This window comes from Oncorhynchus clarkii, unplaced genomic scaffold, assembly GCF_045791955.1.
Source record: "Oncorhynchus clarkii lewisi isolate Uvic-CL-2024 unplaced genomic scaffold, UVic_Ocla_1.0 unplaced_contig_12444_pilon_pilon, whole genome shotgun sequence".
Taxonomy (NCBI): domain Eukaryota; kingdom Metazoa; phylum Chordata; class Actinopteri; order Salmoniformes; family Salmonidae; genus Oncorhynchus; species Oncorhynchus clarkii.
In genome coordinates, this window is record NW_027258783.1 from 1 (window position 1) to 54532 (window position 54532).

The 54532-nt window shown below is 44.0% G+C and overlaps 1 protein-coding gene across 2 annotated transcripts; it reads left to right on the forward strand.

Annotated features, from left to right (window-relative positions):
• Nucleotides 1-1778: 1778 nt before the first annotated feature.
• On the forward strand, nucleotides 1779-43032 carry LOC139398535 (adhesion G protein-coupled receptor L2-like). Of its 2 annotated transcripts, XM_071144483.1 has the most exons (13): nucleotides 1779-2975; nucleotides 4366-4488; nucleotides 4631-4827; nucleotides 5538-5711; nucleotides 10332-10541; nucleotides 10747-10967; nucleotides 12046-12112; nucleotides 26040-26131; nucleotides 28575-28743; nucleotides 29272-29400; nucleotides 30147-30246; nucleotides 34835-34963; nucleotides 41500-43032. In XM_071144483.1, exons 1-13 carry the CDS (start codon nucleotides 2852-2854, stop codon nucleotides 42393-42395), a joined length of 2631 nt encoding a protein of 876 aa, XP_071000584.1. In that variant the 5' UTR covers nucleotides 1779-2851; the 3' UTR covers nucleotides 42396-43032. The 2 variants fall into 2 exon arrangements, with proteins under 2 accessions (XP_071000584.1, XP_071000585.1); XM_071144484.1 differs by lacking the exon at nucleotides 34835-34963.
• The last annotated feature ends 11500 nt before the right edge of the window (nucleotides 43033-54532 follow it).

Consider the following 54532-nt stretch of genomic DNA (forward strand, 5'->3'; position numbering starts at 1 on the left):
CTCTGACTCTCTACCTCTCTCCTATCCTCCCTATCCCCTCTCTGACCCCCCTCTCCTGTCCTCTCTGACTCTCTTCCTCTCTCCTATCCTCCCTATCCCCTCTCTGACCCCCCTCTCCTCTCCTCTCTGACTCTCTACCTCTCTCCTATCCTCCCTATCCCCTCTCTGACACCCCTCTCCTCTCTGACTCTCTACCTCTCTCCTATCCTCCCTACCCCCTCTCCGACCCCCCTCTCCTCTCCGACTCTCTACCTCTCTCCTATCCCCTCTCTGACACCCCTCTCCTCTCTGACTCTCTACCTCTCTCCTATCCTCCCTATCCCCTCTCTGACCCCCCTCTCCTCTCCTCTCTGACTCTCTACCTCTCTCCTATCCTCCCTATCCCCTCTCTGACCCCCCTCTCCTCTCTGACTCTCTACCTCTCTCCTATCCTCTCTCTGACACCCCTCTCATTTCTGACTCTACCTCTCTCCTATCCTCCCTATCCCCTCTCTGACCCCCCTATCCTCTCCTCTCTGACTCTCTACCTCTCTCCTATCCTCCCTATCCCCTCTCTGACCCCCCTCTCCTCTCCTCTCTGACTCTCTACCCCTCTCCTATCCTCCCTATCCCCTCTCTGACCCCCCTCTCCTCTCCTCTCTGACTCTCTTCCTCTCTCCTATCCTCCCTATCCCCTCTCTGACCCCCCTCTCCTGTCCTCTCTGACTCTCTTCCTCTCTCCTATCCTCCCTATCCCCTCTCTGACCCCCCTCTCCTCTCCTCTCTGACTCTCTACCTCTCTCCTATCCTCCCTATCCCCTCTCTGACACCCCTCTCCTCTCTGACTCTCTACCTCTCTCCTATCCTCCTATCCCCGCTCTGACTCCCCCATCACACTCCAATAAAGGACACACCAATAGCGTTTGCCGGCCGAGAGTAATTATCACCTCTGTACAGTGCCTGCTCTAATTTGCGCAGTCAGACATCCAACAGCGGGTGTTCCCTAAAGCACAGCGCGCCCGAATGAACGTCAGATCAACGTTAGATGTTGTGTGTGTGGTCCTTAACAGAGGCTCTATCTATCCCATCTGAAGGGTCAGCACTCCCCCATAGAGAGACACAAACAGACACTATAGGCATCTGATTCAGAGCTGGACTGTACGCTTATCATAGCTCTAGGTAATAATGGTTGCCATGCTGTGTAGTCTGTTTACATGTTGTGGTGATTGGTTAATCATCAGTCTGGTTTGATAGTGAGGGACTACAGGGTTTAATCAATGATGTATATAAACCCTGGATTGCTGATGCAATGTATTGGTACTCCCCAGTAGGAGCAGTCCTCCATAGGAATGAATGGAACTCTACGATATTTCAATTAAATGTTTCAAGGACATGTATTTTTTGTTCTTGTACTGGGGACAGCAACATTCATAATGTTAAAAACTCCTACTTTAAAGATTATTTTTTAGCTCACATAAAACAATTTAGAAGTATGCATTAAGTCTGTAATAAAATACATGTGGCAAAAACGAATATAGATATTAGAAATGCTTATCTATAGCTTCCAATATTTTATTTTACATTGGTGGGGGAGTGGTAAGATGGAGGCACAGGGCTTCAACACAGCACCCGCATCAGTCATCTAGTGTATGTATAAATTATTGTGTTTAATCCCCCCAATGGTTAATCCAGGCAACAGAGTAATTGTGCCTATGGTCAATTTGTGTGTGTGTGTGTGTGTGTGTGTGTGTGTGTGTGTGTGTGTGTGTGTGTGTGTGTGTGTGTGTATGATAATCACAGCTTTGCACTAATTGGTACAGTGAGTGACTTTTTTATTTCCTAATTACCACTATAGTGTAGCCCGGACCTCTGCTGTGGTTAATGGCACCTGTGGTTAAATTGTCTCTGGTTTATTGGGCCATGGGTTGATATGGATTTGTGGGGTAATTATGCCAATGGCTATGTTTATCTGTGGGGCTAGCCTAGCGTTTCTGTGTGGCTATGGATATGTTAAGCTACATAAGAGTCGTCAGTGGGGCTAGCATTAGTGCTGCTGTGTGAATATAGATATGCTAAGCTACATGGGAGTCATGAACTCTCCTGCACAGGGTCACAGGGACCTCCATTTTGATCAAAATATGATACTTTTTCTAGAAGGTTTGGAATGTTTTGCTTACTTACTGCTTATCAGCCAAGCAGGAAATGAAATGCCATTGAAAACAAGCAGAAATATCCCAATCTTTACTTCGACTGCTACCCAAGAAACAAATGCATTTCGTTTTTTGATACCATTTTCGCCTCAAGGAAGGAAAAGCTGCACATTTCAAGGCCATTATCACCAGATCCTGTTATGGAATATATTCATTGTTAGGGAAGAGGAAGATAATTGTTCTTTGGGAAAAGTAAGATGTTTAAGAACAGGAACTAAGAGAGCAGTATTGAGAAGGAACTGCTCCGTTCATTTGAAAAACATTTGGTTTGTGTTCCAACTTCCCCTCTGGCACAGTTTTGTTATTCAAAAGAAAATACATGGGTCTAAACCAGGGAAGTGGGGAGACAACTTCCTTTAGTTTATATTCTGTGACCGCCATGGCATCTTTAAGTGATGTTTTAATTTAAATGTATCTTCATATCATCCTATAATGCCAGTGACCTTATTTATTAAAGTGTTTACTTGTTGATGTTGATTTGCTTGTCCTTGCTTGCTATCTGCATAACATGCCTTCCGTGCCCCCTTTCTGCTGCAGACAGTTGTAGAATTTATGAGGTATAAAAAAGCAACAAACTCTGACATTTGTTTCCATGGATACAGGCCATTGTAGATACGGTTGACAACCTCCTGAGGCCGGAAGCCCTGAAGTCCTGGGAAGACATGAATTCCACAGAGCAAACACACGCCGCCACCATGTTACTGGATACCCTGGAAGAAGGAGCCTTCGTCCTTGCCGACAACCTGATTGAGCCCGCTGTAGTCAAAGTGCCTGCAGACAATATCAGTATGTTTATTTTCTTCTCTCTACCCTCCCTGTCCGTCACTCATAAAAAGGAAAAACGAGACAGACACGTCTGCCAGTTGCAATCCACAGTTTAATTATAATTTTAATTGAACTGTGACCCTGTCTTGGAAGAAAATTACTTTGACCTCAGTAGTAAAATGTGCTTTTTTACAACAGTTTGTTATGTCCAAGGAAGTGGAAATTAACATTCACAACCATTCTATAGAAAGATACTGATGTTAGTTTCCGTGGGCTTCTCATTCTAGACACAGAAAAATAACCTGGACAGCTATTCCTCCAGGAGAAAGGCAAAGTGGTTTTTAAAAAGACCACATTTAGTTGAAGTCACAGTAGGAGGTTTGATGTCTCGCTCAGCGCCAGGCAAGCTAATATGTTCTCACAGGCAGTTTATTAGCAATGTGATCTCATTCATTTAAGTCAGCTTTGTGCAGTGAACTGTCATTTTCCCACACAAGCCTCTTTGTTCCATGGTTATGAGTTCCCCGCTCGCCTTGCAAGATGAGCTGTCCAGTCTCCTTATGGAAAATCTAAGAAATCAATTGAATAATTTCATATTCTATATGGTAGCTATATCCTCTAACCATGCCTTAACTCTTTCTCAGTAAATGGTAAATAGAAGCAGATAAGGAAAAGCTTATACACTGCACCATGAATACTTGCATAGTTTATGTGCTTTTAGCACACAAGGCCTCAACAATAGATTTCTGAGAGAGAGAGAGAGAGAGAGAGAGAGAGAGAGAGAGAGAGAGAGAGAGAGAGAGAGAGAGAGAGAGAGAGAGAGAGAGAGAGAGAGAGAGAGAGAGAGAGAGAGAGAGAGAGAGAGAGAGAGAGAGAGAGAGAGAGAGAGAGAGAGAGAGAGAGAGAGAGAGAGAGAGAGAGAGAGACCAAAGGGGAAGACATGGTAAAACGTTTTATCTGCAGCAGGTTGCATGGTGGTGTGATCTTTCTCCCTGAGGAGCTCTGTAGACCGGGGTTACCAGGAGCAGCTTAGTGCATTTTTTTTTATATATAGTAAATAGCACTGGATGGGATATTGATTGGATTCTGTAGCAGGAACACTGGACATAGCTGCTCTCTTGTTTCACCCTTCCCAACCTTTATATCAGAGCTCTATTAAACACTGTGTGTTGCAATTGAAACCAATGATGTATATAAACCCTTAATTGCTGATTCTATGTATGTTTTTACAATTGTGGGGAGTGCCAAGATGGAGGTACGGTGGCTTCAACACAGCACCCCTTAATAGTCATCTAGTGTATCTATAAATCATTGATTGAAACGTGATCTTTTAGTAATGTATACCACCAACATTCCCGAATCCTTTTTCCCTCCTCCCCCTCTACCTCCCTCTCTCCTTGTCCTTCTCCAGTGCTGGATGTGTATGTGCTCAGTACAGACGGCCAGGTGCAGGACTTCAGGTTCCCCCAGACCAGCAAGGGCGGAGCCTCCATTCAGCTGTCTGCAAACACAGTCAAAGTCAACAGTAAAAACGGTAACTTTTTGAATGAATGAATGAATGAGATCATGCTGAAGGATAATTGTCCTTCACTGAGAAAGTGGCTAAAGGATAGAAATGAGCAGCAATTTTATACGTTCACAATGCCACCGCAAATCTTATTCTCTTTTTTCCCCAGGTGTGGCCAAGCTGGTGTTTGTCCTCTACAAGCACCTGGGCCAGTTCCTCAGTACAGAGAACGCCACGCTCCGAGGAGGAGGACGTAACCTCTCAGACCTGACCGTCAACTCGCACATCCTGGCCGCCTCCATCACCAAGGAGTCCAGCCGTGTGTTCGTGTCTGACCCCGTCATCTTCACCCTGGAGCATCTCGACGTGAGTTCCCCTTCCCCTGAGAAAACTCTGGAGCCCTAGTGTCATTCTGCGGTGTTGTTCAGTGCAGGGGGAAATAGTGGGAAAGGAAATGGCAGTGTGGTCTTTAGTAGTTGGAGGATCAACGCCAATGTCATAAGATACAGCTGCACTGTGAGCACGGCTGTAAAATATCCATACTTGTGTACATCTGGAACTCCCACGGTTATACGTTTGTTAGTTTACATAGAACATGCTACCATGTTTATGCCATGGTATTCTGCAATTGTTTATAATTTACTGAAATTGTGTATAATTACACTTGGCATGACAGACAAATAAATCAAATCAAATTTTATTAGGCTCTTACCCAGATTAGTAGATCTGCACTGTTCCTACACACACTCACTAGACTATATAGATATATATATATATATATATATATATATATATATATATATATATATATATATATATATATATAGTATACTGAACTCAAATCTTAGCCTGCTGTTAATTGCCTTTTGATGGAAAATAACAGTATCTATATATAGGTAAGAAGCATATGTACTCTAAAGTAATGTGTTAGTTTGTTTTAAACAATGCTTAGAATGTTATTGTTTGTGGTATTTAAAAGGTTTCCTCATGTGTTGCTTATTGAGAACTTCTACAACCCTAACTGTTAACTATTTGTCTGAAACAATGTTCTTATTTCTTAATGTCCTGCTCTGTAGAAGGAGCACTACGACAACCCCAACTGCTCATTCTGGAACTACTCAGAGAGGAGTATGATAGGCTACTGGTCCACTCAGGGCTGTAAGCTCCTGGACACCAACAAGAGCCACACCACCTGTTCCTGTAGTCACCTGACCAACTTTGCCATCCTAATGGCCCATAGAGGGAACGTGGTGAGTGGCCTTCAAGGGGTTCTATCATGCCGTGGGGTTGGACTCCACTGATGGATGTAATATGTATGCATGTTCCCATCTAGGGAACATGGTGAGTGGCTGGTTCAAACCATCCCCTAGCTAGCCACTAACCCCCTAGACACTTGTGTAGATCAGAGAGGATTGTATACAGTACCAGTCAAAAGTTTGGACACACCTACTCATTCAAGGGTTTTTCTTTACCTTTACTATTTTCTACATTGTAGAATAACAGTGAAGACATAAAAACTATGAAATAACACATATGGAATCATGTAGTAACCCCAAAAAAATTCTACAAATCAAAATACATTTTATATTTTATATTCTTCAAAGTGGCCACCCTTTGCCTTGATGACAGCTTTCCACAGTCTTGACGTTTCTCCCCACCTCTACCTTGTCACAACACGACTGATTGGCCCAAACACATAAAGAAGGAAAGAAATTCCACAAATTAACTTTTAACAAGGCACATCTGTTAATTGAAATGCATTCCAGGTGACTACCTCATGAAGCTGGTTGAGAGAATGCCAAGAGTGTGCAAAGCTGTCATTATGACAAAGGGTTGCCACTTTGAATAATCTAAATATACAATATATTTAGCTTTGTTTTAACACTTTTGTTGGTTGCTACATGATTCCGTATATGTTATTTCATAGTTTTGATTATTCTACAATGTAGAACATTTTAAAAAAATAAAGAAAAACCCTGGAATGAGTAGGTGTGTCTAAACTTTTGACTAGTGCTGTATGTGTAAGAAATATGGTGGAATGTCCACCATTCTTGTCCTCTGTGGAATTGTAACCATATTGTGGATACCCATCCAATCCTATTAGATATACATAAGTCTCTAGGGCGGGGATGGGCAACTGACGACCATTGTTGGCCCGCCCGCAATACAAAAAACAATTTCATTCAGTCGGGGTCTCAAATTACTGTTGAGAGTTAGAATAGTAGAATACAGGTGCGATTTTGTCATTTGGAAGCGCGTCAAAGTTTTTCTTTTTCTATATTAAGAGCTGCAAACATTTCTCTCAACCCCATGGCAAAGTGAATAGAAATGCAGGAAATTAGCTGTAAAACTGCACATTTTTGTCTCTGCCCCATGGCAAAATGAGTAGAATTGCATGAAATTAGTTAGAAATGACAAATGACATGACAAAATGTGTAGAATTTCCAGCAAAAAGTTTCTTAAGGCCCCCAAAGGCTAGAACCGCCTCTGACTGCAAGTGTGGGTATGGATGTGGGTACCCAGACCCGAGAGCCACTGTGGCCCCTCATGATGAGTTGATTTTTTATGGCCCCCACCCCCATCAAAGTTGCCCATCCCTGCTCTAGGGGGTAGGGGCTAGGGGTTGATTTGGGATTTAAGGACACTAGTGAATCTACCCCATCCCCCTCGTCGTATGTACTGTACAGTATGTATGTGGAGGGGATTGTTGGAGGGATGGGAGTTGAGGTGAGGAATGGGGTTAGTTAATGTATGTGGAGAGGATTGTTGGAGGGATGGGAGTTGAGGTGAGGAATGGGGTTAGGTAATGTATGTGGAGGGGATTGTTGGAGGGATGGGAGTTGAGGTGAAGAATGGGGTTAGGTAATGTATGTGGGGGGGATTGTTGGAGGGATGGGAGTTGAGGTGAAGAATGGGGTTAGTTAATGTATGTGGAGAGAAGCGGAAGGAGGCTGTCACTTACTTTGCCGTAAGCAAAAAAGCAGGAGATCGCAGGCATAAGATACTGTAGTGAGAGCTAGCTGAAACATTATTGGAAATAAATTACATTTTACCTATGGTCCGTGACTAATAGCCTTCACGCACGTCTGCTGGAATCATACACAGGAAAACGTACACGGTGGCCCTGCATAACGCTTCTTTCATTTGCATTTCCACTCAACGACATGAAGTAGGTGAGATCCATTTGCAAGCAAAATGCAATTACAATCCAATTTATGATGAATATAATGTGCTGCAAGCATCTACCCAGTAATAAACGTGGAACGTAAGTTTGTGGTTTATATAATAACATGTCCCGACTCATGAACTCTTCCCTTCACAAACCCCAAACCTTTACAACCCTTCACCACAAGGAGAAACCAGAGTCCCTGAGCTAGGTCTTCCCGTCACACCAGCCCTACACCTCAACTACAACTCCTCCTGGCCTGCCCTCAATAAAATGACTCATATCACGGAACGCATTACCTCATGTTCAGACCACTGTCCCTGAGTGATATTCTGGATGGTGAAGCCGTCTATTTTTTTTGCATAGCCTACGTTGAAATGTGTTCATTTTCATGGGTTGTGACACACACTTTAATCAGCCCTTCACAGAGTGATCCCACACTATATTTTATAATGTCATCCCTTCACAGAGTGATCCCACACTATATTTTATAATGTCATCCCTTCACAGAGTGATCCCACACTATATTTTATAATGTCATCCCTTCACAGAGTGATCCCACACTGTATTTTATAATGTCATCCCTTCACAGAGTGATCCCACACTATATTTTATAATGTCATCCCTTCACAGAGTGATCCCACACTATATTTTATAATGTCATCCCTTCACAGTGATCGCACACTATATTTTATAATGTCATCCCTTCACAGAGTGATCCCACACTATATTTTATAATGTCATCCCTTCACAGAGTGATCGCACACTATATTTTATAATGTAATCCCTTCACAGAGTGATCCCACACTATATTTTATAATGTCATCCCTTCACAGAATGATCCCACACTATATTTTATAATGTCATCTCTTCACAGAGTGATCCCACACTATATTTTATAATGTCATCTCTTCACAGAGTGATCCCACACTATATTTTATAATGTCATCTCTTCACAGAGTGATCCCACACTATATTTTATAATGTCATCCCTTCACAGAGTGATCCCACACTATATTTTATAATGTCATCCCTTCACAGAGTGATCCCACACTATATTTTATAATGTCATCCCTTCACAGAGTGATCGCACACTATATTTTATAATGTCATCCCTTCACAGAGTGATCCCACACTATATTTTATAATGTAATCTCTTCACAGAGTGATCCCACACTATATTTTATAATGTCATCTCTTCACAGAGTGATCCCACACTATATTTTATAATGTCATCCCTTCACAGAGTGATCCCACACTATATTTTATAATGTCATCCCTTCACAGAGTGATCCCACACTATATTTTATAATGTCATCTCTTCACAGAATGATCCCACACTATATTTTATAATGTCATCCCTTCACAGAGTGATCCCACACTATATTTTATAATGTCATCTCTTCACAGAGTGATCCCACACTATATTTTATAATGTCATCTCTTCACAGAGTGATCCCACACTATATTTTATAATGTCATCTCTTCACAGAGTGATCCCACACTATATTTTATAATGTCATCCCTTCACAGAGTGATCCCACACTATATTTTATAATGTCATCCCTTCACAGAATGATCCCACACTATATTTTATAATGTCATCTCTTCACAGAGTGATCCCACACTATATTTTATAATGTAATCTCTTCACAGAGTGATCCCACACTATATTTTATAATGTCATCCCTTCACAGAGTGATCCCACACTATATTTTATAATGTCATCTCTTCACAGAGTGATCCCACACTATATTTTATAATGTCATCTCTTCACAGAGTGATCCCACACTATATTTTATAATGTAATCTCTTCACAGAGTGATCCCACACTATATTTTATAATGTCATCCCTTCACAGAGTGATCCCACACTATATTTTATAATGTCATCCCTTCACAGAGTGATCCCACACTATACTTTATAATGTCATCTCTTCACAGAGTGATCCCACACTATATTTTATAATGTCATCCCTTCACAGAGTGATCCCACACTATATTTTATAATGTCATCCCTTCACAGAGTGATCCCACACTATATTTTATAATGTCATTTATAATGTCATTTTATAATGCGATCCCCCAATATATGTTATAACATGTCGCGCTTTTGTGACCGCTTACTAAGGACTTTACATTGGCAGGGCATCATCTGTTTCCTGCAGTAGATGTTGAGTTTTCAAACCCTCAGTGAGCCAGGACATTCATGTTATGCCAAGGTTCGTTGATGGGGACATGAAGTCTGTCATGTTTTATGTTTTCCGGCAGGCTATTGGGTCTAAACCCTCCCTCCTGTGTTGCCTCATGTTTCTGATTGGTTCAGCTAGATGCTGAGTTAAATCCCTTTATAAATATCTGTATATATCATTATACCAGATTATTGGGTTTACTTAAGATTATATAGCATATACTGATAAATGTTGGGAACGGGATTTGTTTAAAGTGGCCTGAGAAAGGAAGGTGGCGGTGGTACTGTACTAGATAGCGTGGTCTCTGTCTTCCTACTCGTTGTATTCCCTAACATTTGAATAAGATAAAAAGGTCTTCGCAACAAAGAAAAGCTTATTAGGTCTAACCACCCCCTGTGTTTAGCTACATCCGGCAGGTTGTTGCTTCTAACCCCAATGTCATGTTAGGTCTTAGATCCGGCAAGTTATTGGTTCTAACTCCGGCGGTTTGTGTCTCTCTGCCCTGTCCTCCAGGCAGAGGGGAGTGTCCATGAGCTGCTGCTGACGGTGATAACCCGGATGGGAATCGCTGTGTCGCTGGTGTGTCTGGCCATCAGCCTCTTCACCTTCTGCTTCTTCAGGGGCCTTCAGAGCGACCGCAACACCATCCACAAGAACCTCTGCCTCAACCTTTTCATTGCTGAGCTGGTCTTTCTTGTGGGCATCAATATGACTGAACCCAAGGTAAGGAGTGCGGGTGCCCCCAGAGCGTACACATGGATCGGAGTGGGCTTCGATGCACAGTTATTTTGGCTAATTATCATTGTGTTCCCAGGGAATATGTTCCAGTTATCTATGCCTACTTTAACTTCCCTGGTCTCAATGCAGCTTCAATGCCACTGTCCCTGTACCGCTCTATGTGTAACCTTTAAATGTGTCCCCATCCCAGCTGGTGTGTTCCATCATTGCGGTCGTTCTTCATTTCTTCTTCCTCGCGGCGTTTGCCTGGATGTGCCTGGAGGGCGTGCAGCTCTACCTCATGCTGGTTGAGGTGTTTGAGAGTGAGTTCTCCCGCAGGAAGTACTATTACGCCTCAGGATACCTCTTTCCCGCTGTGGTGGTGGGAATCTCGGCCGCCATCGACTACCGCAGCTACGGGACACCGAGAGCGTAAGTAACATCTTATCACATCTGTAGACCTTCTCTTTGTGTTCTTGGTACAAAATGCAGAAGTTAAGAAGTAGTGCCCGTGCGTCCAGTAACCGCCAGGTGCAGGGTACGAAAAGTAATGTCAAGAAAGATAGAAATAAAGATAGATACCCTCTTCAGATGTTGACCTTGGGGTGGAAACGCCGCACAATAAAACTGGGATCATTCAACAGTATCTATCTTCCTTTCTTGGTGCAGAGAGCATCAGGTCTCCCAAGCCAGCCAGCTCCAGATCAAGACTCCCTTTCTTCGCACATAGATAGATATATTGCTAATGAGAGCTACATCACAGGCCCCAGTCTCCCACTGCCTCTGCCTCCTGGCAAATGTACACCCTGTCATAGAGGAAAGCTGTGAGCAAAACTACTACATTAATGAGTTGTCTGGCCGGTTGGTTGCTCTGGTCTGGTGTGTTCTCTGTGAGCTAGTTTTTTCTCTCTTGACCTTAATTCTTTAAACTTTTCTTCTCCAGTGGCCTTTATCCAAGAAACAAGCCATATGATTTGTCGCAGGCTTTTCTTTTTCCAGAGGGAGTTATGTAAATTGGATATTCTTTTTACATTTGGGTCTGTAGTGCAGCACTTCCTGCATTTGAATGAACATATTATCTGATAATACATACAGTAGCTTCAGCACAAATCTTGTAGGAACTATTTGTGCGTACGTTTTGACTGTGTTTAGGGTCAAAAGTATAGCCAGACTGCTCTCTCAATTGTAGACATTGGCAGACTGAAGTCATGAATGCAATACCAGTGCTGATGTATGGCTCACAGCCAGAATGTGTTCAAGGTCAGGTTCTCTCTGTGGTCCAGAATGACAATCACTATTCTATTGCTGTAGTAACTATATCATCATGTCATCTAGCTAGTCTAAAAGCCAGGCTGGCTACTGATCAGTAGGATACATTGTGATAAATGCTGCTGTGTTTTTAGAGTGTAGAAAATGCAGAGATGTCACAGTCACAGTGGGGGAGACAGAATAGATAATTTGCTCTTGAGGGATGTCGATCACCTGATCACATGACCATGTTCCATTGCAGCTGCTGGCTGAGGGTGGATAACCACTTCATTTGGAGCTTCATAGGACCTGTCACCTTCATTATCATGGTAAGCCACATTATACTTTATGGGATGTGTGTGTGTCTATGATGGCATGAAAGTCCGGTATATTATGTGCATTATTCATACAGTATGGGATTGAGTGTCTGTGTCTCTGACTAAGTCTGTTACTATGTTGGTATCTGTGTCTGTGTCTCTGCCTACGTCTGTTACTATGTTGGTATCTGTGTCTGTGTCTCTGCCTACGTCTGTTACTATGTTGGTATCTGTGTCTGTGTCTCTGCCTACGTCTGTTACTATGTTGGTATCTGTGTCTGTGTCTCTGCCTACGTCTGTTACTATGTTGGTGTCTGTGTCTCTGCCTACGTCTGATACTATGTTGGTATCTGTGTCTGTGTCTGCCTACGTCTGTTACTATGTTGGTATCTGTGTCTGTGTCTGCTTTCGTCTGTTACTATGTTGGTATCTGTGTCTGTGTCTCTGCCTACGTCTGTTACTATGTTGGTATCTGTGTCTGTGTCTCTGCCTACGTCTGTTACTATGTTGGTATCTGTGTCTGTGTCTCTGCCTACGTCTGTTACTATGTTGGTATCTGTGTCTGTGTCTGCCTACGTCTGTTACTATGTTGGTATCTGTGTCTGTGTCTCTGCCTACGTCTGTTACTATGTTGGTATCTGTGTCTGTGTCTTTGTCTGTTACTATGTTGGTATCTGTGTCTGTGTCTGCCTACGTCTGTTACTATGTTGGTATCTGTGTCTGCCTACATCTGTTACTATGTTGGTATCTGTGTCTGTGTCTGCCTACGTCTGTTACTATGTTGGTGTCTGTGTCTCTGCCTACGTCTGTTACTATGTTGGTATCTGTGTCTGCCTACGTCTGTTACTATGTTGGTATCTGTGTCTGTGTCTCTGCCTACGTCTGTTACTATGTTGGTGTCTGTGTCTCTTCCTACGTCTGTTACTATGTTGGTATCTGTGTCTGTGTCTGCCTACGTCTGTTACTATGTTGGTGTCTGTGTCTCTGCCTACGTCTGTTACTATGTTGGTGTCTGTGTCTGCCTACGTCTGTTACTATGTTGGTATCTGTGTCTGTGTCTCTGCCTACGTCTGTTACTATGTTGGTGTCTGTGTCTCTGCCTACGTCTGATACTATGTTGGTATCTGTGTCTGTGTCTCTGCCTACGTCTGTTACTATGTTGGTGTCTGTGTCTCTGCCTACGTCTGTTACTATGTTGGTATCTGTGTCTGTGTCTCTGCCTACGTCTGTTACTATGTTGGTGTCTGTGTCTCTGCCTACGTCTGTTACTATGTTGGTATCTGTGTCTGTGTCTCTGCCTACGTCTGTTACTATGTTGGTGTCTGTGTCTGTGCCTCTGCCTACGTCTGTTACTATGTTGGTATCTGTGTCTGTGTCTCTGCCTACGTCTGTTACTATGTTGGTATCTGTGTCTGTGTCTCTGCCTACGTCTGTTACTATGTTGGTATCTGTGTCTCTGCCTACGTCTGTTACTATGTTGGTATCTGTGTCTGTGTCTGCCTACGTCTGTTACTATGTTGGTGTCTGTGTCTCTGCCTACGTCTGTTACTATGTTGGTATCTGTGTCTGTGTCTCTGCCTACGTCTGTTACTATGTTGGTATCTGTGTCTGTGTCTCTGCCTACGTCTGTTACTATGTTGGTGTCTGTGTCTCTGCCTACGTCTGTTACTATGTTGGTGTCTGTGTCTCTGCCTACGTCTGTTACTATGTTGGTATCTGTGTCTGTGTCTCTGCCTACGTCTGTTACTATGTTGGTATCTGTGTCTGTGTCTCTGCCTACGTCTGTTACTATGTTGGTGTCTGTGTCTCTGCCTACGTCTGATACTATGTTGGTATCTGTGTCTGTGTCTCTGCCTACGTCTGTTACTATGTTGGTATCTGTGTCTGTGTCTCTGCCTACGTCTGTTACTATGTGGGTATCTGTGTCTGTGTCTCTGCCTACGTCTGTTACTATGTTGGTATCTGTGTCTGTGTCTCTGCCTACGTCTGTTACTATGTTGGTGTCTGTGTCTCTGCCTACGTCTGTTACTATGTTGGTATCTGTGTCTGTGTCTCTGCCTACGTCTGTTACTATGTGGGTATCTGTGTCTGTGTCTCTGCCTACGTCTGTTACTATGTTGGTATCTGTGTCTGTGTCTGCCTACGTCTGTTACTATGTTGGTATCTGTGTCTGTGTCTGCCTACGTCTGTTACTATGTTGGTATCTGTGTCTGTGTCTCTGCCTACGTCTGTTACTATGTTGGTGTCTGTGTCTCTGCCTACGTCTGTTACTATGTGGGTATCTGTGTCTGTGTCTCTGCCTACGTCTGTTACTATGTTGGTGTCTGTGTCTCTGCCTACGTCTGTTACTATGTTGGTATCTGTGTCTGTGTCTGCCTACGTCTGTTACTATGTTGGTATCTGTGTCTCTGCCTACGTCTGTTACTATGTTGGTATCTGTCTGTGTCTCTGCCTACGTCTGATACTATGTTGGTATCTGTGTCTCTGCCTACGTCTGTTACTATGTTGGTATCTGTGTCTGTGTCTGCCTACGTCTGTTACTATGTTGGTATCTGTGTCTCTGCCTACGTCTGTTACTATGTTGGTATCTGTCTGTGTCTGCCTACATCTGATACTATGTTGGTATCTGTGTCTCTGGCTACGTCTGTTACTATGTTGGTATCTGTGTCTGTGTCTGCCTACGTCTGTTACTATGTTGGTGTCTGTGTCTCTGCCTACGTCTGTTACTATGTTGGTGTCTGTGTCTCTGCCTACGTCTGTTACTATGTTGGTGTCTGTGTCTGCCTACGTCTGTTACTATGTTGGTATCTGTGTCTGTGTCTGCCTACGTCTGTTACTATGTTGGTGTCTGTGTCTCTGCCTACGTCTGTTACTATGTTGGTATCTGTGTCTGTGCCTCTGCCTACGTCTGTTACTATGTTGGTATCTGTGTCTGTGTCTCTTCCTACGTCTGTTACTATGTGGGTATCTGTGTCTGTGTCTCTGCCTACGTCTGTTACTATGTTGGTATCTGTCTGTGTCTCTGCCTACGTCTGTTTTTATGTTGGTATCTGTGTCTGTGTCTCTGCCTACGTCTGTTACTATGTTGGTATCTGTGTCTGTGTGTCTGCCTACGTCTGTTACTATGTTGGTGTCTGTGTCTCTGCCTACGTCTGTTACTATGTTGGTGTCTGTGTCTCTGCCTACGTCTGTTACTATGTTGGTATCTGTGTCTCTGCCTACGTCTGTTACTATGTTGGTATCTGTCTGTGTCTCTGTCTACGTCTGATACTATGTTGGTATCTGTGTCTCTGCCTACGTCTGTTACTATGTTGGTGTCTGTGTCTGCCTACGTCTGTTACTATGTTGGTGTCTGTGTCTCTGCCTACGTCTGTTACTATGTTGGTGTCTGTGTCTCTGCCTACGTCTGTTACTATGTTGGTGTCTGTGTCTCTGCCTACGTCTGTTACTATGTTGGTGTCTGTGTCTGCCTACGTCTGTTACTATGTTGGTGTCTGTGTCTCTGCCTAAGTCTGTTACTATGTTGGTGTCTGTGTCTCTGCCTACGTCTGTTACTATGTTGGTGTCTGTGTCTCTGCCTACGTCTGTTACTATGTTGGTGTCTGTGTCTCTGCCTACGTCTGTTACTATGTTGGTGTCTGTGTCTCTGCCTACGTCTGTTACTATGTTGGTGTCTGTGTCTGCCTACGTCTGTTACTATGTTGGTGTCTGTGTCTCTGCCTACGTCTGATACTATGTTGGTGTCTGTGTCTGTGTCTCTGCCTACGTCTGTTACTATGTTGGTGTCTAGGTCTCTGCCTACGTCTGATACTATGTTGGTGTCTGTGTCTCTGCCTACGTCTGTTACTATGTTGGTGTCTGTGTCTCTGCCTACGTCTGATACTATGTTGGTATCTGTGTCTCTGCCTACGTCTGTTACTATGTTGGTATCTGTCTGTGTCTCTGCCTACGTCTGTTACTATGTTGGTATCTGTGTCTGTGTCTGCCTACGTCTGTTACTATGTTGGTATCTGTGTCTGTGTCTGCCTACGTCTGTTACTATGTTGGTATCTGTGTCTCTGCCTACGTCTGTTACTATGTTGGTATCTGTGTCTGTGTCTGCCTACGTCTGTTACTATGTTGGTGTCTGTGTCTGCCTACGTCTGTTACTATGTTGGTGTCTGTGTCTCTGCCTACGTCTGATACTATGTTGGTGTCTGTGTCTGTGTCTCTGCCTACGTCTGTTACTATGTTGGTGTCTGTGTCTCTGCCTACGTCTGATACTATGTTGGTATCTGTGTCTCTGCCTACGTCTGATACTATGTTGGTGTCTGTGTCTCTGCCTACGTCTGTTACTATGTTGGTATCTGTCTGTGTCTCTGCCTACGTCTGTTACTATGTTGGTATCTGTGTCTGTGTCTGCCTACGTCTGTTACTATGTTGGTGTCTGTGTCTGTGTCTCTGCCTACGTCTGTTACTATGTTGGTATCTGTGTCTGTGTCTCTGCCTACGTCTGATACTATGTTGGTGTCTGTGTCTGCCTACGTCTGTTACTATGTTGGTATCTGTGTCTGTGTCTCTGCCTACGTCTGTTACTATGTTGGTGTCTGTGTCTGTGTCTCTGCCTACGTCTGTTACTATGTTGGTATCTGTGTCTGTGTCTCTGCCTACGTCTGATACTATGTTGGTGTCTGTGTCTCTGCCTACGTCTGATACTATGTTGGTATCTGTGTCTGTGTCTCTGCCTACGTCTGTTACTATGTTGGTGTCTGTGTCTCTGCCTACGTCTGTTACTATGTTGGTGTCTGTGTCTGTGCCTACGTCTGATACTATGTTGGTGTCTGTGTCTCTGCCTACGTCTGTTACTATGTTGGTGTCTGTGTCTGTGTCTCTTCCTACGTCTGTTACTATGTTGGTATCTGTGTCTCTGCCTACGTCTGTTACTATGTTGGTATCTGTGTCTCTGCCTACGTCTGATACTATGTTGGTGTCTGTGTCTCTGCCTACGTCTGATACTATGTTGGTGTCTGTCTGTGTTTCTGCCTACGTCTGAAACTATGTTGGTGTCTGTCTGTGTCTCTGCCTACGTCTGATACTATGTTGGTGTCTGTGTCTCTGCCTACGTCTGATACTATGTTGGTGTCTGTCTGTGTCTCTGCCTACGTCTGATACTATGTTGGTGTCTGTGTCTCTGCCTACGTCTGTTACTATGTTGGTGTCTGTGTCTCTGCCTACGTCTGATACTATGTTGGTGTCTGTGTCTGCCTACGTCTGTTACTATGTTGGTATCTGTGTCTGTGTCTGCCTACGTCTGTTACTATGTTGGTGTCTGTGTCTCTGCCTACGTCTGATACTATGTTGGTATCTGTGTCTGTGTCTGCCTACGTCTGTTACTATGTTGGTATCTGTGTCTGTCTCTGCCTACGTCTGTTACTATGTTGGTATCTGTGTCTCTGCCTACATCTGATACTATGTTGGTATCTGTGTCTCTGCCTACGTCTGTTACTATGTTCGTGTCTGTGTCTCTGCCTACGTCTGTTACTATGTTGGTATCTGTGTCTCTGCCTACGTCTGATACTATGTTGGTGTCTGTGTCTCTGCCTACGTCTGTTACTATGTTGGTGTCTGTGTCTCTGCCTACGTCTGTTACTATGTTGGTATCTGTGTCTCTGCCTACGTCTGATACTATGTTGGTGTCTGTGTCTCTGCCTACGTCTGATACTATGTTGGTATCTGTGTCTCTGCCTACGTCCTATACTATGTTGGTGTCTGTGTCTCTGCCTACATCTGATACTATGTTGGTGTCTGTGTCTGTGTCTCTGCCTACGTCTGTTACTATGTTGGTGTCTGTGTCTGTGCCTACGTCTGTTACTATGTTGGTGTCTGTGTCTCTGCCTACGTCTGTTACTATGTTTGTGTCTGTGTCTCTGCCTACGTCTGATACTATGTTGGTGTCTGTGTCTGTGTCTCTGCCTACGTCTGTTACTATGTTGGTGTCTGTGTCTCTGCCTACGTCTGATACTATGTTGGTGTCTGTGTCTGTGCCTACGTCTGATACTATGTTGGTGTCTGTGTCTCTGCCTACGTCTGTTACTATGTTGGTGTCTGTGTCTCTGCCTACGTCTGATACTATGTTGGTGTCTGTGTCTCTGCCTACGTCTGTTACTATGTTGGTGTCTGTGTCTCTGCCTACATCTGATACTATGTTGGTGTCTGTGTCTGTGTCTCTGCCTACGTCTGTTACTATGTTGGTGTCTGTGTCTGTGCCTACGTCTGATACTATGTTGGTGTCTGTGTCTGTGCCTACGTCTGTTACTATGTTGGTATAGTCTGTTCCATGTATGTGTTTTCCACAAAGTAATGTGAATGGGGGGAAAAGTTAATGTTTTTTTTAGTTTTTCTGTCTCGCCTGGTCACTTAGCTATTGCTTTTGCTGATCAAGTTGCATGAAAGGAAAGTGGTCCATTATAGCTGACATGAGGACATCAGCAGTCATTCAGCTGTAAAATCCTATGAAATGTGTCTAGTCTAGTGAGCAGCAGTATTCATCAGCTTAGCTGTTTGTTTGGTGGAAATCGTTGATGATGGAGGAAGCAGGTCTTGCCTTACACTGTCAGTTGTCTGAGGAGGAGGAGAGACAATCTCAGGCATGAAGGTCATTTGCTCAGAGTTGAACATGGAAATAATGAGTGGGTGGGCCAGACAGCCATTACCCATAACCCCCTGGCCCTCCCGAGGATCATGACACGTCCCCAGCCAATCCCGTCGTATGAACATCTCCATCCTCACCTCTAAATATTTCATGCAGGCCGCATGGAGTTCACACACGCGTACACACACCCATGCATGCACATACAGTACCAGTCAAAAGTTTGTACACCTACTCATTCAACTACTCATGCATTTTTCTTTATTTTTACTATTTTCTATATTGTAGAATAATAGTGATGACATCATAACTATGAAATAACACACATGGAATCGTGTAGTAATCAAAAAAGTGTTAAACAAATCTAAATGTATTTTAGAATCTTCAAAGTAGCCACCCATTATGACAGATTTGCACACTCTTGGCATTCTCTCAACCAGCGCTTCACCTGGAATGCTTTCCCAACAGTCTTGAAGGAGTTCCCACATATGCTGAGCACTTGTTGGCTGCTTTTCCTTCACTCTGCGGTCCAACTCATCCCCAACCATCTCAATTGGGTTGAGGTCAGGTGATTGTGGAGGCCAGGTCATCTGATACAGCACTCCATCACTCTCTTTCTTGGTCAAATTGCCCATACACAGCCACGAGGTGTGTTGGGTCATTGTCCTGTAGAAAAACAAATTATAGTCCCACTAAGAGTAAACCAGATAGGATGGTGTATTGCTGCAGAATCTGTGGTAGCCATGCTGGTTAAGTGTGCCTTGAATTCTAAATAAATCACTGACAGTGTCACCAGCAAAGCACCCCCACTCCATCACACCTCCTCCTCCATGCTTCACGGTGGGAACCACACATGCAGAGATCATCCGTTCACCTACTTTGCATCTCACATAGACACAGGGGTTGGAACCAAAAATGTAACAGATTTCTACCGGTCTAATGTCCATTGCTGGTGTTTCTTGGCCCAAGCAAGTCTCTTCTTATTATTGCCGTCCTTAAGTAGTGGTTTCTTTGCAGCAATTCGACCTTGAATTCCTGATTCACGCAGTCTCCTATGAACAGTTGATGTTGAGATGTGTCTGTTACTTGAACTATGTGAAGCATGTATTTGGGCTGCAATTTCTGAGGCTGGTAACTCTAATGAACTTATCCTCTGCAGCAGAGGTAACTCTGGGTCTTCATTTCCTGTGGCGGTCCTCATGAGAGCCAGTTTCATCATAGCGCTTGATGGTTTTTGCAACTGCACTTGAAGAAAGTTCTTGACATTTTCCAGATTGACTGACCTTCATGTCTTAAAGTAATGATGTGCTGTCGTTTCTCTTTGCTTATTTAAGCTGTTCTTGCCAAATAGGGCTATCTTCTGTATACCACCCCTACCTTGTCACAACACAAATGATTGGCTCAAACGCATTAAGAAGGATGGAAATTCCACAAATTCACTTTTAACAAGGCACACCTGTTAATTGAAATGCATTCCAGGTGACTACCTCATGAAGCTGGTTAAGAGAATGCCAAGAGTGTGCAAAGCTGCTTTGAAGAATCTCAAATATAAAATATATTTTGATTTGTTTACCACTTTTTTTTTGTTACTACATAATTCCATATGTGTTATTTCATTGTTTTGATGTCTTCACTATTATTCTACAATGTAGTAAATAGTGAAAATAAAGAAAAACCTGGAATCAGTAGGTGTGTCCAAACTTTTGACTGGTACTGTACATTTGTATTATTCACACAGAAAACATGTGTACATACTGTGTTTATACAGCACATACACACGCACATACTCTGCATAGATACATAAGGGAAAGGGTGCTGTGGTTTTGGTGGTGTGTTTTCTGAGGAGGTAATGGGTATTGCAGAGCTAGTAGGTAGTGCAGAGCAGAGAGTCTGTAGAGGGTGGGGTGCGGGGAGAAGCAAGGACATGTACAGTTCAGTGCCTGCCTCTCTGCCTGCCTGCCTCTCTGCCTGCCTGCCTCTCTGCCTGCCTGCCTCTCTGCCTTCCTGCCTCTCTGCCTGCCTGCCTCTCTGCCTGCCTGCCTCTGCCTGCCTGCCTTAGGGCTGTGACGGTCATGGAACTTTATTTGACGGTAATTGGCCAGCCAAATGACCGTGGTGACCTCAATAACCGTTTATATACGAAATTATGCACATTTTCTGCTCTCTGCTCCTGATTGCATTTGCTGCCATAGAAATAGAATAAATAGAGTGGGCGTCCTCTTTCAAGTCAATGACGGCGTAATGGGTGGACTGGCAGCTAGTGAATGATATGCTAAAATATGTGTTGTGATTTGTTGATTCAACTGACATTACAAAGAATGCCATGTAAAAAAATATATTTTTTAAACGATTATGATAGTTATTGTTTTCATGACGCTCTTCATTAATAACAGTCGGTTACACGGTTATACGGTAGTTGAGCCAGCCCTAAGCTGCCTCTGCCTGCTCCTCTGCCTGACTGCCTGTCTCATCAGATCTGTGTCATCACAGGCAGCTGTGTTAAATGTATCTCCAACCACTAGACTCATGCAGACCTAAATCGGCCCTGGTGGCTAGGAGACAAACATCACTTTGATCTAAAATCCCTTCTCTCTCTTTTCTTCTCTCTTCTATCCCTCTCTCTGTCTCTACCTATATCCCTCTGTCTCTACCTCTATCCCTCTCTCTGTCTCTACCTCTATCCCTCTCTCTGTCTCTACCTCTATCCCTCTCTCTGTCTCTACCTCTATCCCTCTCTGTCTCTACCTCTATCCCTCTCTCTGTCTCTCCCTTTATCCCTCTCTCTGTCTCTACCTCTATCCCTCTCTCTGTCTCTACCTCTATCCCTCTCTCTGTCTCTACCTCTATCCCTCTCTCTGTCTCTACCTCTATCCCTCTCTCTGTCTCTATCTCTATCCCTCTCTCTGTCTCTCCCTTTATCCCTCTCTCTATCCCTCTCTGTCTCTCCTTCTATCCCTCTCTCTCTCCCTCTCTGTCTCTCCCTCTATCCCTCTCTCTGTCTCCCCTTCTATCCCTCTCTCTGTCTCTACCTCTATCCCTCTCTCTGTCTCTACCTCTATCCCTCTCTCTGTCTCTCCTTCTATCCCTCTCTCTGTCTCTACCTCTATCCCTCTCTCTGTCTCTACCTCTATCCCTCTCTCTGTCTCTACCTCTATCCCTCTCTCTGTCTCTACCTCTATCCCTCTCTCTGTCTCTCCCTTTATCCCTCTCTCTATCCCTCTCTGTCTCTCCTTCTATCCCTCTCTCTCTCCCTCTCTGTCTCTCCCTCTATCCCTCTCTCTGTCTCTCCTTCTATCCCTCTCTCTGTCTCTCCTTCTATCTATCCCTCTCTCTGTCTCTCCTTCTATCCCTCTCTCTGTCTCTCCCTCTATCCCTCTCTCTGTCTCTCCCTCTATCCCTCTCTCTGTCTCTCCCTCTATCCCTCTCTCTGTCTCTCCCTCTCTCTCTGTCTCTCCCTCTATCCCTCTCTCTGTCTCTCCCTCTATCCCGCTCTGTCTCCCCCTCTATCCCTCTCTCTGTCTCTCCCTCTATCCCTCTCTCTGTCTCTCCCTTTATCCCTCTCTCTCTATCCCTCTCTCTGTCTCTACCTCTATCCCTCTCTGTCTCTCCCTTTATCCCTCTCTCTGTCTCTACCTCTATCCCTCTCTCTGTCTCTACCTCTATCCCTCTCTCTGTCTCTACCTCTATCCCTCTCTCTGTCTCTACCTCTATCCCTCTCTCTGTCTCTATCTCTATCCCTCTCTCTGTCTCTCCCTTTATCCCTCTCTCTATCCCTCTCTGTCTCTCCTTCTATCCCTCTCTCTCTCCCTCTCTGTCTCTCCCTCTATCCCTCTCTCTGTCTCTCCTTCTATCCCTCTCTCTGTCTCTATCCCTCTCTCTGTCTCTACCTCTATCCCTCTCTCTGTCTCTACCTCTATCCCTCTCTCTGTCTCTCCCTTTCTCTGTCTCTACCTCTATCCCTCTCTCTGTCTCTACCTCTATCCCTCTCTCTGTCTCTACCTCTATCCCTCTCTCTGTCTCTACCTCTATCCCTCTCTCTGTCTCTACCTCTATCCCTCTCTCTGTCTCTACCTCTATCCCTCTCTCTGTCTCTACCTCTATCCCTCTCTCTGTCTCTCTCTCTATCCCTCTCTCTATCCCTCTCTCTGTCTCTACCTCTATCCCTCTCTCTGTCTCTACCTCTATCCCTCTCTCTGTCTCTACCTCTATCCCTCTCTCTGTCTCTCCCTTTATCCCTCTCTCTATCCCTCTCTGTCTCTCCTTCTATCCCTCTCTCTCTCCCTCTCTGTCTCTCCCTCTATCCCTCTCTCTGTCTCTCCTTCTATCCCTCTCTCTGTCTCTCCTTCTATCCCTCTCTCTGTCTCTCCTTCTATCCCTCTCTCTGTCTCTCCTTCTATCCCTCTCTCTGTCTCTCCCTCTATCCCTCTCTCTGTCTCTCCCTCTATCCCTCTCTCTGTCTCTCCCTCTATCCCTCTCTCTGTCTCTCCCTCTATCCCTCTCTCTGTCTCTCCCTCTATCCCTCTCTGTCTCTCCCTCTATCCCTCTCTCTGTCTCTCCCTCTATCCCTCTCTGTCTCCCCCTCTATCCCTCTCTCTGTCTCTCCCTCTATCCCTCTCTCTGTCTCTCCTTTATCCCTCTCTCTCTATCCCTCTCTCTGTCTCTCCCTCTCCCTATCCCTCTCTCTGTCTCTACCTCTATCCCTCTCTCTGTCTCTACCTCTATCCCTCTCTCTGTCTCTCCCTTTATCCCTCTCTCTGTCTCTCCCTTTATCCCCCTCTCTCTCTCTCCCTCTATCCCTCTCTCTGTCTCTCCCTTTATCCCTCCTCTCTCTCTCTCTCTACCTATATCCCTCTCTCTGTCTCTACCTCTATCCCTCTCTCTCTCTCCCTTTATGCCTCTCTCTCTATCCCTCTCTCTGTCTCTACCTCTATCCCTCTCTCTATCTCTACCTCTATCCCTCTCTCTGTCTCTCCTTCTATCCCTCTCTCTCTCCCTCTATCCCTCTCTCTGTCTCTCCTTCTATCCCTCTCTCTGTCTCTCCCTCTATCCCTCTCTCTGTCTCTCCCTCTATCCCTCTCTCTGTCTCTCCCTCTATCCCTCTCTCTGTCTCTCCCTCTATCCCTCTCTCTGTCTCTCCCTCTATCCCTCTCTCTGTCTCTCCCTCTATCCCTCTCTGTCTCCCCCTCTATCCCTCTCTCTGTCTCTCCCTCTATCCCTCTCTCTGTCTCTCCCTTTATCCCTCTCTCTCTATCCCTCTCTCTGTCTCTACCTCTATCCCTCTCTCTGTCTCTACCTCTATCCCCCTCTCTCTGTCTCTACCTCTATCCCTCTCTCTGTCTCTCCCTTTATCCCTCTCTCTCTCTCTCCCTCTATCCCTCTCTCTGTCTCTACCTCTATCCCTCTCTCTCTCTCCCTTTATGCCTCTCTCTCTATCCCTCTCTCTGTCTCTACCTCTATCCCTCTCTCTGTCTCTACCTCTATCCCTCTCTCTGTCTCTACCTCTATCCCTCTCTCTCTCTCCCTCTATCCCTCTCTCTGTCTCTCCCTCTATCCCTCTCTCTGTCTCTACCTCTATCCCTCTCTCTGTCTCTACCTCTATCCCTCTCTCTGTCTCTACCTCCTTCCCTATCTCTGTCTCTCTCCCTCTATCTCTCTCTACCTCTATCCCTCTCTCTCTCCGCCTATCCCTCTCTCTCTCTCCCTCTATCCCCCTCTCTCTCTCTACCTCTATCCCTCTCTCTACCCCTATCCCTCTCTCTCTACCTCTATCCCTCTCTCTCTCCCGCTATCCCTCTCTCTCTCTCCCTCTATACCTCTCTCTGTCTCCCTCTTTCTGTCTCTCTACCCCTATCCCTCTCTCTCTACCTCTATCCCTCTCTCTCTCCCCCTATCCCTCTCTCTCTCTCCCTCTATCCCCTCTCTCTCTACCTCTATCCCTCTCTCTACCCCTATCCCTCTCTCTCTACCTCTATCCCTCTCTCTCTCCCCCTATCCCTCTCTTTCTCTCCCTCTATCCCGCTCTCTCTCTACCTCTATCCCTCTCTCTACCCCTATCCCTCTCTCTCTACCTCTATCCCTCTCTCTCCGCCTATCCCTCTCTCTCTCTCCCTCTATCCCTCTCTCTCTCTACCTCTATCCCTCTCTCTACCTCTATCCCTCTCTCTCTCCCCCTATCCCTCTCTCTCTCTCCCTCTATCCCTCTCTCTGTCTCCCTCTTTCTGTCTCTCCCTCTATCCCTCTCTCTCTCTACCCCTATCCCCCTCTCTCTACCTCTATCCCTCTCTCTCTCCCCCTATCACTCTCTCTCTCTCCCTCTATCCCTCTCTCTGTCTCCCTCTTTCTGTCTCTCCCTCTATCCCTCTCTCTAACTCTGCCCTCTCCCTCTTCCACCCCACGTTATTGGTTTCTATTTGAAAAGGATGTATATAGCCACGGCTCTATATTGGCCTGGTGTATTCATGTTTTAGAGTGAGATTATATACTGAACAGCTTTCATAAAATTCAGCCCTCAAGTATATTGCATTTGATCATCTTGGGACAGTATCTCTGCTAGATCAGAATTGCTTTGTATTCCTTCCAGGCCAGGCACTTTTTGTCATTTCTTTCATAGAGAATGTTGTAATAACTGAAAATGCTAAATATATAGAAGTATAAAAATATCGAATATTTACTGAACAATTGTTTTCAGTGAGGTTTTAATGTCCCATATCCCTCCTTCCCCTGGTGGCGATGGGCCTCCCTGTGCTTACAGACAAACATCCTGAAGTCATGGAAACCTTTCTGAATGTATAGCTTAGAATATGGAGCTGTTTTTCCTGGCTCCAGACCTTTGTTTGTAAAATATGGCGTTCTGGTCTCTCTCTCGTTCTGTTTTTGCTGTATTAGATGAACATTCCCATGCTGTGATGAGTAATAACACGTGTTTGGCACCAGACTGCTTGGCCAAGGCCTGAGGTGTTGTGCGTTACGTCAGCCATAGGAGTGGGAAGGGGCATTCGAAGGCACTTTATCATAGCCAGTGTTAGTGGAGCTGGAGACCAAAGCTACGCTACATCCTCTCTATTCTCACATTTGGGAGTCTGTTTTAAAGATTGAACGTTTCATATCCCTCTTGGTGTAACATAATAATGTTGATGTGGAATTATTACATGCTCTCAGTGAGTCACTAAACATGTAGGCGACATGCTGCTTGTTAAATGTATTTGCCTATTTGTGTACGAACCACCCTGGTTTGGGTCTAAGTTACCAGGAAATGTAGGCGACATGCCTCCAGTGTGGTGTGTCAACCTCGCTGTGCCTCTGTTTTGACAGCTCAATCTCATCTTCCTGGTGGTGACCATGTACAAGATGGTGAAGCACTCCACTTCTATGAAACCCGACTCGACACGGCTGGGCGGTATCAGGTGAGAGGGGGTTCTGAGGTCACTCTGGAGATGATGTGAAGGCTGATACTACTGGTTTTGTGTCAGCTCAGTTTGAAGTGAGAAACCAATGTCTTGCGTGCTGTCCTGTTCCCAGCCAAGGCCCTGCTTGTGTGATATTGAATGGTTTATTTGGTGTATTTGACCTTAGAATTACATCTCAATAACCCATAACTGGAGTGGACAAATATTTTCCTTTCAGATTTTTTGGGGGGGCTAGTGTTTATGAGGGCAGTGTTTGCACTATGCGGGGGTTACATTGCCTCTTTCATTTCTTCATAACTGCATCCCTGAACTCTTGTATCAGTTGCTCCTGTGGTCATTTACAGGTTCCTTTGGAACACTGGCTTAAACATGTGGCTCGTAGATGAATGTGTGGGGTGGAGGAACTGTAGTTGTACCCACATCTTTATTCAAACAGCCTGTCATTCCAGGGAATTGGATAAAAGAAGAGTCTAAGCTTTTAAAAACATGAATTGACCTCTATCAAGCTGTCCTGGTTAAGAATGTAGTTTAAAGAGGGTCTGCTTTCAAAGATAGCAGGCTCATTCAAACAAATCATTCAAAGGATGCAAAACTCATTAAACTGTCATTAATTGGAGTCCACCTCTAATCGACCAATTATTTACTCCTGCAAAGTTAGATTTGTAACTTTCCACAAGACTTTGAAATAATAAGTCAATTGAGGTTTGAAAAGCATAAAGAGCCAGAATACCCACGCCCAAAATACCATCAAATAATGAACAATGTACACACTGACACAAAAGGGCAACTAATCTGTAGCATCTCTCGCTATTTCGGGTTTGTATTGTCTTTTGTCTCTCTGAAAGTCAAAAGACGTGGTGTCTGGTTTTCTCTAGTCTCCTTTTCTCTCTTTTTCTCTCTTCCGTGGAGGCTCCCTTTGCTAGCCGTCGCCATTGGAACTTACCGTTGGCTATCTGATTCTCTTTGGGCTTTCCTGGAACCTCATGTGAGAAACATGCTGTGTTTGCGGTTCCTGTTTAGCCAACCAACCCTGAGAAGAAACAGGGAAGCATAGTTTGACTGTGTCAGACGACCTCCGTTCATTCCAAATCTATGTATCAGCATGTATGGGTTGTACTCTATGTACACTGAACAAAAATATAAACGCAACATGTAAAGTATTGGTTTCATGAGCTGAAATAAAAGATCCCCGAATTGTTCCATATGCACAAAAAGCTTATTTCTCTCAAATGTTGTGCACACATTTTTTACATCCCTGTTAGTGAGCATTTCTCCTTTGCCAAGATAATCCATCCACCTGACAAGTGTGGCATATCAAGAAGCTGATTAAACAGCATGGTCATTAAACAGGTGCACCTTGTGCTGGGGGCAATAAAAGCCAACTCGAAAATGTGACGTTTTGTCACACAACACAATTCTACAGATGTCTCAAGTTTTGAGGGAGCGTGCAAGTGGCATGCTGACTGCAGGAATATCCACCAGAGCTGTTGCCAGAGAATTTAATCTTAATTTCTCTACCAGAAGCTGCCTCCAACATCGTTTTAGAGAATTCGGCAGTACATCCAACCGGCCTCACAACCGCAGACCACGTGTATAGCGACGTGTGGTCGAGCGGTTTGCTGATGTCAATGTTGTGAACAGAGTGCCCCATGGTGGAGTTATGGTATGGGCAGGTATAAGCTACAGACAACGAACACAATTGCGTTTTACCGATGGCAATTTGAATGCACAGAGGTACCGTGACAAGATCCTGAGGCCCATCGTCGTGCCGATCATCCGCCGCCATCACCTCATGTTTCAGAATGATAATTCACGTCCCCATGTCACAAGGATCCGTACACCTTTCCTGGAAGCTGAAAATGTCCCAGTTCTTCCATGGTCTGCGTACTCAGCAGACATGTCACATATTGAGCATGTTTGGGATGCTCTGGATGGACGTGTTCCAGTTCTCACCAATACCCAGAAACTTCCCACAGTATTGTAGATGAGTGGGACAACATTCCACAGGTCACAATCAACAACCTGAAGAACTCTATGCGAAGGAGATGTCGAGCTGCATGAAGCAAATGGTGGTCGGTTTTCTGATCCACACCCCTACTTTAAAAAAAAAAGTTATCTGTGACCAACAGATGCATATCTGTCTTCCCAGTCATGTGAAATCAATAGATTAGGACCTAATTTATTTATTTAAATTGACTGATTACCTTATGTGAACTGTAACTCAGTAAAATGTTTGAAATTGTTGCATATTGCGTTTATATTTTTGTTCAGTGTATAGACATGTCCAGAAGGAGGAATACTAACATGGCCCCCTCTCTCCCCACAGAACAAATCCTTAGGAACCGAACAGAGAGCAACTTCAAATGAATGAAAGATGAAATCAAGGCAGCCGCTTCAGTTATTATTAATGATTGTGATCAACATTGTTTGTGTGTTTCAGATCCTGGGTGCTCGGAGCTTTCGCCCTGCTCTTTCTCCTGGGCCTGACCTGGTCCTTTGGTCTGTTCTTCCTCAACGAGTCCTCCGTTGTCATGGCGTACCTCTTCACCATCTTCAACACTCTGCAAGGGATGTTCATCTTTATCTTTCACTGCCTCCTCCAGAAAAAGGTAAGGATTTAATGCCAATGGCCTATATAAAGATAATGCTGCAGACTCTAACAAGCACTGCATTTTGTACGTCAATGTTTGAATATAAGACAAGCTTTCCTCACCAGAAGTGGGAAATAACCTTTCTAATGACCAGTTTCCCAAAGAAATAAGATTACTGAATGTATCTATGTGTACTTAAGTCCAAAGCAAAATATATGCTTCTCATTTCAATGTCTGCTGTCTCTTGACATTTAAGACTATCTCTGATATTAGCACCGCTTCTATGTCATATTTGCCCCCCTGGAAACCCCCCTCTGTGTGAGATTTGAATGTGTCATCATGGCGGACGCGATAGGCCTATCTCCAGAGACACGCCATTTGAACTGCTGCTGTCGGCTTGGTGGCATTTGATAAAGATATGGATTTTGTGGCTTTGTTGGAAAGCTTTCCTCTCTCTATCGCTCTCTGGAGTCGACTGTCACTGTTGTGGTGTCTCTGAGCTCACTGTGTCTCTGTCGCTCTGCCCTGATCCTGTGCCCGCTGCAGGTCCGTAAAGAGTACAGCAAATGCTTCCGCCAGTCCCAGTGCTGCGGAGGTCTGCCTTCTGAAGGGTCCCACAGCTCGGCCAAGACGGCCACGTCTCGATCCACCGCACGCTACTCCTCCGCCACACAGGTACAGTACATACTAGGTACGGTACAGCAGCGGCCAGTTGGACTATATATACCCTTTTTTCTATCCTTTCTTTCTATGGAGAGGGAAACGAGGTTTCTTTTTCTAGTCTTCTCCTGTTGCATGCTATCACCCCAAGGACCAGCATGAACACTTGAATGTACCTTCTCTCAACCCTTTCTTTATTGAGAGCAGTACTCTAGTACACTTCAGGAACTGTATTTGCCCAGAGAGAAATTGTTTTGCGGCATAGGAGGGAAAGGCCAGTCGTGGTCTTTCTCTCCTGTTGCATGCTAACACATAGAGGGAAGAGTCTGTATTGAGTTAAAGGTGGTCGTTCTGATCCTCTTGTGTGAAGTTGCCTTCTCTCTTTCCACTGAGGGTGAAAGGGAGAGCCCACGCCTTGTTCTCCTGCTGCATGCTAGCATACAGAGGGAACAGGGAAGGATACCCGCGTTGAAGATTAAAGTTGCGTCCGGAATGGCACCCTATTCCCTATTTTGTGTACTACTTTTGACAAGAGTCCTATGGGCCCTGGTCAAAAGTAGCGCACCATATAGGGAATAGGGTGTCATTTCGCATGCATCCATTTTGTTTTGGTTGTTCTTGTAATCCATTGTGTTTGCTTGCTGCCTTCACAGAGCATTTTTCTTGTGGTCTTTTTCTGTTGCATGATAGCATGTAAAGGGAAGTGACATCAGTGTTTAAGGTTATTCTAATATATGTGTGTTGTTGTTTACCTCCTCCAGAGTCGTATCAGGAGGATGTGGAACGACACGGTGAGGAAGCAGACCGAATCCTCCTTCATCTCCGGAGACATCAACAGCACCTCCACCCTGAACCACCAGGGTAAGACTGGCCCCTCTGGCCCCTCTGGCTCGATCTACACATGTTATGTTCTCTCTGTTATGGGCCCTTGAATAGACAACAAGTGCCTGAATAAATATGGCAGATGCAGATTTTATTTTTATGCATTTAACCTTTTATTTAACAAGTCAATGATGATGCTCTTCATTCAAGGAGGCAGCTTTGTGGTAAAATGATAAATGTTTACTCAATATTGCTAGTGTCTGTCCTTATTACAAAACAAAACATAAACAACAAATCAAATACAGGTTATTCAGCAGCAAGTAAACAAATACACGCTAAACACATGTTTTATGACGACTCAAAGTTCACGTCAATGTGTCTTTTGGTGGTCGATCTGCACAGCTGCTACTTGTTGGATGAGAGAAGTGTTACATTGCTACTTAGTCTGGCTTCAAGTGGCAGTGATGAGAAGCTGGTGTTGTGTGTTCAACTCTGGGCGACCCTGACTGACTGGCTACAGGGGCTCTGCTGGCTGTGCACTGACTCATCCTCACCCTGGCCTGGTCTCCTGATGATTTTCAGCCATGAGACAGAGAGAGCGAGAGAGAGAGCGCGCGCGAGAGAGAGAGCGTGCGCGCGAGAGAGAGAGCGTGCGCGAGAGAGAGAGAGCGCGCGAGAGAGAGAGAGCGCGCGAGAGAGAGAGAGCGAGAGAGAGAGAGCGAGAGAGAGAGAGCGGGCGAGAGAGAGCGAGTGCGAGAGCGTGAGAGAGAGAGAGAAAGCACGAAAGAGAGCGCGAGAGAGAGAGCGCACGAAAGAGAGAGCGCGAGAGAGAGAGAGCACGAAAGAGAGAGAGCGAGAGAGAGAGCACGAAAGAGAGAGAGCGAGAGAGAGAGAGCACGAGAGAGAGAGAGAGCACGAGAGAGAGAGAGCACGAGAGAGAGAGAGAGCACGAGAGAGAGAGCGCGAGAGCACGAGAGGGAGAGAAAGAGAGAGAGCGCGCGAGAGAGAGAGAGCGAGACAGACATAGGCTTGGGAGAGAAAGACAAACAGACAGAGGGGGGAGATGGAGAGAGACTGACAGAGAGAATAAGAAAGAGGAGAGGTAGAGAGAGAGGGGAAAGAGAGACAGAGGACAGAGGAAGAGAGTGAGGGCGAGGTCACAGAGAGGCTTAACATGATACAGCTCAGACTTGCACTGTAAAATAGATTTTAACTTCTGTCCCCCTTATCAGTGCCAGCATTAAGCTCCCTTAATCACCACTGATAAGAAATGAGATATTGTTTTCAATGACTGGACATTGCTATTATACATTATACTTATAGATAGATGCATTATGTACACTTCCATTATGTGGGAGCACAGTGATGTCGGTGTGTAGTCCCCACATTATCAGTTTGATTGTATAGTCCATACAGTCCACTGACTCTAGACTGTAAAGTGGTTGTTTACAATGACATGTTTTATATGACTACTGTAATCATACCGGAAGAGATTTTAGACCTGCACACTGTAAAAAATAAAAAAAAGTTTAAAAAAGAAGGAATAATCCAAAACTGAGGCTTGAATGCAAAATAAATATGTTTATAAAAACATCATGGTGCCCAGAAAACAATCTATTCCAGTATACTTATTTTCATTCCTAGGCACCTGGAACAGACACTATTCACTAGTAAAGATCTTCAAAGAGTGCAGATGGCCTCTTATCATTACTGAAATCACACAGAATATTTTAACTCCCACTTTAAAATGTAGTCCCTACAGTAGTATTTATTTATTAGTCAAGTATTTGTTTTACAGAGAAAGTACTTGACAATGTTTTTAGTACATGTTTGCTTGGTACTTTCTGGTGGTACAGAATGTGGCTTTGTTTATAGCGACTCACTTGTTGCGGACAATATTGCTTGCTGTTCTGTGAAATTAAATCTGGAGAATACGATGTGTAGACATGATTTAAACATCAACTACCCAGCCTGTTGCATTTACTGAAGAAGCACACTGCTGCAAACCCTATACTGATGGTACTTTTTACTCTGGCCTCTTTCTCTTCATCTCCTCTTCCCTTATTTACTCTCCTGCCTTGTCTTTTAAATATAATCAAATATAATCAGATACTAGTGTTTCTCCTCCCTCACTCACATCCTCTCTCCCTCTCTCACTCACTGTCTCCCTCTCTCACTCACTGTCTCCCTCTCTCACTCACTGTCTCCCTCTCTCACTCACTGTCTCCCTCTCTCACTCGCTGTCTCCCTATCTCACTCGCTGTCTCCCTCTCTCACTCTGTTTCCCTCTCTCACTCACTGTCTCCCTCCCTCTCTCACTCACTGTCTCCCTCCCTCTCTCTCTCTGTCTCCCTCCCTCTCTCTCTCTGTCTCCCTCCCTCTCACTCACTGTCTCCCTCCCTCTCTCACTCACTGTCTCCCTCTCTCACTCACTGTCTCCCTCCCTCTCACTCTCTGTCTCCCTCCCTCTCTCTCTCTGTCTCCCTCTCTCACTCACTGTCTCCCTCTCTCACTCACTGTCTCCCTCTCTCACTCGCTGTCTCCCTCTCTCACTCGCTGTCTCCCTCTCTCACTCTGTTTCCCTCTCTCACTCACTGTCTCCCTCTCTGTCTCTCTGTCTCCCTCTCTCACTCACTGTCTCCCTCCCTCTCACTCACTGTCTCCCTCCCTCTCTCACTCACTGTCTCCCTCTCTCTCTCTCTGTCTCCCTCTCTCACTCACTGTCTCCCTCCCTCTCTCTCACTGTCTCCCTCTCTCACTCACTGTCTCCCTCTCTCACTCACTGTCTCCCTCTCTCACTCACTGTCTCCCTCCCTCTCTCTCTGTCTCCCTCTCTCACTCACTGTCTCCCTCTCTCACTCTGTTTCCCTCTCTCACTCACTGTCTCCCTCTCTCACTCACTGTCTCCCTCCCTCTCTCTCTATGTCTCCCCCTCTCACTCACTGTCTCCCTCTCTCACTCACTGTCTCCCTCCTCTCTCTCTCTGTCTCCCTCTCTCACTCACTGTCTCCCTCCCTCTCTCTCTCTGTCTCCCTCTCTCACTCACTGTCTCCCTCTCTCACTCACTGTCTCCCTCCCTCTCTCTCTCTGTCTCCCTCTCTCACTCACTGTCTCCCTCTCTCACTCACTGTCTCCCTCCCTCTCTCTCTCTCTGTCTCCCTCTCCCACTCACTGTCTCCCTCTCTCACTATCCTGTCTCCCTCCCTCTCTCTCTCTGTCTCCCTCTCTCACTCACTGTCTCCCTCTCTCCTCTCTGTCTCTCTCTCACTCACTGTCTCCCTCCCTCTCACTCACTGTCTCCCTCCCTCTCTCACTCACTGTCTCCCTCTCTCTCTCTCTGTCTCCCTCTCTCACTCACTGTCTCCCTCCCTCTCTCTCACTGTCTCCCTCTCTCACTCACTGTCTCCCTCTCTCACTCACTGTCTCCCTCCCTCTCTCTCTCTGTCTCCCTCTCTCACTCACTGTCTCCCTCTCTCTCTCACTGTCTCCCTCTCTCACTCACTGTCTCCCTCTCTCACTCACTGTCTCCCTCTCTCACTCACTGTCTCCCTCCCTCTCTCACTCTCTGTCTCCCTCTCTCACTCACTGTCTCCCTCTCTCACTCACTGTCTCCCTCCCTCTCACTCACTGTCTGTCTCCCTCTCTCACTCACTGTCTCCCTCTCTCACTCACTGTCTCCCTCCCTCTCTCTCTCTGTCTCCCTCTCTCACTCACTGTCTCCCTCTCTCACTCACTGTCTCCCTCTCTCACTCACTGTCTCCCTCTCTCACTCTCTGTCTCCCTCTCTCACTCACTGTCTCCCTCTCTCACTCGCTGTCTCCCTCTCTCACTCTGTCTCCCTCTCTCACTCTGTCTCCCTCTCTCACTCACTGTCTCCCTCCTCTCTCACTCTCTGTCTCCCTCTCTCACTCTCTGTCTCCCTCTCTCACTCACTGTCTCCCTCTCTCTCTCTCTGTCTCCCTCTCTCTCACTGTCTCCCTCTCTCACTCACTGTCTCCCTCTCTCACTCACTGTCTCCCTCCCTCTCTCTCTCTGTCTCCCTCTCTCACTCACTGTCTCCCTCTCTCACTCACTGTCTCCCTCCCTCTCTCTCTCTGTCTCCCTCTCTCACTCACTGTCTCCCTCTCTCACTCACTGTCTCCCTCCCTCTCTCTCTCTGTCTCCCTCTCTCACTCACTGTCTCCCTCTCTCACTCACTGTCTCCCTCCCTCTCTCTCTCTGTCTCCCTCTCTCACTCACTGTCTCCCTCTCTCACTCACTGTCTCCCTCCCTCTCTCTCTCTGTCTCCCTCTCTCACTCACTGTCTCCCTCTCTCACTCACTGTCTCCCTCCCTCTCTCTCTCTGTCTCCCTCTCTCACTCACTGTCTCCCTCTCTCACTCACTGTCTCCCTCCCTCTCTCTCTCTGTCTCCCTCTCTCACTCACTGTCTCCCTCTCTCACTCACTGTCTCCCTCCCTCTCACTCGCTGTCTCCCTCTCTCACTCTGTTTCCCTTTCTCTCCTGCCGTTCTTACAGGGTTGACTGACAACTACTTCTTAACATACCCTCTCTCCCCCTTTCTCCTCTCTTTCTCACTATCCTGCCTCGTCTTTCCTCCCTCCCTCACTCTTTCCTTCCTTCTTACAGGAATGACTGGCAACTACCTCCTAACTAACCCTCTGCTCCGAGCCCACGACCCTAACAACCCCTATAACAACCTGCTGGCTGAGACGGTGGTGTGCAACGCCCCCTCCCCTCCGGCATTTCACCCACCAGGTGCATGGTGACCTCTAACCTTTCTCCCTATGTTGATCTGTCTTTCTCTGTGTCTGAAATGGAACCATATTCCCTGTGTGGTGTGTTACCTTGATAAGTTTGACTCTAGTCAAAATGAGTGCACTATATAGGGAATAGGGTGCCTTGTGGACACACTTTGTTTTGTTTTAGTGTGTGTTTGAAACTAATTGTAATAGCAGTTGTTTGTGGGGTTGTGGCCCCTACACAGCATGTGTTGAGAAGTCTTGCTGTCGATTGTAGGGTTGCCCTTCCTCTCCTCTCATTACCACAGATCTTTATTTCAATGTTATCTAGTATACAAGCTGTGCTTTGTAACACCCAACTAGATGCGGTTGAGAAAGGTCAGTGCTATCTTATCAAGACTACTCCAACAGTCATTTATTGGAAATCAGATGCATTTATTCCGTTTGTATATTATATCTTATTATTTACCATTCTCCTCCTACACCTGTTGATGCTACATGTATAGCAGGTTCAATGGCATTATAAAAAAAAGAATGTCTTGACTACAAACCCTGATCCCCGTTTTGATTTGAATTTTGTCAGTGTCTGTGTAGCGTGAACCAGATACGCTCTCTATCAGACTAAAGGAGGAAGCCCAATAAAAAACACAGGAGTACAAGACGCAGTGCAGGCTGAATTATACCCCTCAGATATGCAGAGGCATTTGATGATGAAAGAGGAGAGGATGGAAGGAAAGGAAGCAGCACCAGGATGAATGTGTGGAGGGAGAGAAGAAGGGAAACTGTAGTTGTTCGCTCGGATTTGGCAGGTCTCCAATTTCGCTCGCTTCACACTGAGAACACTTAAGGCAAATCATCTGCCTTTTTCTCTGGAGGTTGGAAAGAGTTCGGAACCTACCATGAACAGATTGTCACAGAAATCAGACATTTCATGATATCGTTGCTATTTCATTACAATCAATATACCAACGACCATAATCAAAACACCACAAATGTATCTAGAATCTGCAAATAGCCCCACGCCACGTGCAAAGCAAACAATGCTTTTGAGACATTAAAATTCACAGTCATCATAGGTAATTACAGTATAAGATAACTTATTCTAGTTGAGCGGTGGTAATAAATTAACAGTGACAGAGTCTAATTAACAGGTTATTGTATGCGTCAGTGTGATCATCCCATGACCTGCCAAAGCACATCATCAGCCCTCTGTACAGGCCTGGCTGAATCATGGAAATACATGAAAGACACAGCCAATCAAAAGGGAGATAGTCCACATACCTGCATCCTCAAACACAACAGATACTATTATTAATGACTAACAGTTGAAAGACATGAAACACTTAGGAATGGACCTCAATAGATGTTGACTGGTTTGGGTGTAACTTCCTAACAGACAGATGTCAAGTAGTGTTATATGTGGCGATGGGGGGGATGTATACAGTTACAGATCAGGAAATTATTTTTGACGATATGTTGCATCGTATCATTTTGACAATATCGCAGTATTATTTTTGTGCTACTTGGCTGTACCTGCAGCAGAACTGATCAGAACGTGTTTGCTCATGTCTCTCTGGTCCCTCTGCAGCAGACATATGGGGAGGAATATGTTTGGAACATCGATTCGCAATGAAATTGCAGTATGAAATTGCAATACATATAGAATCGTGAGAATCGCAATACATATCGTATCGGCACCTAAGTGTCGTGATAATATCGTATCGTGAAGTCCCTGGCAATTCCCAGGCCTAGGTATATAATGGTGAATCACCCAGCGATCGGTAAGCTGCTCTGACAGCTGACGCTTAAAGTTAGAGAGGGAGATGTAAGTCTCCAACTTCAGTGATTTTTGCAATTCGTTCCAGTCATTGGCAGCAGGGAACTGGGAGGAAAGGCGGCCAAAGTAGGTGTTGGCTTTGGGGATGACCAGTGAAATATACCTGCTGGAGCTCGTGCTACAGGTGGGTGTTGCTATGGTGACCAGTGAGCTGAGATAAGGCGGCACTTTACCTAGCAAAGACTTATAGATGACCTGGAGCCAGTGGGTTTGGCGACGAATATGTAGCGAGAGCCAGCCAACGAGAGCATACAGGTCGCAGTGGTGGGTAGTATATGGGGCTTTGGTGACAAAACGGATGGCACTATGATAGACTGCATCCAATTTGCTGAGTAGAGTGTTGGAGCCTTTTTTGTCAATTACATCGCCGAAGTCAAGGATCGGTAGGATGGTCAGTTTTACGAGGGTATGTTTGGCAGCATGAGGGAAGGAGGCTTTGTTGCGAAATAGGAAGCCGATTCTAGATTTAATTTTGGATTGGAGATGCTTAATATGAGTCTGGAAGGAGAGTTTACAGTCTAGCCAGACACCTAGGTTTTTATAGTTGTCCACATATTCTAAGTCAGAACCGTCCAGAGTAGTGATGCTAGGCGCGCGGCAATCGGTTGAAGAGCATGCAATTCGTTTTACTAGCATTTACAGTGCCTTGCGAAAGTATTCGGCCCCCTTGAACTTTGCGACCTTTTGCCACATTTCAGGCTTCAAACATAAAGATATAAAACTGTATTTTTTTGTGAAGAATCAACAACAAGTGGGACACAATCATGAAGTGGAACGACATTTATTGGATATTTCAAACTTTTTTAACAAATCAAAAACTGAAAAATTGGGCGTGCAAAATTATTCAGCCCCCTTAAGTTAATACTTTGTAGCGCCACCTTTTGCTGCGATTACAGCTATAAGTCGCTTGGGGTATGTCTCTATCAGTTTTGTACATCGAGAGACTGAATTTTTTTCCCATTCCTCCTTGCAAAACAGCTCGAGCTCAGTGAGGTTGGATGCAGAGCATTTGTGAACAGCAGTTTTCAGTTCTTTCCACAGATTCTCGATTGGATTCAGGTCTGGACTTTGACTTGGCCATTCTAACACCTGGATATGTTTATTTTTGAACCATTCCATTGTAGATTTTGCTTTATGTTTTGGATCATTGTCTTGTTGGAAGACAAATCTCCGTCCCAGTCTCAGGTCTTTGGCAGACTCCATCAGGTTTTCTTCCAGAATGGTCCTGTATTTGGCTCCATCCATCTTCCCATCAATTTTAACCATCTTCCCTGTCCCTGCTGAAGAAAAGCAGGCCCAAACCATGATGCTGCCACCACCATGTTTGACAGTGGGGATGGTGTGTTCAGGGTGATGAGCTGTGTTGCTTTTACGCCAAACATAACGTTTTGCATTGTTGCCAAAAAGTTCAATTTTGGTTTCATCTGACCAGAGCACCTTCTTCCACATGTTTGGTGTGTCTCCCGGGTGGCTTGTGGCAAACTTTAAACGACACTTTTTATGGATATCTTTAAGAAATGGCTTTCTTCTTGCCACTCTTCCATAAAGGCCAGATTTGTGCAATATACGACTGATTGTTGTCCTATGGACAGAGTCTCCCACCTCAGCTGTAGATCTCTGCAGTTCATCCAGAGTGATCATGGGCCTCTTGGCTGCATCTCTGATCAGTCTTCTCCTTGTATGAGCTGAAAGTTTAGAGGGACGGCCAGGTCTTGGTAGATTTGCAGTGGTCTGATACTCCTTCCATTTCAATATTATCGCTTGCACAGTGCTCCTTGGGATGTTTAAAGCTGGGGAAATCTTTTTGTATCCAAATCCGGCTTTAAACTTCTTCACAACAGTATCTCGGACCTGCCTGGCGTGTTCCTTGTTCTTCATGATGCTCTCTGCGCTTTTAACGGACCTCTGAGACTATCACAGTGCAGGTGCATTTATACGGAGACTTGATTACACACAGGTGGATTGTATTTATCATCATTAGTCATTTAGGTCAACATTGGATCATTCAGAGATCCTCACTGAACTTCTGGAGAGAGTTTGCTGCACTGAAAGTAAAGGGGCTGAATAATTTTGCACGCCCAATTTTTCAGTTTTTGATTTGTTAAAAAAGTTTGAAATATCCAATAAATGTCGTTCCACTTCATGATTGTGTCCCACTTGTTGTTGATTCTTCACAAAAAAATACAGTTTTATATCTTTATGTTTGAAGCCTGAAATGTGGCAAAAGGTCGCAAAGTTCAAGGGGGCCGAATACTTTCGCAAGGCGCTGTAGGTCTGTAACAGTTTAGATCTAGTGTCTCCCCCTTTGAAGAGGGAATCTTTGGGAATCTCAGATGATATGAGAGGTTGAACAGACTAGTAATAGGGGTTGCAACAATGGCGGCAGATAATTTTAGGAAGAGAGGGTCCAGATTGTCTAGACCAGCTGATTAGTAGAGGTCCAGATTTTGCAGCTCTATCAGAACATCAGCTGTCTGGATTTGGGTGAAGGTTTTTCTACTCTTTTGCACACCAGCATTTCTACCAGCATTTCTACTTGCACATCCTCATCTGCATATCTATCACGCCAGTGTTAATTGCTAAATTGTAATTACTTCGCCACTATGGCCTATTTATTGCCTTACCTCCTTACTTCATTTGCACACACTGTATACAAATGTTTATATTGTGTTATTGACTGTACGTTTGTTTATTCCATGTGTAACTCTGTGTTGTTGTATGTGTCGCTTTGCTTTATCTTGGCCAGGTCGCAGTTGTAAATGAGAACTTGTTCTCAACTGGCCTACCTGGTTAAATAAAGGTGAAATAGAAAATAAATAAAAAGTGTGAAGTATTGTAGAGGCTCAAGTTGAAAATGTTAGCTTATTCCTAATGTGTTCTGCTGTAGTCGTTATAGATGATCCTCCCCATCCTGAAGGATCAACATGGCTTCTATGAAGTGTATTAATGCAAAGGTAATGCAGTGCAGATGTTCATTTGCTGCAGTAACGGTAGAGAGAACGTCTTGGGCGAATCTCCGTTGGAATCTTTCCCAGAATGCAGATGTCTGGCTCTGGCGGTGTCCAGTTAAATTCTGTTCACATCACTTACCCCTCTCCCTGTAGAATATCTGTCTGCGTTAAAATGACTGCCCGTGCTTAAACAAATGCAAATCCTGCAGTGGGGCTGTTTTCACGCTATTTCTGTCATTTTTTTTCGAACCCCCTTTTTTTGCCCTCACACTCCTCCCCCACCCCTCCCTCCCTGTTCCCTCCTTTCACTCTTTAAAAAAAATCTTTGATGTCTGTTTTTACACTCTTTTCTCCCTACTAAAGAGAGAAAGAGACGGTCCTTATCTCCACGGCAGTGTGTGTCACAGCCCAGCTCCAATTTTATTCCTCCATCTCACAGTCAGGTCTATTCAGACTCATTTAACTGAAATCTAAAACTTCAATCTCCCCCCTTTCGCGGAGCTTGAAGCGAGGCAGTCACTAACTGCCAAAATACGGCTCTTTTTTTCATCGTCTTCCCTTACTCATTTAGACTGATCCTCCTATTCCAAGTCTTCTTCATCTTCTGCCGACATTCTTCTAGCCAATCTTTGAGCTTCACAAGAGGTTATCAATGTGATCTATTGTGTACAAAGTATTTCCTTCCCATCTGGGAGAAGTAGATGGATAGAAACCTGTTAAATCAAATCATCCCTCAATCACATTCTAAGCAGAGAGAGAGAGATAGTAATGATATGATAGTGTACTTGCCATTTTAGACTGTAAAGAGGCTGTGATTGCTTGCTGCTGAAACCCCTCCACCTGCCAAGTCCTGGATTCAGTTGTTCTCAGGATTATTTCTCTAGAGCTTTCTCAAATGTTTCAAATTTTTTTCAGATGAATCTGTAAATTCGAGTTAAATCGTTAACTTTTGAAGGGGACCCAAATCTGAGCGGGGCCGACTGAATCCAGGCCTCCTTCTTCTTTTGTCTTATTTCAGTGATTTTCTTGTTTTTTTATGCCGCAATAAAAAGCATATGTTTTACTTTTTTTTGTTGCATATCAGCAGTTCTTAGGCCAGATAGCCTGAGCAGACACACTTGATGTGAGTGGTGGCAAAGTGAGTCATTGCACCGTGCCTGTGTCGTGGTTGTTTGTGTGTGTGTGTGTGGGGGGGGGGGGGCTGTGCTTGTGTGGCCCCAGTGGGTGAACAAGGTGGCCCTGCGTCTGTGTTCCACATTACTCCTTCTTTTTTCTTTTTTTTTACGGCTGGAATGAATGTTTTATTCATTGTCTCTTTTCTACCTCCACCTCCCCCACAGTATTTCTTTCTCTCATAACCTGTGCTATGATATGTTGATCTTGCTATGTTGTTGCTACCTGGCTAGCTACATTATCAGTGTGTTGTTGCTGGATGTGTAATGTTTCTTCTTTTTTTTTCCTTTCTCATTTGTCGAATATTGTTCAGGATAACTTCAGTATTGGCTATGATAATGTCAGACATGATGATGCAAAATGGAAACAGACATGATAGATAATGATTTCAAATTTGAACCTCTTGAACTGTATATTATGTATAAATATGAAAATTTGAACATAAAAATCGAGTTAGCAACTATTGAAAACACTTAACAGTGAAGTGTCCTGAGCAGTATCAAACTGTATTGTATTGATTTGTAATTTAATATTGATTTATAAATAGTGCTTTAGTGATATCTAATCCAGGTGTCGTACCTCTCGTTGCAGGGCAGCACTCTCTGACCCACAGCAAGGACATCAGTGCCATGGACACCCTCCCCCTCAACGGAAACTTTAACAACTGCTACTCCCTGCGTGACCATGACGATGACTATGAGGATGTTGTGGGCGGGGGTGTGGTCGGGGGTGTGGTCTGCGGCCCAGGGGACCTGGGGGGCCTCAGCCTGGACGACGCTGCCTTCGAGAAGATGATAATCTCTGAGCTGGTTCAAAACAACCTGAGGCCCCGCGGGCCCCCTAAGGGCCACAACCCCCACCGGGATAGCAGGGAGAGGGACAGGGACCGGGCCCCTCCCCAGACCAGGGTGACTGGGGACAGGGATAGGGATGGTGGGGGTGGAAGCGGCAGCGAGGATGATGCCATAGTGAACGACCGTGCTGAGGCTTCGTCCCCCCAGAGAGGTAGTATAGTCGGGGTAATTGGAGGAGGTCACCCTACCCTGGAGTTGCTGCTGCACCCCCACCATAAGGAGGCGTTAGAGGCCCCCCTCCTACCCCAGAGGACTCACTCCCTGCTCTACAGCGCCCACAAGGCCCCCAGGAGGGCTGTGGAGGGGCCTGGGGGCCACGGCTCAAAGACAGTGGGGGTGATGGAGGACGGGGACTCCCAGTACACCAGCATGCCCAACCTGAGAGACTCCCCCTCGGCCTCACCCTACCCCCCCGATGAAGCCGACGACCTGTCCCCTTCCCCCAGGAGTGAGGGGGAGGACCTGTACCATAAGAGCATGCCTGAGCTGGTCGATGGGCCCCAGCCCCTGTCTTACTACCACATACACCGGGGCACCAGCGATGGGTGCATTGTGCCCCCCAGCGCTGAGGACTGTGAACCTGAGGGACAGGGCCCCCAGGATGGACAGATGCAGCTCATTACCAGCCTCTGAGCAGGTGGATGGAGGAAGGAGAGGAAGCACCTCTCTGGTGTTTTTGCACAGGTTTGAACATATGTATGTGTGTGTGGGCTTTGGTTGATGTCAAGACTATTGCCAGCCCTCACCGGTCCTCCTCCTGGTCCTCCTCTGCACTCCCAATGACCCGTGAGAGCAAGAAGTGAAATGTTTGTGGCTGGTAGGCAGGAGATGGATGGCTTATTCACACATACACTCGGTCACATACAAATGTCCTTTGGACAAGAACTGCTCCGCTCTGCTGTGGGACTACAGAGAAGGAAATGCACAGACTACTCAATGTGTGAGAGAGTAGTCTGTCTGGCGCCATCCCTGTCCAGCTTGCATTTGTATTATATGGAAGAAGAAAAAAAATATGGTTTCAAACTCCAGGTTTAGAACTTTAGGAACACTGGGGAAGTCTTCCTGGAAGGGTTTCCAGTATGAGGATCTGTTGAGTCATTCCACTCCAGAACCTAGAGTCATTTCACTCCACATTGAGGAATGTCAAATGAAGAACCACTAATTCAGACTCAGGCATTATATTTTCTCTATTGCACATTTAACTGTTGTCAGAGTAACAGCTAAATAAAATATATTTTGCTGTACCACAGTGTAAAAAAAAAAGAGAAAAGAATAGAAATGTTGTGGCAACCAATTATACAACCTTTCAATGTTGAGGAGATTGTCCTCAAAACAGGTTGCTCAAACGGTGCAAATGTCTTTTTTCCTCTCACTTGACACGTTGTAGTATGTTTGAACATAAAATATATATACTTTTTTGAAAATCTCATAAGAAACAATACTCACATCTCCGCTTGTGAAGTGCATTTTGCTTTCATGAATGAAGAGTTTTGGCAGTAATATTTGTTGTTAACACCATGCCATGCACAGATTTGGAGTGAATTGGATCATTGTGTAATTTATTTTACTTGAAAGAAAATAAAAACATTTGTGTCAATGCGATATTTCAAGCATATTACGAGCATATTTCCGCCTTTGACATTAATTTATTAACAGAATTATTGAAAATTTGAAAAATAAAAATGTTTGGGCAGTGCGACTTTCAGCACGGTTTAGATTAAGTTCATTTATTTTGTAAGTGCCCATTGTCAGCTGATATAAAAATTCAACTCTTGTTTGATATCAAATAAATGTGAGATTTTTTCTTGTTTGCAATGGCTCACTGTTACTTTTCTTTCATGTCCAGACATGGAGCAAGATGAGAGCTAAGCTTCTGTTTAGACCTGTAGTCATGGAAATAAATGTCAACAGGAGAGTTATCTGATTGATCCTGCTCAATAACTTTCATTCAAATATTATTGCCTAGTAAGGTCTTCCAGCCCGTAGGTCCTGCTTGAAGCTGACCACCCAGCTGTTCTTAGTAGACAACGTACGTCTGCTCAGTTCTGCATTTAACTGTGACATACACTTCATTAGACCATGTGAGATGCCAATTCTCTGTCAGACGGAGTGAGAGAGAGGAGCGGGGGCCGTGGCCAAGGCAGGGCAGAGAGGAGCGGGGGCCGTGGCCAAGGCAGGGCAGAGAGGAGCGGGGGCCGTGGCCAAGGCAGGGCAGAGAGGAGCAGAGCTGCTAAGTCCACCATGGCTCCCTGCCGCGGTGTTTGAATGTCAGCCTCTCCGTTTACACAGAGCTATCCAGATCCAACAGGCCCCGGCCGGGAGACACTGAACCGGTCTGTTATATTATTTGGAAACTTGGCTGATGACCAGGGACCAGGACCATAAATACAGTACAAGCAGGCTCTCTCGGACTCGCAGTTCAGTTGGAAAGGAGTGGATCTTGTCTTGTCTTAAAAGGATACGTCAGGATTTCTCAAAAAACAACCCCTAAAGTCTTGGGAGAGAAGGGAGGCCCATATTTTTCATTCATCATTATTTTTGCCTGAGCTACGAACACATATAGAGGATTCTGACACAAAATTAACACCGTCACATCTTGGACCCTGTCATGTTGTTACTGGTGTTAGAAAGGGGGATTTGATTGTGTGCCACTGATTTAGATGTTTACGATAAAGCTACCTCTTAAAGGGATATTTCAGGATTTTTGGCAATGAAGCCCTTTATCTACTTCCCCAGAGTCAGATGAACTCGTGTATACCATTTGTATTTCTCTACGTGCGGTTTGAAGTTGCTTACTAGCGCATTTGGTAACTACCATTAGAGCAATGACACAAAGTCTATGGGTATCTGCTAACGTGCTAGCAGATACCCATAGACGTCCAGTCATTGTGCTAATGCTAGCTAGTTGGCTTGCGAAACTGCCTCTAACTTCCTTCATACTATATACAGAGACAGAAATGGTATCCACAAGTTCATCTGACTCTGGGGAAGTCGATAAAGGGCTTCATTGCCAAAATCCCGAAGTATCCCTTTAAGAGGTAGCTTTATCATAAACTGTTAAATCAGTGGCACACAATCAAATCCCCCTTTCTAACACCAATATCAACACGACAGGGTCCAAGATGTGACGGTGTCTATTTTGAGTCAGAATCCTCTGTGTTCGTAGCTCAGGCAAAAAACATAATGATGAATGAAAAATATGGACCTCCCTTCTCTCCCCAAGACTTTAGGTAATTTTGTTGTTGCATGATGCATATATATTGGTTCATTATCGCTAAGTAATCTGTCTGTTAAATTAGCTTTCTTGCCTTATCATCTTCAAGAGAAGTGCATTGTAATACCGTTCAATATACTGGTGATCATGTTCTTTCCCCATGATGAGTGGGAGGCGGGATAATACTATAATATACTCTTAGGAGGGGGAGGGGTTAGGGAGCAGCTTCATTCCCTATTGGAACACAGTCACATGCCATTAATAAAAGAACACGCACCCTCAATGTCACCATTCACCTTCCTAGCCATCAAGCTTTCCAACTGGGCATTACTTTGGGTTAGACTATGATACAGCATATCAATGATGACCCTATTCGTGTAGCAAATGAGAAGTTGTCGAAGTTTGGTAGAGATGAAAGTACTGGACTAATCAACCCATCTTTAATCTATAATCAGACAGTCCTGTAGCTGTGTCCACAGGGCCCGGTCACAAATGAAGGCACAATAAGCCGGAGTCCTAGCAGACATTACAGTGTTTTCATTTGTTTCTGTTTGATGTTGTTCCCGACGGTGATTTGGACCTTCCAAATACATCAAACAAGATGTTTCATTGAAACTCAGATCACAGACCCTGTATTCCAAAATGTGGTGTGTGTGTATGCATCTGCGTGTGCACCCTAAATGTGTTACAAAAAAAATCTGATTTTACCATTTCACCCTGGTTTTACTGGGGGGGGGGGACACACACAGATAAAACAGTCATATTAGACTGAAAAGGTGTTCTTGCGGACAAATGTTTATGTTAGTGGGGGATAGCAATCTTGAGCCAAAGCGGGAACTATGCATAATTACATTAGTACATCCACAAAGCAGAAGTATTATATTTCCTCAGGGCCCCTGTAAATGCACAGCTTACATTCCTCTACATTTCACTCTGCAGCAGAAAGATAAAGAACATCTGAATGTGGCTGTGCATCATTCCCACCCTGCCACCACCCTGCCACCACCCTGCCACCACACTGCCACGGCATTCTGCATCTGCTTGTGGCGTATTCTGCATTCCAACTTGCATATGTACAGGGGGTATTGGATTGGATTGGGGGTATTGGATTGTATTGTATTGGGCTATTGGATTTCATTGGGGGTTATTGGATTGTATTGGTGGTATTGGGCTATTGGATTGTATTGGGGCTATTGGATTGTATTGGGGGTAGTGGATTGTATTGGTGGTATTGGGCTATTGGATTGTATTGGGGCTATTGGATTGTATTGGGGGTAGTGGATTGTATTGGGACTATTGGATTGTATTGGGGCTATTGTATTGTATTAGGGGTATTGGATTGTATTGGGGCTATTGTATTGTATTAGGGGTATTGGATTGTATTGGGGCTATTGGATTGTATTAGGGGTATTGGATTGTATTGGGGCTATTGGATTGTATTAGGGGTATTGGATTGTATTGGGGCTATTGGATTGGCATTATTATTTTTTATCTGATTGAACAAAGAAATGCATGGTCTGGACAAAATCCAGCTCCCACGCTCTGTCCTACTGATTAAAGTAAACGTCATTAAGTAATTATAACATTATTGAATCATACCCAGCCTGTTTCTATGCCCGGTAACCTAAGAATAGTGTTTAGTTATGTGTCTTGGTGTTATTTCATCCTCCTCTCATGCACAGCTTTTATGAAGTAGCTTTTGTTCATTTGAATTGTATATTGCTGCTTCAACAATACTGTGACCAAGGCTATAGACATTCTAAAAGAGAGAAACATGTGAGACAGGGAGAAAGAGAGAGAGAGAGAAACAGGGAGAAAGAGAGAGAGAGAAACAGAGAGACAGGGAGAAAGAGAGAGAGAGAGAGAAACAGAGAGACAGGGAGAAAGAGAGAGACAGGGAGAAAGAGAGAGAGAGAGAGAGAGAGACAGGGAGAAAGAGAGAGAGAGAAACAGAGACAGAAACAGAGAGACAGGGGGAAAGATTCATAGAGAAACAGAGAGACAGAAACAGAGAGACAGGGGGAAATATTCATAGAGAAACATGAGACCAGGAGAGAGAGACAGAGAGACAGAGAGACAGAGAGCGAGAGAGAGAAACTTGAGAGAGGGATACAGAGAGACTGAGAAGGAGAGGGAGATGGTAGACAGAACAGGATGTTAGACTTCTACACTGAGGCATATTATAGGAGATTATGGCTGTTATGGTTTAGGACAAAGTACACAAGAGGCCTCATCAAATCCACATCTGAAAAGGCGTGATATCATTTTGAGTGAGTGTGTAACTGCCAAAATAATGGAAACACTTGAGTAAATGAGGGATGCAAGGTATATTGAAAGCAGGTGCTTCCACACAGGTGTGGTCTTTAGTTAATTAAGCAATTAACATACCATCATGCTTAGGGTCATGTATAAAAATGCTGAGCATGCCATTATTTTGAGTAACATGGTTATGCCTCCATAGGATGACAATTCCCCCATCCACAGGGCACGAGTGGTCACTGAACGCTTTGATGAGCATGAAAACTATTTAAATAATATCAGTCTCGGTCATCAGATCTCAATCCAATTTAACTTTTATGGGAGATTCTGGAGCGATTCCTAAGATAGCGTTTTCCACCACCATCAACAAAACACCAAATGATGGAATTTCTCGTGGAAGAATGGTGTCACATCCCTCCTATAGAGTTCCAGACACTTGTAGAATCTATGCCAAGGAGCATTGAAGCTGTGTGTGTGTGTGTGTGTGTGTGTGTGTGTGTGTGTGTGTGTGTGTGTGTGTGTGTGTGTGTGTGTGTGTGTACACATGTGCATAGGCCTATGTGTATGCGTGAGCCTGTTTGTCCATTGTGTCATCTGTCAAAAACCATCCCAGTTTGAGCACAATACAATTGGAAAACTGTCAGTTCTCATATGAAACACTTCCACTGACTTAGAAACAGGTCTACAGTTACCTGTCACACGCATTACTCTGTTAACCACTGCACTGGGGTTTTTGTTGGGCTCTCCCGCTGGGGTGTGTGTGTGTGTGTGTGTGTGTGTGTGTGTGTGTGTGTGTGTGTGTGTGTGTGTGTGTGTGTGTGTGTGTGTGTGTGTGTGTGTGTGTGTGTGTGTGTGTGTGTGTGTGTGTGTGTGTGTGTGTGTGTGTGTGTGTGCGCGCGCGCGCGCTGGGCTTTCTCCATGCTGTGTGATAAAGGAAATGCATTCCCCCTGAGCTAAAGACGTGACAGCACATTACACCTATTAGACCAAAGCTAATACAACAACACCAGCAGCCCTGCTGCAGACAAGGTCAACGGTGAGATATTTGGTTTCTGAAATGGAGAACAAAATATTTACACCATTTTTGTATTACTACTATCATATTACAAAGTGTTGTAAATAAGTATAGCGAACTCCATTTTTGTATTACTACTATCATATTACAAAGTGTTGTAAATAAGTATAGCGAACTCCATTTTTGTATTACTACTATCATATTACAAAGTGTTGTAAATAAGTATAGCGAACTCCATTTTTGTATTACTACTATCATATTACAAAGTGTTGTAAATAAGTATAGCGAACTCCATTTTTGTATTACTACTATCATATTACAAAGTGTTGTAAATAAGTATAGCGAACTCCATTTTTGTATTACTACTATCATATTACAAAGTGTTGTAAATAAGTATAGCGAACTCCATTTTTGTATTACTAATCATATTACAAATATAAGTATAGCGAACTCCATTTTTGTATTACTACTATCATATTACAAAGTGTTGTAAATAAGTATAGCGAACTCCATTTTTGTATTACTACTATCATATTACAAAGTGTTGTAAATAAGTATAGCGAACTCCATTTTTGTATTACTACTATCATATTACAAAGTGTTGTAAATAAGTATAGCGAACTCCATTTTTGTATTACTACTATCATATTTGTTGTAAATAAGTATAGCAAACTCCATTTTTGTATTACTACTATCATATTACAAAGTGTTGTAAATAAGTATAGCGAACTCCATTTTTGTAACTACTATCATATTACAAAGTGTTGTAAATAAGTATTCCATTTTTGTATTACTACTATCATATTACAAAGTGTTGTAAATTTTCATTTTTGTATTACTACTATCATATTACAAAGTGTTGTAAATAAGTATAGAACTCCATTTTTGTATTACTACTATCATATTACAAAGTGTTGTAAATAAGTATAGCGAACTCCATTTTTGTATTACTACTATCATATTACAAAGTGTTGTAAATAAGTATAGCGAACTCCATTTTTGTATTACTACTATCATATTACAAAGTGTTGTAAATAAGTATAGCGAACTCCATTTTTGTATTACTACTATCATATTACAAAGTGTTGTAAATAAGTATAGCGAACTCCATTTTTGCAAACACTGGCAAAAATATGCTGCTTTCATTTCTGAAAAATTGCAGAATTTTTTTTTAATTTGAGGACATGGAGTGACATACTGTATATGAAAAATAAATTTGAAGATAAAATATGATACATTTTATTCTCACGTCAAAACACTTGTTTTTAGTAAATTACATCTCTGAAGATGTGATTGTAAAACATATCACAAAGGAGTAAAATGTTATTTAATATACAAAGGATGCATTTTTTCAATTTCAGCTTATAGTACCTGCCATGTCCACCAAGTTTCATAGGTTTTAAATTTGAGTCAATTAAAATGGATTAGTTCATATTTATGATGCAGTAATGTTTTAAGGTTAGGATTTATTTTGAGGCAACTTGTGATTCTGTTATACAGTATATTCTCTCTTTTTGTATCAAATAGTCTTAGATTTTATGGCCTGTATAGCTCCATTTCTGAATATCAGCTGACATGAATTTTACCAACCTGACTGCATTTTTCAGGGTTTGCATTCTTAGGGAAATGAGTGGATCAGAAGAGGAATCTCACAATAATGTCTGGCTTTGTAGCTGTAAAAGTTTATCAAAACAAAAATGATCCCTCATGTTACGGAGATCAGAAATAAAGTGTTTGTGTGTGTGTGTGTGTGTGTGTGTGTGTGTGTGTGTGTGTGTGTGTGTGTGTGTGTGTGTGTGTGTGTGTGTGTGTGTGTGTGTGACCATTCCACACACCTGGTTCAGCTTGTTTCCATTCATTTTATAAGCACATCAAAGGCGCACATTAATTATGTTTCTCTTTTGTAATCAACAATAACTTTTGCAAAATTATCCTATCTGATAAAATCAAAATAAATTGTTTAAAATGTGATATGAAATTAAATCTTTTCCAGTAGATATTTGGCAGACGTCTTGTGCAATGTCATTTATTTTCTTTGACTCTGTGAAAAGAGTTCACAGCCCCTTGGCAGCGGGATACCTTTGACTCATGCTCCACTTTTCAGAGGGTCTTATTCACAGCTAATTCAGCTAATAGTTTCAGCAACTTACTGAGATTGTGCTCTGCAACTTTTTTTAAATGACAGTATGGTACAGACAGAACCATGGGGAGATAATCGGCAAGCTTGGGAAATACATGTTACTGTGAGGTACTGTTGCATTCCAAGCCCAGGTCGAATCCAAACAATGTTCCCTTATTGAATCACAGGGGTTTCGAAATCACAGTGACAGGCAACAAGGGCAATCACTGTTAAGGTAGTAGGATTTGCCACTGTAATTTATTGAGCTCTGTTGCTCCATAGTGTGCTATGGTGGCATTTTAAATCCAAATGGGTGCCACTTACTGTAACAACTGGACTGTATTATACTTTGCTGTAGCACAACAACAAACATTCATGATATGCACTTATGAGGAATAGCTTTTGTAAGGTACAGTATGTTTTACATGCTGCTATATCTGTTCTACACACTAACAGATACAGTACATTGATGTACATCCACATATGTATGCAAACACATATAGACATGGAGCATGTGCATGTCAGCCTACACAATACATTTTGTTTTGAATATAGCTGCTGGATAGCTAAGAGGCTTGTCTCTGACCTTGAGTGGAAACTCCCCCGTAAGCCAGAGAGCAAGGGAGAGAGGAGGGAGAAACAGATTGCTCATCTCTTCATAAAGAATGGATGGTGATGGCACTGTGTTCGTTCATTCGTTGTTACGTTACCTGGCAACAGGTGATGGCAGATTAACAGTCATGGCATAGAGTCAGTCAGTGTAAGGCTGTCGTCAAGGCCAATAGTCAATTCAAGTTTTATTTACCAGACTCTGTTAGAGAGAAATAGTTCTCACTGGCCTTTAGGTGGTTATTGTTAAAATAATAGGCTGTGAAAATATTGCTGTAGCCCTGGTAACAATCATAGTTTAGAAGGCTCGACAGCAGCCAATGATGTAGTGTTTTTAGACTCAGTGTTTAGTGATAGAAATGTAAGCATATTTGAGATTATTTCAACTGTAAAATTTAGAATAGCAGCAATGCAGAGAGCATTAGTGAAAAAATAACATAAATGACAGTGTTTTGGCACTTCAAAACCTTATCAATTTAATGTAACTTTATGAAACCAAGTGTTTGATTGAACATCTATATTTTTTTCCCTTATGGGAAATATTTATGTGCAATTCATACCTAGCATAATGTGAAGAAATCCTTAACATTTAAAATGGCAGCTGTTACCATGACAATGTCCCATGTCTAATGCACAGAACAGAGAGAAAAACATCTTGAATTTTGCATCGTGAAGCATTGATATCTCACTGCCTTTGTGCAGGGTATCGGTCAAAGTCATATTTCCGTGGCAACTACCTCCTGCCATGAAAAAAAATAAGGGAAGAAAAACAGAGGCAGTGAACAGCAGGGTAGGTGAAAAGACGTGATCTTCTCTTTAAGAGGAGAGTCCGTGTTGCATCCCCGGGAGCAGGGTTCTATTGCTCTTGAATAAGGAGCACAACAGTGTACAGGATAACATCTCGAAAAGATGGTTTATTTGCATGACAGAGGAGACGACATGGATACATACATAGATCACCCCATCTGCGTCTGCTCAAAGGGTAGCAGAGATATACCACGGGCCATCATCCAATGAGGTCCTACCAATTAAGATGGTTACCGCAACCAATAAAATGGATGCGTTATGTGATAATGTATGTTTTAACAGATTCTGCTGTCTAGTCTCATACAGTCATTGTGAACTCGTCGTCTACAAAGAAACAGTTATCACTGTTCTTCCCACTGTACTATCTACAATCTTTCCTCAACCTATATCTCTTTATCACCAAACAACCAGACTATGCTTTGATAAAACGGTTTCCCACTGGGCACACACTGGTTGAATTAACGTTGTTTCCATATCATTTCAATGAAATTACGTTGAACCAACGTGGAATAGAATTGAAGTGTGTGCCCAGTGGGTTGTCACCTTTGACTGCCTCTCACTTTGCGTTATGAATGTTAAATGCATTTGAGCAAGCTTTTTTCCATAATACAGAATAAGTGTCCTCTTTCAATGTGACATTATTATCCCCACAATGTGTGTTTTCACATCTTGCTCTTCAGTGTTCTTGGTGTTAGTGAATGTCTTCTCTAGGGCAGAAGGGTCTTGATTCAAGGCTGTGGCGTGGTATCAACTTTGCATTATGTATTGAAAAACATGTCTGAATAGCCTCTTATGTTGTTCATTATCATTTTAAAATGCAACGCTGCATCTTTAAGTGCAGCTTTCCAAGCTGTAGCGTACATTCAATAAGTAGTCAGGGTTCTTCATCAATTTAATAGCAAGCTGTGATACTGTGTCCTTGATAGTGCAAATGTAGACTAGCTGGGTTCATGTGCTCTCAGAGGAATAGGCTTTATCTGTCCAGTACCTGTCGTTATAGGCTACCAAACACAGTGTGACCAGATGTAACATTAGCACTAAAACCATTTCAGGATTATCCTTATCCACAGTGGGTAATCTTTCTGGGCCAGGGAAAATTACAGCACATATGTTTAGAAAAATACAGTTATTATGTACTGTAATTCAACATTCGTATGACTCATTGTTACAGCATGACTCACATCCACTAATAGCAAAAAACAAACATGTTTGAAACATGTTGAATTTAACATTGTGCAATATGCTATTAGTGATACGTAAAATTGTAAAATGGGGCTTAATGGTCAACATTTTCTTAATTATAGGAACAATTTGTTCTATCCTATAACTATTTTGCGTAAGTGAATTTAAGGTAGACCAGAGAAGCCACATCCCTGATTGGCAGATGAGTGACAACCCTGATTAGAAGCACCTGCTGCTCATCGGTCACTCACCTGTGTTCCCTACAAATGCTGTTTTGATTTTTTTTTTCAATTGTACCTACAGTACACACTGAAGAGGGCTGCAAATCCGAAAAGTCTGTGTACGCTATCCCTGATGCAGTGAAAATAATCTAAAAATTAAGTAAGCTTTATGCAACATCTTTTTTCTGTGTTTAAAAAGCTATTTAAAAATGCTTTTTAAGTGAGATATGGCTATTGGTGATCTATAAGAGTCTATTATCTTTGTATCCCTAAAAATGACACATGTGAAAGAAGAGAATAGAGCAAGAGGATTGTCCTTGAACCCACTTGACGCTCAGAGCATTTCATGGTTTCCCAGGTGACTTTTGGGGTTTACCAGAGTTTAATGCACCATTTAGGAGGCGCAGCTGGAAAAGTGAACAGGAACATGTTTAACAACCTCACAAAAGCCCCTAAAGCTAGGTCTGTCTTAAGCTTCTGGCCACACACACACACACACACACACAAACATGACACACACATCCTTATTCCTAACCCTGGAAGATCCCCAGCGCAGGACAGTAAGATGTCTATCACACATAGCGCTGGAAGTAGTCGAGGGGCTCCATCCTTCTCCTCAACCCCCTGAATATTCTTTATTACTGTACATCTATCCTATTCTCACAGGCAGTGCTTACCAGAAGGCTAGTCGTTTATTCTTCATTTATCGTGTCTGATTAATTATTGATCGAGGGAACATCTAAAATTAGATCATAACAGAAGGGCTTGAGTCAGGGGACTCAGTGAAAAGTAGCACCAGATAGAAGTTACAGACAGAAATGGGTAGGCCAGGATGTGGCCCTTTCTACAGTATTTCCAATGATGACGAGGCAGGTCACCAGTGATACAAGTCAGTATTCGATGTCCATCCATGTCTGAGAACATCAGGAGGTGACATGGAAACTGGCCACTAGGGGCATCAGTGAGCTAACCTTTATTTAACTAGGCAAGTCAGTTAAGAACAAATTCTTATTTACAATGACGGCCTACCCCGGCTAAACCTGGACGATGCTGGGCCAATTGTGGGCCACCCTATTACAGCCGGATGTGATACAGCCTGGATTCAAACCAGGGACTGTAGTGACACCTTTTGCACTGAGATGCAGTGCCTTAGACCACTGCGCCACTCAGGAGCCCATAAGCATCTGCATCTGCTACTGATTGCAAAGGTTGCACGTTCGATTCCAGCGTTAGGAAGATTTTTTTGATATATTTTGTTGTAAGTGTATCCCAAACCATAACCCTTACCTTAACCATTCAGCGTTAATGCCTACCCTTGAGAAATTCTGAGTTAATGTCTAAACT

Coding starts and splice junctions, on each gene's coding strand:
- LOC139398535 (XM_071144483.1), top strand. CDS start 2,852: ATGAATTCCACAGAGCAAACACACGCCGCCACCATGTTACTGGATACC. Junction 26,132..28,574: donor ACACGGCTGGGCGGTATCAG/GTGAGAGGGGGT, acceptor TGTGTGTTTCAG/ATCCTGGGTGCTCGGAGCTT. Junction 34,964..41,499: donor TCCGGCATTTCACCCACCAG/GTGCATGGTGAC, acceptor CTCTCGTTGCAG/GGCAGCACTCTCTGACCCAC.